Genomic DNA, 72,089 nt, shown 5'->3' with positions numbered 1-72,089 from the left:
TTTTATTTAAAAAAAAAAAAAAAAAAACATCAAACAAGTAAAAAATTTTTTTTTTAATATTAAGGGGATGGGCTTATAGTCTATTTAAAAAAACAATTTCTCCTTCAAGAACGATCATAAAATGTGTTTTCAATCGATATTTATTCAATAAGGGACCAGTTTTCCTACCTAGCGAAAGGGGACGAGTTTTCCCGAGACGAGTTTTCCCGAGACGAGTTTTCCCGAGACGAGTTTTTCCGGGACGAGTTTTCCGGGCACCGTGAATACTTATTTGTGACTTTCTTAACCTCTGTTGTAAAAAAAAACACATAATTTTATTTATAACGTTTGTTTAACTAAGACAAACTGCTTCATTTCATGTGCTATTAATTTAAAGGGAAATTGACATCGCGTTTTGATTACAAAAAAAAATCACTTACCCGAGGAAGCACATTAATAATAAAAAAAAAAAAAAAAAAAAAAATGGAGAATTTCATGGCCTTGAAAGGTGTGAAGCCACTCGTGGATTCACGGAACATTTTAAAGGATGATATCATCCTTACTATTGAAATGTTGGAAGAAGGTGAAGGACCGACTAAGAAGACTTATCAGGAAGAATTAGCCATTATCAAGGATATGCAATTAGAGGTTCGTACCTTAAATAACAAAATTAAGGGACTATGCATCAAGACAGAGCATTTGAAGGAGTGTGGCTTCGTGTAAGAACAGAAGAAGGAAATTAGATTTCGGACTAGCTCCAATGACTCTCTGTCATAGAAAGCTCTGTTATAGAACACGCCCCACCGGAAAAATCTGAAGCTGCCCAAGTTCCTCTGTTGTCGACCCCTAAGTTGCAGTGCGCTACCTTCAGTGGAGTCAACCCCTCTAAGTTTGAATTTAAGAATTTTCTCGCTCAATTTAAAAATTGCACCGATTCCATTAAGTCTGGTAATGTAACGCACGCGTCAAGCGCATCACGTTGTAACGGGACATCTCACGTGCATCACGTTGTAACGAGAACGATGTCCCGGGCCTGCGTCGTCTAGTGGTGGACCCCTCCAGCGTGACCAGACTCGTACTGGTCCCTGGAAAACATACCTCCGCTGCTCAAGGCACGTTAAACGTGCATGACCCCAAGTCCGTGTGGCAACATTGTTCTCTTCGGCCGTCAATCTGGTTTCGTGTCGGTGTCTTCGTCGTCTGGCGTCAGGGCATACCTGAAATAAACTGCATCTTCACTTATGCCGGCAATCGAAAAACAAAGAAAAAACTCTGAGGTCATTTTCGTTTAAACCAAATAAAATAATTATTTGCAATCATTCTACATTTGTTTAAAGTCATGTTTTCGTTATCCGCGCTTCGTGATGCAGGTACTTGAGATTTCAGGTTAATTCTCTAGCTAAGAACAAGATCTTTTCAAGTTAGTCTAGAGATTTCTGCCCCTCTCATCCCCAGGCGGGGCGAGAGCCGATGTGTACGCTTCGCTCGCTGACCAAAGACTGCCAAAACCCTTCTAACTCTTTTTCGAGTAGGCGATCGTTGTTTATATCAAAAGCATCTTCCTTCCTTTTCTCCATTATCTTCTATTCCCCCCTCTTTCTTCTCTTGTGAATTTCTTTTTCTATCCCTCTATTTTCTTATACTTTTCCCTTTCTCTATTGTTTTGTGAACATATCTGTCAAACTAGCTTGGTGGTCTCTGAGTTAAAGACCCACGGGTCTCCGACTCCGAGCAGACATTTTGGAACCCAATTCTCGAGATTGTCCGAATCAATTACGTTAGTTAAAACTCATTCTCACCAGATCCAACTAGAAAAATAATCTCCTTTTTTTTCCGCCATTAAAACAGATATCCTGTCTCCCAAAGATCTCATAAACGCCTGTCTTAATCTTTGACACAGTATCAGCACGCCCCCCCCCGGCCATAAGCATTCTTATCTTCACCTAGCTGAACGGGACACCCGGCATCGTCCGGTGTCCCGTCACATCCGCCCTCCCCTTACACCTGTCAATTAGCCATAATTGGCATATACGCGACCTGCATCAGAGCCGGATCCGAAACTAGTAATTCTACAGTCTAGGTCAATTAACAGCAACTAACAAAAATTGTCCATTCGGCATGCAAAAATGTTCCTGTATCAATGGTCCGGTTGGTATGCAAAAATGTTCTGCTCTAATGGTTCTGCTTATCCCGGTGTATGAGATTGTATACATGCATATATATTTTTTTTTCGATTGTTAAACTCTCATTTTTTTTTCTCTACTAGTCCTTTTAAGGTGACTAACCCATGTACATGCAAAACAGTTTCTCTTTTCTTTTCATTTTTTTTTTTTCAATATTCGGTCCTTCTCTATGCCTTAACTATGTGCATGCAACTGAGGAAAGGTAACCATGCTCAGTCCACTATCAAAGGAGGGCTCATACACCCTTTAACTACTTGTTCATTTTCTCTTTCTCATAATTCATAAAACAATCAGAAAAATATTTGCACTTTTTATATTTGTTTTTTTTTTTTTCCATTCTTTTTTTTTCTTCTTTTGTTAATAATGGCTTAGGGATTGACTGTGCTGCAACCTTGGGTTTTGTCGATAGTTGCAGCCCATGCACCCTATCCAGGTTTTGGTGGAGGGCACTCATTGGTATCCCTGCCCCGCCCAGGCGCGCTGCCGTCAGTGGTTTACGGTCACCTGATTTCTCCCTACACTTAACATTGGGGAGGTCTCTTCATCATTGACCCCCACTCACATCCTTATCCAGCTATCTGCAAATTAAAAAACACTCTCCAGATTTTTTTCTCACACCTCATTGAACAAATCCTATCCACATATCCATTTTTTCTTTTTTCGTCTTCTTTTTTTTCTTTCCTTCTGACACTCCCCTTCCTTTCCCAATCTAGTCCGTCCTCAACTAAACTGTTTCTTTTTTTCTTTTTTTCCAGAATTTCCCAAATACAATACAATACAGAATTCCCAATACAATTAATTCTTTCTTCTACGAGATCAAAAGTTTCCAGACACACCAACCAGATACACACACACACACACGTACATTTCTAGTGCATCGATCCAACCGACGGCAACAAAATCTTTCATCTCAATTTCTTCCCCATGGTCCCAAATATAAAACAACATAGGCGTGCCAGCTGGGGAGGGTGCATATCGTTTCTCCTAAGTACCCCGGTGCAAGGAGACTAAGTTTCCTCCACAGCTAATACGTTTTCCAAACCATACTTACACAACGTTGCACTTTCCTGTACAGCTTTCATTAAACTCTACGATACCCAAGCTTTTTTTTATTACCTTCACTTGTCCCATATGCATTCTCTCACTCGGAACAAGGTACAGCATCTGCCCTAACGCCACACCCAACATGCACTATTCTCATCCAGTGAAGGAGAGATCCTCCCCGACCGAGGCAATCCTGCCCTTCAGTCCCATAATTTGTCCCAGCAGCGCCATTTTGGTCAGAGACCAAGTGCAACAACTGTTTCAACGCTACACTAACAATATTCAATCCCCGTCCCGTGAGGGAGAAATCCTTCTCGACTGAGCATTTCTAAATTTCTCTTTTCCAAAACAGAACAATATCAGCACCGTTAGTTTCTTTAAGATATTCTACTCGACAGTTTAAATGATTTAACACTACCATCAATTAGATTATTACTTCTCTCACTCTCACTGGTAACAACAAACGTTTCTAGACATCCTGTACTCACCCAGCCGTCAGCGAACAATAACTCCATGCCCCCTTTGTGAAGCATTTTCTTTTCCGCCAGGCTCCTGGTCGGCTGGTATACTGCTTCGAATACCAGGGAGGGTACTCAGCCTCGCCCTCCAACGAGGCAGAAAAAAAAATAAAATTGACGGAGTAATTACCTTCTCCTAGTATAACACACCTGACAATCAGGTCCTTTTTCGTGTCCCATCACTGGACTTACGCCGTCTTATGCGACCAGTATATTTTCCAATAATCTCACAATATGTTTTCCTTTTCTCGTATTACATCCTCTGATGACTTTACAATTTCTTTCCCCGTTGTACACTCCTCGGTAATATGTTTTCTCGTGTTACCCTACCTGACAATCACACAGGTCTCCTTTTCTTTTTTTTTCATCACTGGACTTACGCCGTCCCACGCGACCAGCACACTTTCCAACAACCTCACAATATGTTTTCTCGTGCCACATCCTTTGATCATTTTGCAAACCGTGCACTGGGTTTACGTCTTCCAACCACCCGTTCCCTTCGGTACTAGGATGTCTTAAAGCCCATTTTTTTTTTTCGTAAAGCAATGGAGTTCGCCGCCGAGCGACCAATAGAAACCCTTAAACACAGGACATCCCTCAATCATTAAGTTGTTTTTTTTTCTTCTTCTTAACTACAATAATTATTATTATTATTATTATTTTATTTATTTATTTATTTATTTATTTTTTTAATGACTAATTTAAGATTTGAATACCTGACTAGGGCAAGAATAGATTTTCAAAAATAAACGATTCAGGATATACATCAATCAATAAAAATAGGGTGCTACAATTCTGTTTTATTCTGTTCGCCTCTCTCTCTTCATCTGGCGCGTGTCTCATAATTTATGACTTCCTCTGTTTGCTTGTCTATCTTGTTTTTTTTTTGTTTTGTTTTTTTTTTCTACCCGTTTGATATGTTTCTAATTAGCGTCTCTTCTTTTTTTATTTTCCCCCTTTTTTGTTTCTTATCTTCCTTTCTTTTCCTTGACCTCTACGCGTGCCTAACCGTGGCTATTCTCATCTTTGAGGTTGTCTGGTTTTTATTGCTACCCGTTTGATATGCCTCTAAATGACGTCTCTTCTTTTTTTTTTCTTTCTTTCTTCCTCCCTTTTATTTCTTTATTTATTTATCTATCTAGGTAACCGCACCTATACACCCTTACACGCGCATACACACGCACACACACGCACACGCCTGCACATACCTACATACTTGGATCAAATCTACTCCTATACGGCAGTTTAAACACTTAAAACTAAATTTCAATAATGGAATTAATTGTCAACAAATTAAAAAAATTTTTCCTTTTTCTTTCTTTTCTCTAGTTTTAATAAAATTCTCCCACCCACCGTCTATTTAACGGTCTTAGAATGGCATCGGTACTGCCAGAGTGCCCGACTGCCGGTTTCTCTCTCTCTCTCTCTCTCTCTCTCTCTCTCTCTCTCTCTCTCTCTCTCTCTCTCTCTCTCTCTTTCTCTCTCTCTCTCTCTCATATCAGTGATAACATATGCGCGACTGTTCTTAATGCCCCAATACAACAACGTATCAACCCGTTTAAACAAATACATATTTCATTTTCACTTTTTTTTCTTTGGGGGTGACAAAATAAAATCAACAATACTTTGCAATATTAAGAAAAAAAAATCTTTACAGAATACGTAACCAACGAAAAGCACCCTGACAACAGCGCCTAAAAAAAAAATCTGGGCGAAGCAATAGGAACCAATAAAAATCTGCCCCTACCTTTCTCGTCTGCTTCCTTCCTTTCCATATCTCCACTTCCCTGTCTCGCTGCACATTTTTTTCTGCATTCTGACGGCTATTTATGCCCTCAAAGTTCAATTTCACTCTTTCTTTTCCCTTCGGTACGTTCAATGTCAGTCTTTCTTTTCTCTTCGATAAGTTTTCTTTTCGATCGTTCTTTTTCTCCTATTTTTTTTTTCCTTTTTTTTTTCTCTAAACATTTTTCTGTGCTATTTTCCATTTCCTTTATATATTTTTTTTCAAGAGAACTGAGTTCCAAACGCTTCAAACTGTTTTCGTGGCAACTCGTTCGTGCACATTCCAGATGTGATGGTCCTAAGTCATCGGCACCACCTTGTAACGCACGCGTCAAGCGCATCATCACGTTGTAACGGGACATCTCACGTGCATCACGTTGTAACGAGAACGATGTCCCGGGCCTGCGTCGTCTAGTCGTGGACCCCTCCAGCGTGACCAGACTCGTACTGGTCCCTGGAAAACATACCTCCGCTGCTCAAGGCACATTAAACGTGCATGACCCCAAGTCCGTGTGGCAACATTGTTCTCTTCGGCCGTCAATCTGGTTTCGTGTCGGTGTCTTCGTCGTCTGGCGTCAGGGCATACCTGAAATAAACTGCATCTTCACTTATGCCGGCAATCGAAAAACAAAGAAAAAACTCTGAGGTCATTTTCGTTTAAACCAAATAAAATAATTATTTGCAATCATTCTACATTTGTTTAAAGTCATGTTTTCGTTATCCGCGCTTCGTGATGCAGGTACTTGAGATTTCAGGTTAATTCTCTAGCTAAGAACAAGATCTTTTCAAGTTAGTCTAGAGATTTCTGCCCCTCTCATCCCCAGGCGGGGCGAGAGCCGATGTGTACGCTTCGCTCGCTGACCAAAGACTGCCAAAACCCTTCTAACTCTTTTTCGAGTAGGCGATCGTTGTTTATATCAAAAGCATCTTCCTTCCTTTTCTCCATTATCTTCTATTCCCCCCTCTTTCTTCTCTTGTGAATTTCTTTTTCTATCCCTCTATTTTCTTATACTTTTCCCTTTCTCTATTGTTTTGTGAACATATCTGTCAAACTAGCTTGGTGGTCTCTGAGTTAAAGACCCACGGGTCCCCGACTCCGAGCAGACATTTTGGAACCCAATTCTCGAGATTGTCCGAATCAATTACGTTAGTTAAAACTCATTCTCACCAGATCCAACTAGAAAAATAATCTCCTTTTTTTTCCGCCATTAAAACAGATATCCTGTCTCCCAAAGATCTCATAAACGCCTGTCTTAATCTTTGACACAGTATCAGCACGCCCCCCCCCCGGCTATAAGCATTCTTATCTTCACCTAGCTGAACGGGACACCCGGCATCGTCCGGTGTCCCGTCACAGTAAGACCAAACTGGCCCTTCTAAAAGGATATTTGAGCGAGTATGCCCTACAGCTGGTCTCTCATCTAACATTAGAAGATGAAAATTACGGTGTGGCTGTGGACTTACTAACCAAGGAGTTCTTAGATGTCCCCTTCATCATAAACGAAATCTTCAAACAAATCATTTCTGCTTCTCCTTTTTATGAGCCCAATTTTGTGTCTGTGAAGCAATACCTTGCTGAAGTGAGGGCAGATTTGTCGGAGTTAAAAACCTCATATCGGATCGATTTTTTTGAAGAAAAGTCTCCTGGATTTATATTGGTCAGTCATATCATGCGTGAAAAATTACCAGCGATTTTGAGAAGGGAAATTAGTCACCGAGTGGGATCAAATTACCCTACTATGTCACAAATTTTTGACAACTACAGTGAGGCCATTCGTGCTCTTTCAGGGAATAAAAAACAATTTCGGTCATCAAAAACACATTTTAAAAAAGACCGGGGACAGGTCAGAGTCCACGAAAAGAAGAATAATGATGCTGCTGCCTTGCAGAATTTTGTAACAAGCTCTCCCAAGACTTACTGCAAACTCTGTACTGTACGTGGCCACACCGTGTCGGGTTGCACTAAATTTTCTTCCTATGAGGACAGAATTGAGAGATGTAGACAATTGAGATTATGTACAGCGTGTTCCAGTTTTAAACATAAAAGTGAAAACTGCCCTGGACTCCAGACCAAATCACCTCTCTCTCATGCAAATTATGTTCCTCTAAGGCGCATATTGCTCCATTGTGTGACGGTACCAAAAAGTTAATTTCCCTATTTTTGCACATCTACCCCGGCAGAGTTGTTGATGAAGCGAAGATTGCGCACCAATCTGGATCGTATGAAGCCCGCCACCTCAAGTGTTGTATATAACAACCAAGAATGTCAAAAGTTTCACCATGACAAATCTGCCCAGATGCGTTCATTTGATGAAGACCAAGCAGTATTTGCACAGAACTTTGGTTCCGGATCCATGTGGTTGGCTGGTTACATTCTGGAAAGAGTATCTCCTTTATCCTTTCTAATCAGATTGCAGGATGGCCGGTTGGTTCGTCGTCATCAGGATCACATCAGGTCCCGCCGTTGTATCACCGAGCCAGCACCCCAATCCCCAAGTGAAAACAATCCAGCACGCATTTTCACGGAACTAAACATGCCTCCAGATATGACAACAGAAAATAACACACATCCACAGACTCCATTGACACATGAGAATTCACTCGATTATGAGCAGCCAGATAGAGAAGTGAGTGAGCATACCCCACTAGCCCTGCCACGACGATCGGGCCGTACAATTAGACCACCGAATCGTTTTAGTCCGGATTGACTAAAGATTGAACATTTACCTTTTATTTTTTTCTTAACTTTAAAAAAAAAAGGGGGGGGGATTTCAATGGTCACATACTGAGGCAGAATAATCATCGACCACAAAAGAGTCACAAGGGCAGTCTACCCTGACCTTTTTCCATGATAAATGGACCTTTCTTTTTTGGGGGGAAATGTAATGTACGTAGGTACACAGGGGACGATAACAGGGGGAACACCGGAAAACGGGCGGGGCAGAAAGAGACAGCATGTAGATACTTGCGGTCGGCTCTCGGCTGAATAAAGTCTTAAAACAAACTGAGAAACACCACAGTTTACATATCTTGTTTACTTCGCCATACTCTGATAATTAGATAAACTGATAGATAGACGGATAAACAGATAACCTACTGCTTCTGCTCGAACAACTATATAACACTTTTTCTTTGTGTTATTTTATTTCTTTGTTATTATTTTTGTAAAATATTATATCATTTTTGTACATTGACTTATGCTGATCGTTTTTATTTATTATTATTGCAGTTTTCACAGTGCTGCATATGTACATAATATTCTAAACATAGTTTAGAATAATAAAATTATTTTAAACATAATTCAAGCAATTGTTAGTTTTCTGAAGCACGAGGCTAAAAAATGTCAATATATACAGTATATATATATTAAAAAAAAATGTAAATTTTTACGTTCACAACTTTATAAAGTACAAATAAAATGATATTGATTTCGTTAATTTCTTAATAAAAACGTAACTGAATAGACGATTCCATTATGCAAAAAAAAAAAAAAAAAAAAAAAAAGGGTTGCAACATTTTTCGTATGACTATAAAAATATATGAAAATATGAAAATATTGGAAGTTTATATTTATTCACATCGGTGATAAGAACTGACCACTCAGATGCAGCAACGCTTTGCGATCAACCAGCAGAAATCAGAATCACCCCATAACATATACTAATCTCTCGGAATTCCTGCATACAAATACAGCTGGTAGCATCACACAAATTTTTTATGTCCCATTGCATAAGTAACATTCCCGACCCGTCTTCTAGATCGTCTGGATCAGTAAGCCTCACTTCTAGACCTATTTATTTCATATTGCTGCATAGTATCACTGCAAATTAACAAAGTGGGCTGCGAGATTTCAAAAAATGTCGCATGTGTCTGGTGTCGCTATTATGTCAATTTCATATGTTCTTTCTTATTTGACTAAAATGTAAACGTTAATGGTTTTGTTTTTACATTCACAGCTTTTTAAAGTGTAAATTAAATGAAATTGATTTATTTTTCTTTTTTTATGAAAACGAAACTGAATAGATGTTCCTATTATTCCAAAAAGAGGATTGCAATCTTGAACTGTGAAATATCTTAAAATATGAAAATATTGGAAGTTTATAATTATTCACATAACAACTGACCAATCAGATAGAATCACGCTTTGCTATCAACCAGCAGAAATCGGAATCATTCCATAATATATATCTCTGATATTTACCACATCTCGCGTTCCGTTACACAGATACAGCTGGTAGCATCACACAATCTTTTCTATATCCCATTCCCTAATACAGACAGTAACGTTCCCGACCCGTTTTCTAGATCGTTTGGACCAGCAAGCTTCACTTCTTGAACTATTTCAAACATCTTGGTTCTCAACTGCTTATTCATATCACCGCAAATTTAATCCGAAATAGAAGTCCCTTACATCAAAGTGGACTATGCCTTGTTTGAGGTGAAAATGCAATAATAAAACATATCATGATTTAGGTAGTGTGTAATGTTGTTTTTAATAAAGAATAGATTCAATATTTATGTCAATCTCCTTTGTACTTTCTTTGAAATATTTTATTTGTTTTTATGTTATTTTTGTAAAATTTTATATCTTTTTTGAACATTGCCTATTGCATTTATGTTAATCGGTTTTATTTATTTATATTACACTTTTCACAGTTACATATGTACATAAATAAAATTATTCTAAACATAAAGCAATTTTTTGTTATCCCCAGCATATTAAGAGGATAAAGAAATCACACTGTATATATATATATATATATATATATATATATATATATATATATATATATATATATATATATATACATACATACACACACACACACACACACATATATATATATTTATATAAATATATATATATATATATATATATATATATGTGTGTGTTACGTGTATATTGAACAAAATTGAAACGCAAATAATTTTGTTTGTACATTCACAGCTCTTAAAAGTATAAATAAAAATGAAATGGGTTTCTTTTTATTTTTGAACAAAACTCAAACTGAACAAACGTTCTCATTATTCCAAGAAGGAGGATTGCAATATTTTTCGTATGACTATGAAAAATATCTGGAAACTAGCAAGGGTACCCGGCCATGCCCGGTTCGACATGAAGTTCCGTTTGGAACAAACCTGCTATACTAAGGATATTAATCATTTTCATTCGTGGGCAACGTTGATGCCCCACAACAATTTTAAAAATAAAAGAACCTATAAAAACATGTAAATGTAATCGCCCGACAAAAGAAGTACGTGATACCCTCTCCACCAGATATTTCGGCAGAATGGATACAAAGAGAAGCTATTTTCCAGATATTAAGCATTTTTGTTGCTCGTGCGCTGTACCCTTCCCTCGCTAAAAAGTAAAATAAATTTAAATAAAAAAAATACATGAAACAAAACAACTTCTGGTCCAATAAAAATAGCAGCGAGTACCGGAGCAACCCCCCCCAAAAAAATACCCGTGTAGGCAGACTTCAACCTGAAACGCGAATAAAGGGAAAAGCTAATTTGCAAACGACTTTGCCCACTGTAGAAATAATAACGTTTATAAACATTAACGCGTTTGAAAATTTTAAGACCAAAATAGAATTCCTTTTATTGGCCTGTTTTGGTTTTGATTTTTGTAAAGGCACTTTTTCCACTGTCTTTTTTTTAAAAATACAATAAATTTTCGAGATGTTTTTTTGTTTTTTATTGGGGGGGGGGGGAGTCAATTCCTGGAACGTTCAAAGATTCTGTATAGTCGTTTCAAGTATAATAAAAACAAACAAATGATATTTTTTCGTTTATTCGTAAGTGTTTTATTTATTTATTTAATATTTAAAAATAAAGCAGAACATCTTTCTGTCTACACAAAATTATTTTTTCACGCTTGAAACTTATTGCAATTACCAAATTATTTTATGTGCGAAAGAGTTTCTTTTTTATCTTTCGAACTCCGGAACATAAAAAAAACAAACTCATCAGGAGAAATAACTTTACCCGTTTCTAAAAGAATCGATGTCGGAAACAACAATTCCCAATAAATTATATTAAACATATTATCAATATAATTGTTATTAAAAGTTGATGATGTAATAATAATTTTAAATAGAACACTTAAAAAAACTATCTTGCTAGAAACTTAACTAATATACAACTATTTTAATAAAATCGATTTTTCTTAATATAATATGCAAATGAGGTGACCTCTTAATCGGATATTTTGAAAGAACCATACTATATATAGAAATGAAACATTTGAGTAACGCATAGTAAGTATATATCAATCAAATTGTGAACAAAACAAACAAAAAACAAACAGACAGGAATACGAATTTATATATATAGATATGAAAATATTTGACGTTTATATTTATTATATTTATTCATATCGGTGATAAGAACTGACTAAACCAGCAGAAATAAAAATCACTCTATAAAATATACTGAATCTCTTGGAACTTCCGCATTTAACATCACGCGTTACACAGATACAGCTGGTAGCATCACACAAACATTTCTATATCCCATTCCATGACGTACCGTTCCTTACTCGTCTTCTAGATCGTTTGGAACAGTAAATCTCACTTGTAAACCTATTTCAGACATCTTGCTGCTCAATCACCGCAAATTTAATCGCAAATAGTTATCCCCTAAATCAAAATGGGCTGTGCCTTTTTTTGAGGTGAAAATGCAATAATAAAAAATATTCCATATTTCTTTATTTTTTCGACAGTCACAAATGTCGCATGTGTCTGGTGTCGCTGTTATGTCAATCTCATATGTTCTTTCTTTGTATTATTTTATTTGTTTTATGTTATTTTTGTAAAATATTACATCAATTTTGTACATTGCCTATTGCATTTATATTAATCGGTTTTTATTTATTTTAGTGCAGTTTTTACAGCTGCATATGTACATGAATAAAATTATTCTAAACATAATTTAAGCAATTTTAGTCCTCGTCTACATATTAAAAGAATGAAGAAATCACATCGTATATATGTATTATATTTATATATTGAACAAAATTGAAACACAAATAGTTTCGTTTTTACATTTACACCTCTTTAAAGTATAAATAAATAAAATGAAATTGATTTCTTTTTATTATTGAACAAAACTCAAACTGAACAGACGTTCCCATTATTCCAAGATGAGGATTGCAATATTTGTCGTATGACTATGAAAAATATCTGGAAACTAGCATGGGTACCCGGCCATGCCCGGTTCGACATGACATAATTTGGAACAAACCTGCTATACTAAGGATATTAATCATTTTCATTCGTGTACAACGTCGATACCCCCTACCCAATAATTTCAAAAATAAAAGAACGTATAAAAACATGTAAATGTAATCGCCCAACAAAAGAAGTACATGATACCCTCTCCGTCAGATATTTCGGCAGCATGGATACAAAGAGAAGAAGCTATTCTCCAGATATTAAGCATTTTTTTGTTGTCCGTGCGCTGTACCCCACGCCCGCCAAAAAATAAAGTTAAATAAATGAATCAAAATAACTTCTGATTCAATAAAAATAGCAGCGAGTGCCGGAGCGACAAAATAAAAAAAAAAATAAAAAAAATAGCCGTGTAGGCAGACTCCAACCTGAGATGCGAATAAAGGGAAAAGCTAATGTGCAAACGACTTTGTCCACTGTAGAAATAAAGTTTATAAACATTGACGCGTTTGAAAATTTTAAGAACAAAATAGAATTCCTTTTAATGGCTTTTTCTTCTTTTTTTTTACATTTTCACCCCAGACAAGGCACATTGTCACTTTGATGTAGGGGTCTACTATCAGGAACATAAGCTACAGGGGTACTTTGTGGGAAGTTGGGCAGCAAGATGTCGGTTCACATTACACTTGAACTTCTGCATGCGTGTAAACAAAGAAAAGGATAGAGAGTTGACATCAGTTAAACTGCGCGCCATGTTAGCAGTCAGCTACGCGAAGGTGTTCTCAGGGACAAGTTGTATATATATAGAGAGAAAGAGTGAGAATGTCAATCCAGTTCACTTGATCCGTCACTTGACACTCAGCCCAACAGGTGAGGGACCGGAGACCGGCCCAGCACCTGTTGGACTGAGGTACACCGCCTGGGTAATACCTAGGAGGTCCACCCTCCCAGGCCTTGCCACTGGGCTTTCCGGTGGGGCAAGTTTATTGCTTGTTGCCTGAGGCGCCCCGACCGGGGAATGCCGACGGGGTTACTCAGGCAATTTTTAAAATAGCAGGAGTGCCCCTCCTTTAGGGGAGCCTGCTGGGTTACCACTTTCCGGCCTTGTGCCACATTTTGCTGAGTGGACAGCAAATAAATATAATCCAGTTCAAGGAGAGAAAAGCGTATAAAGTGTACATACTGTTTGTTAGCTTTTTGCCGCACATGGTAGCGAGTGGCCTAAGACACGCGCGCGCGCCTGCCGAAACGTTGGCAGCTGGTGCGCCGACCACTCACCTCGGAAGGCGGGTTGGAAAAGAAACTCTTGCTTTTATACTTGTTTCCGGTGGTCTGTTGCGCATGTGTGGATTTCCTCTGAAAGAGGAAGTGATGTTGTCCATCTGTGCGTACATGTGCGTACGTTATGTGAGTATGTATGAATGTGAGTGTATATATGCGAACGTGAATATATGTACGTGTGTGGATGTGCGCGAGTATGTTTGTGTCCGCGTATGTATATGACAAGTAATATAGCTTGAGATGTGAACGCGTGTTTTTGTGTGAGACTAGGAAAGGCTCCCACAGAACCATACTATATATAGAAATAAATTAAACATTTGAGTAACGCACCTTTTGTATATCAATCAAATTGTGAACAAACAAACAAACAAAAAACAAACAGACAGGAATACGAATTTATATATATAGATATGAAAATATTTGACGCTTCAATTTATTATATTTATTAACATTGGTGATAAATCACTCTATAAAATATACTGAATCTCTTGGAACTTCCGCATTTAATATCGCGCGTTACAGCTGGTAGAATCACACAAACATTTCTATATCTCATTCCATGATGCAGAGTGTACCGTTCCTTACCCGTCTTCTAGATCGTTTGGAACAGTAAGTCTCACTTGTAGACCTATTTCAGACATCTTACTGCTCAATCACCGCAAATTTAATCGCAAATAGTAGTTCCCTACATCAAAGTGCCTTTTTTTTTTTTAGGTGAAAATGCAACAGTAAAAAAAAATCATGATTTTTCGACGGTCACAAATATCGCATGTGTCTGGTGTCGCTGTTATGTCAATCTCATGTGTTCTTTCTTTTTATCGGTTTGTATGTTATTTTTGTAAAATATTACATCATTTTTATACATTGCCTATTGCATTTATGTTAATCGGTTTTATTTATTTTAGTGCAGTTTTCACAGATGCATATGTACATGAATAAAATTATTCTAAACATAATTCAAGCAATTGTAAGTTCTCTCCAGCGTACCAAAAGGCGAAAAAATCACAACACACACACACGCGCTTAAACAAAATGAGCGGAGGCATTTGGACGATATCAAAACTAAACATCGTTTAATTCGTTACCCACACAGTAGCAGCCGTATAGCGTAATGGTAAGAAGCCTTGACTGTCATTTGGGCGGTCAGATTTCGATCCTGGCTCGAGGAAGTTGCCTGTCTAGCCGCACTGATGAGCTGTGGAATAGTGAAACTGTACTGTATGTGGATGACTATATATATATATATATTGAACAAAATTGAAACGCAGAGGGTTTTATTGTTACATTCACGTGTTTTTAAAGTATAAATAAATAGAATGTTTTTTTTATTTTTAACACAACTGAAACTGAATAGACGTTCCTATTATTCCAAAAAGTAGCATTGCCATGTTTTTCGTATGACTACAATTATCTGAAAATAGGAAAATATTGGAAGTTCACATCGGTGATAAGAATTGACCAATCACATGAAACCATACTTTGCAATCAAGCAGCAGAAATCAGAATCTCATATACTGAATCTGAGCTTATAATTCTCACATATAAATTCACGCGTTACACAGATAAAGCTGGTAGCATCACACAAACCTTTCCATATCTCATTCCTAGATGCAGACACCCGTATTCTAAATCGTTTGGACCATTAAAAAAGCCTCACTTCTTGACCTACTTCAGACATCTTGCTGTTCAACTGCTTACATAGTATCATTGCAAATTAATCCCTACATCAAAGTGGACAGTGCCTTGTTTAAGGTGAAAATGCAATAATAAAAATTATCATGATTTCTTTCGGTAGGGTGTAAATATTCAATATTTCTTTATTTCTTTCGACAGTCACATTTCTCACTCATTCCAAACTTGAAATAAATCGCATGAGTCTGATGTCGCTGTTATGTCAATATCATATGTTCTTACTTTGTATTAGTTTATTTATTTTTATGTAAAATATATCGTTTTTGTATATTGCCTATTGCCGTTAATCGTTTTTATTTGTTTTTGTGCACTTTTCACAGCTGCATATGAAAGAAAATAATATACAAACAAATAAAATAATACAAAGAACGAACATATGAGATTGACATAATAGCGACACAAGCAGTTGAGCAGCAAGATGTCAGAAGTAGGTCTAGAAGTGGGGCTTACTGGTCCAAACGATCTAGAAGACAGGTATGGAACGTTACTGTCTGCATCATGGAATGACATATAGAAAAGTTTGTGTGATGCTATCAGCTGTATCAGTGTAACACGTGATGTTATATGCGGTAGTTTCAAGACATTCAGTATATGTTATGTGTCGATTCCGATTTCTGCTGGTTGATAACAAAGTGTGGTTCCATCGGATTGGTCAGTTCTTATCACCGATATGAATAAATATAATAAATATAAACTTCGGATATTTTCTAATATTTTCATAGTCATACGAAAAATATTGCAACCCTCTTTTTTTTTTTTTTAGAATAATGGGAACGTCTATTCAGTGTCTGTTTTGTTAAAAATTAAAAAGAAATCAATTTCATTTTATTTATTTATACTTTAAAAAGCCGTGAATGTAAAAAGAAAATCATTTACGTTTCAATTATCCTATATATACTAATTTGATTGCAGAAAATCCCCTCTGGACTCAAAGTTTGCTTCAACAGAGGCCACATACATATTTTTTATGTCTAGACTATTAACCAGTATATCATGTAACTTTCGAATGCCATCTTAAATACATTCATCCGCTATATTATCTTACATTCCTTCCTAGGAGAAACATCATCACGATTGCAATATCTACAATGGAAGTAGCTGTTATTTTCCCCTGTAAATAAAAAGTATTACTCCTGCTCCTAGTCGACACCGAGAGGTGTTCTGTATTATGGTCATATATGGGGGTTCACCCTAATTTTCTGGCTCAAATACTTATATACATACCATAATCTTTCCTTTTCCAGACTCCCCCTCCCAATAATTTCTCCCTCCTCACATTTCACAGAATTTTATTGGTTGACAATTCATTCCAGAATGAACGAATCCGCATTCAAAAAAATAACGTTTCAGTGATTAATTTAATCACTGATTAAAACAAACATGGCTTCTCTTTATCAACCTGATACGCCTCATCCTCACTCTCCTCCCTACCTGATGGAGGTCGCCCCACAAGCTATATTATACGCAGAACAACTAGGACAAAATCGACACCCATAAAGAAAGTACAAGCATCAACAAAAAGAAAACGTATAAATAATGGTATCGCTTCATCTTGTCTTTCTCCAATGTATTGTCCCATTAAATATACAGTTAACTTCAAACAAAAGAATTTGATTTTGATATCCTTTCTTCTCTCTTTTTTTTAACCTAGCATCAATTCAAAACATTCAGGAAATTTTGCCCTAAAGCTTTAATATAATGTTTTAAATAAATCAAACAATTTTTGTTTATTTAGATGTCCATCCATGACCCATCTTCCACTCTCCAACTTTCACTGTCGCTCTTCTTATCTTGGACGATCCTTTTCCTCATTCTCAATCTCTTCGTTTTTCATTGTCCGTCATTGCTACCAGATATCCCCTTACTGCCTTTTCCCATCACTACGACAGTTTCTCTATTTCAGTGAATCGCATATATATAAACACATTTTTACGAAGCAAAAACAAAACAAAAAGCTAAAAAAATATTTCATCAAAATGGTAGAAAAAATGTTTAAAACCAGATATTTTTCCACAGAGTTTAAAAAATGTTTTGGATGCTTGGAATTTAGCATTTATAAAAGAATCCATAAGTGCATTAATCATATGCAACATAAATTCATTATATAAATACACATGCAACATTCAAGGTAGTGTTCTACTGAGTAATACTAAGAAAAAAATAAGTACATATACAGTTGACAAGAAAATGTATTTTTCAATATATCATAAAATGTACTGTGATGAAAGAAGGTTTATAGTTCACAAGGGTATAATTTTATTTGTTTCGGCCATTTACATCAAGAATTTTCAAAATATCTTTTTGTAAGACATTTTGATATTTCAAGTCACCAAAAGAATGTCGATCCATTGGAACGCAACGATACTTGTTTTTCTCATGAATACTGGATATTCTGAAAAAAAAAAAAAAAGAATTAAATTATAAATGTCAAGGAAAGACTAATTTTATGTTTATTGCAAATACAATTAATAAAAATTATGAACATAAAAGTAAAATTTATATTATTAAGTGGTATGCACGATTTTATTAAGTCCCAAAATGCATTCTAGATCAAATTCAAAATAAAGACAGTTGTTGCAATACTTATCAATAAAATGAATCAATTCTTTTTTTATATTGGATTAAATATAAACAAAATCTTCAATATTGTATCAAAAGTCTAATAACGGTCTTTTATAATTTACACAAGTTTTATAGTTTACAAAAGAAATACATTTTTAAAAAGATATTTGGAAAGCTCAAATACTTCGTTGATGTTCTTCAAAAAACAATTATAATAATGCTATTTTGTTTGCAACACTGCTCACCTAATGCATTACAATGCATGTAATAAATCTAGCCATTCTGTTCCTTTGCTCTTGGTGCAACTAAATAATCTATAAATATTTGAAAGGTACTGATCAAGTTAATGACCCATGCTAAAATCAATATTTCCTTAGATTCTTCCAGCTTTTTATGTAAATAGCTAAAAGATGCTGAATTGAAATGTTCTGTGCCTCAAAATTAAAACGAGGCAACACTATTCAAACAGGTAAAGATTTTTAACAATTTTAAAGCTAGAAAAATATTTTATAAAAAATATTTTCTTTTGATGAAGAAAATATAGTGACTCAACCAGTATGATTTTTATAAGAACTTTTTCATGATAAAGTTAATGATTATTTAATTTATTTTCAGTTTGTTTCAATAAATTGTTTTTGTATTATTACAGTTTTTAACTCAGGCCAGTTGGTATTAGAGTAGTTTAGTGTTGGGTTTCAGATAGATTAGGGTTATTATGATGTTACGTTAGGGCTAGGATAAAACAAGTTTTATTTTACATTTTTGGTTTAAAATAAGGAGTTTAAGAAAAAAGACAAAAAAAGACAGTGTTTAAATTTTATTCAGTCTTTCAAGAGACTGAGTCGTCTGTCTTTAAATGTTGATATAGTCATTGCTTTAATTAATTGTCTTAATGAAATTTACAATTTACAAAATTCTCAATTGAAAGCCGTTGTCTGCTGCAATCTGATTAGCTAAGCGCATCAGCATCGTCTGTGTTTTATGCAAACTGTTGGAAGATACCAATGAAAAGTCGGTTTCAGCATGAGTTACAGATTTTACAAGTACCAATATAACCAAAGGAAACCATTCACATTTTTCACATATTTCATAAAGTATTTTATTATTCTATATATTTAATACTACCAAATAAGGTTAAGTTGAAAATGATTTTCACTTAAAGCAAAAAAGAAATAAAATGTTATTTTTTTACCCAGGAATCACCACTTATCAAGGCCCAGCGGCCACTTGAGGATAAGAGTTAAAGAGTGTACAGTGGTCAAAAGGGCAATATCATAGTAATCGTTAGAAATGTAAATTTGGTAAACTGGATTACTTAAGGAGAATGACTCATCAAGAACTTGTTCACATTGGACTTGAAGATGGCCATATTGTAGTCAGCTGGAAAGCGGGTAAACGGAAGATAGTTCCATAGGTGTACAGTTCTTAGAAAGCAGCTTTGTTCATGGAATCTACGTTTAGGTTTAGACACAGATAAAGAGTGGGGGAAATTATTGATAGTGTTTACAGCCAAACGAGTGTTTCTCATGAATGTTTTGTGAGGGGGGGGGGCATAGATTGGAGATCAGACGGGAACTTGCCATGAAAATAACGATAAAACAGACACAGGCTTGCAACATCTCTTCTTTGAGAAAGAGGTTGCAGGGAAGAGGAAAGGGCACCCCCCCCCCACTAGGCTACAAAGTCTATTCTGAACTCTATCAAGGCAGGATAAGTCTTCCTAGCAGCTTCTGCCCAGATGTGACTCCATCCTTGGACGTATCTGGCTCTTATATAGGTAGAGAATCGCATCATCAGATAGATATCTACTGGATCGATAGAAAGATCGTATCATTTTTCCAGCGACCTTGGCAACGGATTTGATGTATGTATTCCATTTTAAATCAGGAGTAAAGGTCAAGCCCAGAAGCTTGTCAAAACATGGAACCTCCCCAAGACGAGAGCCATTCATTTCATTTGATGCCAGATGAGGATCAGAACGTTGATGATGCAAAGATAGAAGCTTAGTTTTAGATGCATTAAAAGTAACCAGCCACTTTTTCCCCCATTGTACCACATGCTCAAGATCAGAGGCGAGAGAATCAGAGAGAACTTGGTCATTTACGGCCTTTGATGTGCTGCCATAGATGGTATAAAAACCTAAATTACAACCACCATTGCAATTGTTAAATGCAATGGTGGTTGTAATTTAGGTTTTTATAATGGTGAAAACCCCATGTAGATTTGCCTTCTTGATAATAATAAATGCAATGAAAATAATAATAGATGCAATGAAAGTTCCTGAAAGAGTATCTACCTATGTTAGAGGAGGTCAAATGTCCTTACAAGCCAGTTACTGTATATATGGCTGCCTGAGAACTTGTTGTCAAAGAGCATGATTTTTATGCAAAGTTCATTGAGCCATGAAATAATGCAAATGAGCATAATCCTATTACTATGTAAAAATATCGGCAATATTCAATTGAGAGTTAATTCAATGAAGAGTTAAATCAATGGATAAAATATAGCTAGTTTGCTCTCTAAGGCACAAACAAACTTTAACTATTGAAATGGCTACGCTTGCTGATGATAACTGGATAAATAAACTTATACTGATATATACCAACAACAAAAAAGATCATGTGAGAGAGGAGATATCAGCATAAAGAGAAAGTTATTATAAGAAAATTATAACAGCCACTAAAAGAAAATATGTCATTGCCACTGACCAAATAAGATTATAAAATTGCAAATATTTTTACTTAGAGCAAAAACGAAATAAAATTTTATTTGAAGAAAAAATAGAGTCAGCAAATAATAAACATCATTATGGAGGTAAACACATAACCAATCTCAACATATTTTGTTTTTGTTTTTCTTCAACCGAAACTATGCACAGTGCCGCTTTGACGTAAGAGTATACTATTGGGACCAAATTTACAACTATAACAGGATAAATAACTAGATAAAACTAACGTAAATATCTTTAAAATCGCTGCCTTTTCTCTATATGACAAAGTAAAAATAGACTAGAATTAAGGGGTGTGGTTAGAAGCTGAGAAAAAACAAGTCTTACCGTGGGTACTCAGCGAGTGAGTTCAGGCTGAGAAAAGGAAAAACAAAGATGGCGGCCAACATTTTATTACGTGCGTTCTCGCATAATCTTGTGTGCGTGTGAAGCTGAAAACTACAAAACGAGCTTCATTTCTCGGTGCTGAGCGATTCCAGATCAGGCAGGAGAGTAGGCGCAATGGGAGTGGAGATACTTTCTGAAATTATAATCCTTTTTTGTGTATTTGAGGTGACCCCCTCCCCCATTACGGAGGTTCAAGCTATTTCGGTGATGGCCAATGCTGGCTTAAGCAACATGATTAAGCCTTTTAATGGCGATGGTGATGTGGTGGCGTGGCTTAAAAAAGTGGACCTCGTGGCAAGGATTCAAAAGTTGGACGATGTGGCCACAGTAATACCACTGTTTCTAGAAGGGGACGCGCTGGACCTCTATTTGGAGCTCAGCGAGCGAGAATAGGGTGATGCGGACGCCATCAAGGGTCGACTGATCAAAGCTTTTGCAGAGGGGCCTTTCGAGGCCTTTAATAAGTAGAAGGAGAAGAGGTGGACTGGTGAATCTGTTGATATCTACGCGAACAAGCTAAGGAGATTGGTTGAGTAGTCGAGCATCAGAGGACATGCCATGAGTCACATAGTTAAAATGACATTCGTTACCGGGTTCCCGGAAGAGATATCAAAACGTTTGCAGCAGGTCCTGGGTGTGGAGATGCTGGATGTGAGTGAGCTGCTCAAAACTGCAAAGATCTTGGTGAGCACCCAGCCCACGGACTCTGGAGGGACAACAGCAACGGTACAGCAGGATGTGAGCAGGAGTCTGCCGAACCCAAGGGTGGCATGTGGCATGCTTCAAATATGGGGGACCACACATGAGAAGAGACTGCAGGAAGTTCTTGCAACGGACAGTATGTTACAAATGCAATTGGAGAGGCCATTTAGCGATGAAATGCATGAGTTTGAGAAACTGGCAAGGGGAAGCCGACGTGCCAGGGGCCGCCCCGATTCGGGAATAGTGGCGCACTCACAGAAGATGCCCAAGCAGAAGATCGTGGTGGAAGGACGGGGGAGTTATGGCCCTGATCAACACTGGCTGTAGTACTACCATGGTGCACACAACCCTGGTTGGAAGGGTGAAGTAGTGGCATTCGATGGGTCGCGAGTGAAGTGTCGATGGAGGAAGACCATCACTATTGATATTGCTGAACACGGGATGAGGGTCCATGTAATTGTCACCGATCATCTGGTGCTTGGCGTCCAAGCCATCATTGGAATGGATGTTATATGCCGGCTTGGAGGCGTTACCATCACATGCAACAACATGAGGTTCGGACCAGCTGAGTGCGCAGTGACAGAGCAAGCTCCTGGAGGGACCAACAAGGCCGGGGAGGAAAAAAAAATGTCGATCAAAGATCAAGACTTCCAAGCCGAATTCAACAGAGAACAGTGGACAGTGGAGTGGGTATGGAAACATAAAGAGCCATCGCTGACAAACAGGGTGGCGTGCTACACTAATTTGCTTAGAGGAGGGGCGAGAAAGGAGTTTGAACAAGAAGTGGACTGATGGATTGAGGAGGGTATACTGCTGCCTTGGACGGATGACGTTGAGTTGGGCATTTTGCCATTGATGGCCATTCTGCAACCAACTAAAGGGAAAGTAACACCGGTCCTGGATTTCCGAGAACTGAACCAACATGTTAAGTGCCATACTGGAAGCGACACCGTAGATGTGTGCAGTGAGTCCATTAGAGAATGGAGGCAGATGAATGGCGCGTCTACATTGGTAGATCTAAAATCTGCCTATTTGCAACTCCACATCTCCAAGAAGCTCTGGAAATACCAGTTAGTCAGGTACAAAGGCAAAACCTATTGCCTTACGTGAGTGGGGTTCGGGTTGAATTCGGCACCCAAGATCATGTCAACTATCCTCAGGAAGATTCTGGAGACAATGGGAAAAGGAGATGGGGCAGTGAGTTCATACATAGACGACATTTTTGTGAATGAGACTCTGGTAACTGCCAAGGAGGTAGTGGCTCATTTGAAGAGGTTTGGGTTGGTCGCCAAAGCGCCTGAAAAATTAGACGGAGATAAATATAAATTTTGGCACATGTTGACTTTCTTGGACATCACACAGATGCTCGTAGAATCACTCCTCTGCCTGATAAAATAAAAGCTATCCATGATTTCCTCATACCCACGTCGATTAAGCAGCTGTGACGCTTCCTGGAGATGGTAAATTTCTACCGTAGATTCATCCTGGAATGCTCAGATCTCCTCAACCCTCTTACTAATCTTCTACAGAAAAAAAATAAAGCTATCTCCCTGGAGGGCGACCAGATAAAATTTTTCCAAGTAACAAAAACTTCCCTAGTCAACTTTACAAAGTTAGCACACCTCAATGAAGACATCCAAACGAATATATCTCACAACAGATGCCTCAGACACTGAAGTTGGAGTAGTGGTAGAACAGGAGTGTGGCGACAAATGTAAACCCATCACATTCTTCTTGGCTAAACTATCACCAGCTCAGTCGATACAGCACTTTCTCTAAAGAACTTTTGGGTATTTATCTTGCCATTAAACACTTTCAACACTTACTGGAATGCAGGAATTTCATGGTTTTAACTAATTACAAACCGTTGACAACCTCTCTGCAGAACAACTCTGACAACTATACTGCTTGTGAAATTAAACATCTAGACTTCATTTCACAGTTCATGTCTGATATCTGGTATGAAAGGAAAAGAGAATGATGTTGCTGATTTCCTGTCAAGATCTGATGTCAATACAGTAGAAGACAGCCCACTCAGATAAGATTTGATAGCTGCAACCCAGGAATCCAACACAACCCTCCCCGAAGTTTTGGCTAACACGTACCTACAACGGAAGGAATTGCCGCACCTTTCAGCAGTAGAACATTTTACAGTGAGAGAAAATTAAATCAAACCAGACACTACACTGCCAGCACTCAGAAGACAGATTTTGGACCACCTGCATGGATTGTCACATTCCAGCAAGCTTGAAACGGTCAGACTCATCACTAATCATTTTGTTTGGCTGAACATTTTTTAAAATTTTTTTATTACATTTTCACCCCAAACAAGGCAAATTGCCACTTTGGTGTAGGGGGCTACTATCAGGGGCAACAACTACTGGGGTACTATGTAGGTATTTGGGCAGCAAGATGTTGGTTCACGTTACACTTGAACTTCTGCACGTCAGTACTGTTGGGGAAGCAGGGACCTGGAATGGAATTCCAGAGTCTAGTGGTTCTGGGGAAGAAACTATTGGAGTAAAAAGATCTTTTACATCTAGGGATCTCTACAGTGTGGGAGTGGGATTTAGTAGCCTGTCAGGTTTGTCAAGGGTGCTCACGTCGTGGGGGCATAAGTGATTGCAGTTCATCAGAGCATTCACCACTAAAATACTTGTAGAAAAGGCAGAGGGATGCAACATTTCGTCGATGGGACAGAGGCTGAAGCTTAGATGCCAGTTCAGGGCCTATCAGGCGTTCGACTCTTTTTTGAACCTTGTCAAGGAGCGAGAGACTAGTAGCAGATGTACCAGCCCAGATGTGACAGCAATACTCCATACATGGGCGAATGGTGGCCTTATAGAGGTACAGGATACTTTCGGGTGTTAGTAGTTGTCTAGCATGGTAGAGAGAGCCCACCTTTTTTGCAGTGGCCCTGGCAATGCCTTCAATGTAATTGTTCCAACTCATGTTTCCTGTGAACGTTAGGCCAAGGAGTTTGAAAGATGTACTCTCAGATAAAGAGTTGTTGGCCATTGCTATAGGTGGTAGAGAGGGTTTCTTGTAATTATTGAATGAAACTAGTTTAGTCTTGGCAGCATTGAACGCGACCAACCACTTTTGTCCCCATTCCACCACAGATTGGAGGTCTTCCTCTAGTGTTTCTGCCATTTCTTTAGAAATCTGTTCATTCGTCTTCCTGTCGTGCCTGCCATAGAGTGTAGTGTCATCAGCATATATACCCATCTCAGAGGAAATTTTGTTGGGGAGGTCATTTATGAATATCAGGAACAATAGAGGTCCAAGGATAGAACCCTGGGGCACTCCCACATTTATATCATATTGTTTAGATGTACAACCGTCGAGGACAACCTGGATTTTTCTCTTATCTAAGAAGGATTTAATTATGTTAAGTATTCTACCAGTGATACCGCATGATCTAATTTTCCTGAGGAGACCCTCATGCCATACCCTGTCAAAAGCCTTAGATATATCTAGAGCTACCGCTCTGCCCTCCCCCCGCTTTGTCCAGTGAATGGTATATACTTCAGAGATTACAGTTAGGATGTCTGCTGTGGAACGGGCTTGTCTAAATCCATATTGTTTGTCAGTCAGAAGTGTAGCATCTGTAAGGTGATAGACTAGAGCATGGTTAATTAAGGTCTCAAATATTTTGGCAAAAAGTGGGAGGAGGCTAATGGGGCGATAATTTGATGGGTCAGTCCTTTCGCCAGAATTCTTGAATACTGGTACAACAAAAGCAGTTTTCCAACAGCCCGGAAAGCAATATTCATTAAGGCATTTGTTGTAGAGTTTGGAGAGAACTGGAGCTACTTCGGCTGAGCACTTTTTTAATAGCACAGCTGGGATGAGATCGAGTCCACATGCTTTTGAAGTGTCAAGGTTTTTTATGATGGCATGCACCTGAGCAGGGGTGATTTCTAGATTTTCTAGTGTGGCGTCTGTCTGCATAGGAAAGTCAGGTAGGGGGTGGTTGGAAGGGTCCAGTGTGGAGTTGGAGGCAAACCAACTGGCAAGCATGTTAGCCTTGTCGGTTGCTGAGGAGACAACCTCATGATTGTTGGTTAGTGGGGGAATTGTTGATTGCCCATTATTTACTACACTGTTGTAGATTTTCCAGAAGTCTCGAGTTCCTAGTTTTTGTGCTTCGATGCGCTTTTTAGTGGTTTCCGTAAATTCTCTCTTAGCTGTCACTATTTCTTTCTTAACGTTATTTCTAGCTTCTATATACTTCAGTCTGCTTGAACTGGACTTATGTCAGTTAAAGCTATGGTATGCATGCTGCTTTTGAGCAATGGCAGTTGCGCAAGTCGACGTAAACCATTGGGGAGAGTGGGGCTTACTATAAAATTTCCGCATGGGAACATGTGCTTCGATTGCAGTTTTGAACCAGTCAGTGGTCTCGTTTGCACACTGTTCAGCAGGGAGAGAAAAAATATTTCTCCATGGGGCATCTCTGATTAGTTCCCTGATGGCTTCCCAGTCAACCTTTTTATAATATCTCGTTGTTTTGAGCACTGGCTCTTCAGTTTTAGCTCTAGAGTTTAGGGCGATTTCAACCATTATCACTGCATGATCAGCGTTCCCGAGTGGGCTGTGGGCCTTTGTTATGCAGTCATCGGGAGCTGTGATCAAAAACAGATCTAGAAGTGATGTGTGTTGTTCTTCCTGGTCAGGGAAACGGGTTGGAAGCGTAACAATTTGTGATAGGGAGTGAGATATGGTGAAGCTATGAGTTGTGCTGCCCGCTGCATCTGTGTAAGTAGAGAATCCAAGCCAGTTTTTGTGGTGGACATTAAAGTCACCAAATACATGTATTTGTGCGCTAGTGTCATGGGACAGTGCCGTGTCTATGCTGTCAGAGACTTTGTTTATTATGGTGCAGTCCTGAGTCGAGGGAGAGCGGTAGAGAAAATAATAGTAGCTAATATTGTGTTGCATGTTTAGTCTAAAGCACATAAAGGTTTGATCATCTGTTTCTAGGTTTGTTTCTCTAGTCAGGGGGAGGGTATTATGAATGTAAACTCCAAGTCCGTGCATGTGTCTGTCACAGTCCTTACGGCAGAGTGGGAGATATCCAGGCATGTTAAAGTGGTTAGAGGGGATGGAGGAGTGTAGGTTAGTCTCACTTAGTGCTAAGATATCCGGGGTATTTGTTAAGAGAAATGCTTCAACATCAGCTAAATTAGTTCTAAACCCACGGATATTTGTGAATGCAAGCCTCAAGGGAGGAGGCAACTTGAAGTTGTTTGTCCCTAAGCCTGGTTTAAGCTTATTTTTAGATTGTACTGTCATCATATTTTTTTAAAGAGTTTCGGTTTAGGTAAGGGGGAGCTAAACAAGAGGTTATGCAGAGCAACAGACATGCATCACAAGTAGACCATCAGCTGACCTTTCTCCAATTAGGATTGTGGCCTCAGGAAAGCCCACCAGGGATGAGTGCAGGGTCCCTTTCCATGTGCGTCATGGCACTACAAACAACCCGATATTATTCAACTGTTGATGGAGCAGCCGCTCTAAGCACTACCAAAAAGTTAGGGCTCCTGTACTACCAGTCAGGAACAGCAGCCAAGAACTGTCAATCCGGTACCTTCAACCCATTAGAAAAAGGTCAACCCAATCTAATTGCTCAAGCATATATCGTACTCAAGCACTCCCAAGTGTCCAGTTTTAGGGGTGGGGTGTGCTGGGAATGAGGAAAAATGGCGTTCATTGCCCTAGCCAAGAAACAAGATCTACCGCTGGGTGTTTCTGTCGAATCACTGAGATAGTGTCTCTGCGCTTGACTAATAGGCAAAGAAGGAGTATGGAAACCGGAATTGGGTTTTAAACATGCCTTGAGTACCAGAAATACAAGGTAGACATAGTCGGACCTCTCCCAATGTGTCAGAATTACCAGTACCTCCTCATAGTAGTTGATCGTTTCTTGAGATGACCAGTAGCAGTACCCATTAGAGATACCTATGCAAACAATGTAGCAAAGACAGTACTTCAGGAGTGGATTGCACTATTTTGTGTACCCAGCATCATTAACACAGACCGTGGGGCAGAGTTAGGGTTCAGGAGTTTACTCAGTTGCTCGGTGTCAAACATATCAAGACCACCACTTACCATCCATGTGCCAACGGCCTTGTGGAAAGGATCCACCAGATACTAAAGGTTTCTCTGTCCACAATACATCCTTCCAAAAACTGGGTAGATGAACTAACATTAATACTCGTTTATATTCAACTTACTTAAAGACTTAGAATGTTTTCCAGCAGAAATAGTCCAGTACAACACTTTCTTTATCCAGCCAATTTTTTAACAACACCATACCCAACTTCATTCATGCAAGTTCTTTCACTCAGGAACTACACCATAAAATAGCCCAGTTGAAATATACGCCACCCAGGCAACTCTCATCAACTATCCATGTTCCACAACTCCAGGACTGCGAGTTTATTTTCATCCAAAATGATTCGGTGAAGAGACCTCTGACACCAACATACCAGGGTCCCTTCAGAGTCCTAAAACGCTTAGAGAAACACCTCATTATTAAGCAAGGGAACCGGATTGACACCATCTCAATTGACAGTAAAATTGGCTCATCTTTATAAATTTCCACAGGAGACAGAATCTAGCTTAACACATCCAGAAGTCTCACCTGATTAAATAATAACACAATCACAATCTGCTCCACCAAAGTTAGCGCCAAATCCAGAAGCATCCACAAGTCCAACCAGGTGGACATGTTCAGGAAGGAAGGTTACTTTCTCAGAAAAGTACAAGTCTTATATTTACTTCTAATTGACAATGATCAATTATTCAGGGAGAGGGTCTTGTTGCAGTGTGCTTATGTTGAGGTGCATATTTTTAATACACTGACCATTTTTTTTATTTGTAAACATTCTCACAGATGCCGCCTGGTGGCAAACAAATGGAACTACTGACCTTGTGCTAAAAATACTAAAACCTCCTTTCTCTATTTTGAACTTTAAAGAAAGAAATCTAAATTCAACCATTTATTTTCATTAAATAAAATGAGAGACTTTGATTCCCATCTAAATCGAATATAAACGTGATAAATTTAAATCTGAAACACTATTTATTGTGATTAATTCAGCAAGGATTTAATTCTATTAATTTGTTTTTTCTTAAGAACGGCGACTGTTGCATCAATATGATTTCATAAATACAGCATGTCTGCTGACATTTGGAATCTACAGTGAAGGGATGGACCGAGGAGTTGACACTTTGATGCAGCCAGTCAAAGCTCTCAGCAGCAGTTGTTCAAAGTTTTTCCACAAACTTAGAAAATTTTTCACAAGCAACTCTTCGCAGGGCTAATCTTTCAAAAGTTTTTCATCCTCCACTGCCTGCACTCTAACAAGCCTCTGAAATGCCTGCCTACTCCTCCAGCTCCTTCCAGCAGCAATAGGTGCCTCCTACAGCCTTCCAGCTCTTGGTGCCTCCTGCAGCCTTCTAGTTCCGGTTGACGTCAGGCTACCACACCAGAGACTGCCAATGCTCAGTTATCTGTTCCAGTGCCAGTCAACATCAGGCTACACACTCTAGAGCCTGCTAACATCTGGTCACTGTTTCCAATATCCATTGATGTTCAGCTCAGCAGCCCGCTGATGCTCACCATCCAGTACCCACTGACGTCCAACTCATTAGCCCACTGAAACTCACCTTACAATACCCACTGATGTCCAGCTCAGCAGCCCGCTGACGCTCCCTTCCAGTATCCACTAATGTCATGCTCAGCAGTCCACTGATGCTTACCTCCAGGAGCCTACTCACATCCAGCTCAGCAGCTAGCTGACACTTACCTTCCAGCTCCTGACAATCTATCAACAGTTTTAAGTTATTTAATGTCAAATTCTGACAAGTTAAATTACTCCGTGTCCATGGTGTTTTCCACAAACTGCAGTTTGATAGCCTCTAAACAAGTCCTTATATATATATATATATATATATATATATTCTGTGTATCACTTTATTGCAGGTCAATATTTTTTAATTTTTAAATTGCTATAAAACGCAGAGAAGTGAAATTTGCTACACTGGAAGAGCATACCAAGGTGAATTATTTCCCATATTTTTGTGGAATTTGAACAAATATTTTGAAAATTATGCTAATTTTTCTATTTTCTGGTAATTTTAAGTGTGTACCACTTTATTGCAGGTCTCCCAAAATGCCTAGAAAGGATCGATTGAGAGCTAGTAAAAAGGAACGTGTTGGTGCAGGCCTTGTAGAAGTTTTATCTCTTGTAGATATAGACAAGGAACTTGGAAGAGATTGAAGAACATTGTCTTCGTTCGTTGAAAATTCAAACATCAAACGAAGGAAGGACAAGAAACCAAGGAAAAACACAAGAAATCAGTTTTTGCTCGGGATGTTAGCAAAATTCGCCAACTACTCATCAAGCAGTTTGGCAGCAACAGTGCTGCTATATTTGATAAGGCTGGAATACCTATGCTGCAATGTCTTAAATGAAATTGCAAGAAGCATTAATCGCATAGCAAGATCTGTTTTAAACAAAACTCATAAGGAAAAACGTTTAGCTTGAGCTCAGAAATACATGAAAACCAGCCTTGAAAATGTTTTCACCTATGAGGCCAGAGCAACACTTGATGGATCAGATGGGTGGGCCAAAGTTTGAAGTCCTTGTGGATTCCCTATCCTGCATCAATACCATCAACAGTGTCATGTTTTGGACTGAAATAATCTACGATGAACTAATTGGATAATTTCGAGTGCTAGTAGGTGTCAAACTGACAAGCCAGTCTTATATTTTATTTTTAAATGAGCATTTGTCACCACGGCTTAATGACCTTCCATTGGCACATCACTGCAAATTGATTTGTATGCACGACAATGCACCATCCAACTCAGCCATGCTATGACATCCTACCTTAAGTCATTACGCATTAATGGAGAAAATTTGGAGGTATAAACCCAATTGAGCAGCTCGGTCAATAATAACGATGAACGTTTATAAATGAGGTATTCAATTTTTGTCAAAGGATGAATTTTGAAGGAAGATTTTGGAAGTTTCCTATAGCATCACATCATCTCAAATCTGCCAATTGACATCATCCGTTGACAAGAGGCTATTCAAAATGATTTTGAAGCATTGAAGTTATGTTGATAAATATATATTTCCTTAAACAAAATAATGTGAAATTTGTTCTTGTTTTTGGTTAATATTGTTACTGGATATGTTCTTTATTTCTATATAAATAGAAATATAAAATTAGAATATTGTTTTATCACCGAAAATATACATTTTTAGATACTTGCAATAAAGTGATACACACTTAAAATTACCAGAATATAGAAAAATTAGTATAACTTTCAAAATATTTGTTCAAATTCCATAAAAATATGGGAAATGTTGCAAAGAAAAAAAGAGTACACAAAACCTCAGCTCACTGCAGCAGCGATGTCCGTCAGTACTTTCCGTAGACTCGTTTTCATGTCTGCCCCATCTGCTCCAGTGGCCTGTTTTTTTAGAAGACAGAGTCCTCCTAATTTACATATGTGCATGAGAGCACACAAGATTCTGCAAGACTGCATTGTTATATAAGGCCGCAGACACCATCTTGGACCATTTTCAGCATCATTACATCATTTCTCTCCGATAGGCTCATAAGAGTAGTGGTAGATGGACAAAAATCGGAGGCCTGCAATATAAATGCTGGAGTCCCTCAGGGGTCAATCCTGGGCCCAACTCTCTTCCTGATCTACATCAATGACCTCCCTAAACACATACTTAAATCATTCGTTGACATCTATGCTGATGACACGACCATCTAAGGCAACACATCAAAGGCTGTAAATGACAAAGTTCTCTCTGATTCTCTCTCCTCTGATCTAGAGCGCGTGGTCCAGTGGGGAAGACGTGGCTGGTACCTTTAATGCATCCAAAACCAAACTCCTATCCTTACATCATCAACACTCTGATCCCCATCTGGCATCAATTGTGATGGATTGCTCTCGGCTGGGTGAGGCCCCGTGTTTTGACAAGCTTCTGGGTTTGACCTTTACTCCTGATCTGAAATGGAACACGTACATCAAGTCTGTTGCCAAGGTCGCTGGAAAGATGGTGGGATCCTTCTACCGCTCCAGAAGATATCTCACTACTGATGCAATTCTCTATCTATATAAAAGCCAAGTATGTCCAAGGATGGAATACTGTTGCCATATCTGGGAAGGAGCTGCTAAAAACAGCCTATCCTGCCTTGACAGAGTACAAAATAGACTTCGTGGCTTAGTGGGGGATGCCCTTTTCTCTACCCTGCAACCTCTCTCCTACAGAAGAGATGTTGCGAGCCTATCCTTGTTTTATCGTTATTTCCATGGCAGGTGCTCATCTGAACTCCAATCTCTGGTCCCCCCTCACCAATCCTTCACGAAAAACACCCGTCTAGCTGAATCCACTGTGAAAAATTTCCCCCACTCTTTATCTGTGTCTAAATCAAAACGTGGATTTCATGAACAAAGCTTCTTTCTTAGAACTGCACGCCTGTGGAACTCTGTTCTGTCTGCCTGCTTCCCACCTGACTACAACTTGGATGTGTTCAAGTCCAACGTTAACAAATTCCTAATGAACCGCCCCCTTAAGTAAACACTTCATCAAATCTCCACACTAACGTAATGTACTTGCAATAACCCTTATTCCTGAGTGGCTTCCTGGTCTTGATAAGTGGTGATCACTGTAAAAAAAAAAAAAAAAAAAAAAAAAAAAATCATGATGATGCATCAGCAAAGCGCACACCGAGGCCGTTTAAGAGGTAAGCCTGTGTTCCCACAATTTTCACCACACTCCCCCCCTGATATCATTATCACAGAGAGGGCAGGGATGTGGTGACCTTTTTCTTCGGGTGCTTCTTCGGAGAGAGGGATTGTTGGGGGGCTTCGTTCTCACCTGTGCTTTTGTCTTCGGTCTAAGGGTTGGTGAACCTAAGGCTGCTAATCTCAGGGTTGCTGTCCGACGAAGTTGGCATAACCCAGAATGATGGTCTCAGATCCAGTCTCGCTCTCCTCACCAAGTGGCAGCTGTGCTTATGATGTCAATTGAAGATCCTTGATGTGACGAGGCACCCCGTCAATCCGCACTGATTGCGGGCTGATCACCTCATGAACATGCCCGGTTCCTTAGCATGTGGTGCACTTGCTGCGGAGTTCTTAACCAAGACGACATCCCGCTCTTTGATACTCTCTCTCATCACCTCCGGTTTGGACGGTGGGCCTGGTCTTCACGCCTTTCACCCTGACGTAATACTTATGCAGTGCTTCAGCTGGTGCGGTAGAGGGTGAAATGTCATACTTAGGGGTGAAATTATATTAATAAACCGCCTCAGGCATCATACACCCCTTCCTAGCTACGATGGTCTTAACGGGCCTGTGGTTTTTCTCAATAATTCCGTTCCCGTTAGGCACATGAGTGCACCAAAATCGCAGATGTATACCTCAGCCATCTGCGAACTGTTTGAACTGCTCGCTAACAAAGGCGGTGCCATTGTCGGTCAGTATCTCAGAAAGGGGACCACGCTTGAGGAAGACACGGACAATGGCGGCCGAGTCTTGTTGGCGAAGGGGCTGCTACAATGCAAATCTAGATGGTCCGCAATCGATGAGCACCAAAAAATGCCCGCCGGTGTGGTGAGATACGTCCATTGCGAGCCTGTTCCAATTTCCTCTCACACTCAGTTTTCCCTTCTTCCACTGGATGGGTGCTGGGTCGATTGACCGGCAGGTTTCGCAACTCCTCACAATGGATTTGCCAATACCCCACCGTAGCGCAATTCACAGGTGCTGGTTTGTACACTTCTTTTGCCAGGTCCAGCCAACAGTGTGGCACTCTGGTCAGGCGAGCCGCGCGATTCTGACAGGACTGAACCAGTGTCACATCTATGGTCAGGTTAAATTCCTCGATGATCTCAGTTAGGGTACCAAGTCGTCTCCGTATTAGCATTTCAGCCGATGCCTTTGTTGTCAACTGTGCTTTCCCACTCAAGGCATTGGTTATCCATTGATGCACGCACGTGGAGTCTGTGACGATGTGTAGCACTCTGGCCTGCCACTGAAGCGTCAGATTTACCCCTTTGAGTGTAACATCAATCTCAGCCAGGTTTATGTGCCCAGAGTCATTTTCCGGCCGAAGCCAGCAGGCATCTTCTACGATAAATCTATCGACCGCCAGAGCAATGCCAATGGTGAGTGAGCTGGCGTCTACCCAAACTGTAAACTCACTCCCGTCGACACACTAGCTCTCTTGTATGGGGTCGTCCTCGGTCACTCTGGCCACAATTTCCACCAGCATGCTTTGCAGAGCGGGATCATGCACCTCATCGTCCCATACCGTTGATATGGAAATCGCATGTCACTTTACGCCCACTGCAGGGAAGTGGCCCACCAGTTTTCCACAGACGGAAAAATGCTCCGACACATGATGTTAGATGGAACGTCTGGGATGCCACTACCTCTTTTCCAGCGGAGTCCATCTGCACTGCCACTTATATGCAAGCCAAGAACTTTCACTCCATTTTACAGGCGCTCTGGCTTCTTGCACGACAGCCCAAAGCTCTCAAAGTGTTCTTTCACCGCCTGAGCAGACATGAGGCTCTCGTCCACAAAAATGTTGTCAATATACGATGATGTCGCCTGTCGCACAGCTTAATCCTGACCGGATTGCCTGCATAATCGCTATCATAATGTTCAGGGCTACGTTCAGGCCGAACCCCAGCCTGGTGAAACAATAGTAAGTCCCTTTAATATCGACTGTCTGGAACGGGCACAGCGATTTCTACAGGAAGGCTCTTTGCAGGTTCAGGATTGCTGTGTATGCCCCCTGCTGCCACCACTCCCTCAGTTTACGAGTGCAGATGTCAGCCCCGTCATGTGTGGGTCGATGTGTTCATTGAGTTCTGGTAATCCATGACGGGTCGGACCTGTTTATTCTCTTGCCTGACGGCCATCAGGGAGATCAGCCCCCTTGGTTGCCCGAGCTCATCCTCTAGGTACGGAACCAGCCAGCCATTATCCATCCAAACCTGGACTTCTGCCTCATACTGCCCCTGAGCCATGCGGGAGGGGAATACTCTGTCAGCCAATTCCACAAGGACACTGGTGGCTGATCGCCCAACCACTTCTAGGACGCGATCCACGCATTTGTGCTCTTGTTGTATTCCATGTGGAAGTCAGGTTCATCAAGAGTGATTGCTGCACAGACCTGCTCCTTGCATTGGGAAAACCTCACATCACCTGCACCATACATGGTGATTCCACCCAGCTGTGTAAAATTATCCATTCCAAGGAGAAGGTCATATCTAAGAAGCTCCCTGTCGACCACCAACACCTTCACAGCCACCGGGGGCCATCGCTAACGCTTATATGGACAATGCTCACCCCACAACACACTAGCGAGCCTCCGACAATGGTTAATACTGGGACATTCTGTTTCATCCATGTGGTGCAACATTTCTTCTGTATGAGGGTTTGGGTGCATCCGGTGTCAATCAGCACTGAGCGCCTACACCCATCAACATGCACTGTCACTACAGGAAGTGTACTTTTCAGCATTGCTTTGGGGAGGGTGCTGGTGCCACGGGTTCCGTGCTATGTGGCCTGGCTTGTCGCATAGGTGACAGTGTCCTCGTTTCTGTGCTCCATAGTCTGGGGTGCGCTTCGCACTGCTTCTGCAGTCTCTGGGGAAGTGTGGTCAGAAGCTAAGAAAAACAAAAGTCTTACCGATGGTGTGCAGCAAGTGAGTTCAGGTCGAGAAAAGGAAAAACAAAGATGGCGGCCAGCATTTTATTACATGCATTCTCGCAAAATCTTGTGTGCATGTGAAGCTGGAAACTACAAAGCGAGCATCATTTTTCGGTGCTGGAGAGATTCGGGCAGAAGATTAGGTGCAATGGGAGTGGAGATTCTACTTTCTCGGATCTATTCCCTTTTGTGTGTTTGAGGTGAACTCCTCTCCCCCTCGGGTGGCTCAAGCTATTTTGGCCATGGCCAATGCTGGCTTAAGCAACATGATTAAGCTTTTTAATGGCAACGGTGATGTGGTGGCGTGGCTTAAAAAAGTGGACCTTGTGGCACGGATTCAAAAGTTGGACGATGTGGCCGCAGTAATATCACTGTTTCTAGAAGGGGACGCGCTGGCCCTCTATTTGGAGCTTAGCGAGCGAGATCAGGGTGACGCGGACGCCATCAAGGTTCAACTGATCGAAGCTTTTGCAGAGGGGCCTTTCAAGGCCTTTAATAAATTTAAGGAGAAGAGGTGGACTGGTGAATCTGTTGATGTCTACGCGAATGAGATAAGGAGATTGGTTGAGTTGTCGGGCATCAGGAGACATGCGAGGAGTCACGTAGTCAAAATGACATTCATTACCGGGCTCTCAGAAGAGATATCAAAACGTTTGCAGCAGGAGTGGAGATGTTGAATGTGAGTGAGCTGCTCAAAATTGCAAAGATTTTGGTGAGCACCCAGCCCACGTAGTCTGGTGGGACAACAGCAATGGTACAGCAGGATGTGGGCAGGAGAGTATGCCTAACCCGAGGGTGGCATGCTTCGAATATGGGGGCCCACACATGAGAAGAGACTGCAGGAAGTTATGCAATGGGCAGTGTGTTATTAATACAATCAGAGAGGCCATTTAGTGGTGAAATGCACAAGTTTGGGAAACTGGCAAGGGGAAGCCGAAGCGCCAGCGGCTGCCCCGATTCGAGAATAGTGATGCACTCGCAGCAGATGCCCAAGCAGAAGATCGTGGTGGAAGGACAGGGAGTTATGGCCCTGATCAACACTGATTGTACCACTACCATGGTGCACACGACGCTGGTCAGAAGATGGAAAGGGAAGGGTGAAGTAGTGGCATTCAATGGGTTGTGAGTAAAGTGTCGAGGGAGGAAGACCGTCACTATTGATATTGCTAAACACTGGATGAGGGTCCATGCAATTGTCACTGATCATCTGGTACCTGATGTCCAAGCCATCATTGGAATCCATCACATGCAACAACATGAGGTTCGGACTAGCTGAGTGCGCAGTAACAGAGCAAGCTTTCGGAGGGACCAACAAGGCCGGGGAGGAAAGAAAAATTTCGATCAAAGATCAGGACTTCCGAGCCGAATTCGACGGAGAGCAGTGGACTGTGGAGTGGCATGGAAACATCAAGCGCCATCAAACAGGGTGGCATGCTACACTAATTCGCTCAGAGGAGGGGCGAGAAAGGAGTTTGAACAAGAAGTGGACCAATGGATTGGGGAGGGTATACTGCTGCCTTGGACAGAGGATATTGAGTCAGGCATTTTGCCGTTGATGGCCGTTCTGCAACCAACTAAAGGGAAAGTAAGACCGGTCCTGGATTTCCGAGAGCAAGTGGTCAGGACATGTGACAGATGTCAGTCGATTGATCCTGCTCCAAGCACACATGAAGCTGGTCAATTGGAGGTGAGTTGGACCTGGGAGAGACTGGCATGCGATGTCACCCATTACAGGGGTGGACTTTACCTGACCATGATTGACTGCAGGCCTGGGCGATTTACCTTATGGAAGAAGCTACGTGGAGGAACAGGCAATGAAATAGTGGCAATCCTCAATGAGGTGTTTCTGGAGTTCGAGGTCCCGTGGAAGAGCTGTTAACTGACAACGGAACCGCATTCAAGTCAGTAGCAGTGACGGAAGTAATGAAGAAATGGAATATCCAACAATTTTTCAGAGCTACCTTCAGACCCAGTGGCAACGGGATCATGGAGAGAAACCACTGCACCATAAAGGCAGTTGCGGTCAGAGGAGGCACCTCACTTGAGCAAGCTGTCTACTGGTATAATATGTTGCCTAGATTGGAACAAGTGCCAGAGACGGTTACGCAACTGTTAACGTTTGCATATTCCTAGAGACATTCCAGGGTTTAGCCGGCAAGCAGAGAGGCAGAGGCCACAGCGACCATTAAACTCGGGGATGAGGTATGGGTGAAGCTACCGGGGGCGCGCTGCACCACACAATGGAGTAGAGGTCGCATGACTGGGAGGAACACCAGAAACAACATTGTGGTGAACGGAGTACCGAAATATATTCTCGACATCAGACCAGTCGAAGGCGAAGCAATGGAGGGAATGTGCAGCAACAGGAGGAGGACGAGACACCTCAGAGGCCAAGTAGAGAGAGGCGACCACCACAGTGGATGAGAGACTATGAAATATGATCTTGAGATCAGGGAGGCGTGTGGTCAGAAGCTAAGAAAAACAAATGTCTTACCGTGGGTGTGCAGCGAGTGAGTTCAGGTCGAGAAAAGGCAGTTGCGGTCAGAGGAGGCACCTCACCTGAGCAAGCTGTCTACTGGTATAATATGTTGTCCTAGATTGGAACAAGTGCCAGAGACGGTTACGTAACTGTCAACGTTTGCATATTCCTGGAAACATTCCAGGGTTTAGCCGGCAAGCAGAGAGGCAGAGGCCACAGCGACCATTAAACTCGGGGATGAGGTATGGGTGAAGCTACCGGGGGCGCGCTGCACCACACAATGGAGTAGAGGTCGCATGACTGGGAGGAACACCAGAAACAACATTGTGGTGAACGGAGTACCGAAATATATTCTCAACATCAGACCAGTCGAAGGCGAAGCAATGGAGGGAATGTGCAGCAACAGGAGGAGGACGAGACACATCAGAGGCCAAGTAGAGAGAGGCGACTGCCACAGTGGATGAGAGACTATGAAATATGATCTTGAGATCAGGGAGGCGTGTGGTCAGAAGCTAAGAAAAACAAATGTCTTACCGTGGGTGTGCAGCGAGTGAATTCAGGTCGAGAAAAGGAAAAACAAAGATGGCGGCCAGCATTTTATTATGTGCGTTCTCGCAAAATCTTGAGTGCGCGTGAAGCTGGAAACTACAAAACGAGCTTCATTTTTCGGTGCTGGAGAGATTCCAGATTTGGCAGGAGAGTAGGTTCAACGGGAGTGGAGATTCTACTTTCTCAGATCTATTCCCTTTTGTGTGTTTGAGGTGAACACCCCCCCACTTCTAGGATGTGATCCACGTGTTTGTGCTCTTGTTGTATTTCGTGTGGAAGTCAGGTTCATCAAGAGTGATTGCCACACAAACCTGTTCCTTGCGTTTGGAAAACCTCACATCACCCGCACCGTCCACGGTGATTCCACCCAGCTGTGTAATAGTGTCCATTCCAAGGAGAAGGTCATATCCAAGAAGCTCCCTGTCGACCACCAACACCTTCACAGCCACCAGTGGGGGGGGGGCATCGCCAACACTTATATGGACAATGCTCATCCCACAGCACACTAGCGAGCCTCCACCAACAGTTAATACTGGGACATTCTGTTTCATCCATGTGGTGCAATATTTCTTGTATATGAGGGTTTGGGTGGATCCGGTGTCAACCTGCACTGAGCGCCTACACCCATCAACAGGCACTGTCACTACAGGAAGTGCATTGTTCAGTGTTGCTTTGGGGAGGGTGCTGGCGCCACAGGTTCCTCCTCTGGCCAGTTTCCTGGATAATTCCGTGCTGTGTGGTCTGGCTTGTTGCATTGGTGACAGCGTCCTTGTTTCCATGCTCCATAGTCTGGGGTGCGTTTCGCACTTCTTCTGCAGTCTATGGCAAAGTGGTTGGGTCCACCACATTTATAGCACTGTGGGCTCTTTGTAGGTGATTCTAGTGCATCAACTGCTGCCGAGATCTGTTCCACATTGTCCTTTAGGAGGTTTCAGGCTCTAGCCAACAACTCCTCCAATCCAAGCTCATTGAGCTTCGACGACGGCCACAACAGCTGACTGGCGTCATTCAGGAGCCCAGACAAACAGGCGCATGCCAATATTAGGTTGTTTGTACCACTGAAGGGAGCAGCAAGCTTCTTCAGGTCGGCCAGGTAGATGTCCACAGTCTCCCCTGACCCAAGCCGAAGCTCAGAGAATTGCCTCAAAAGGGAGTGCACCGAATGCTCTGTACAACGCTTGTTTTATCTGCTCCATTGTTGCCTCATACCAGAGCTGCTGGTACATGGCATAAGCCTCCTTAGTGAGCTCCAATGGGATGACCATAGCTGGATCCTTAATTTTGCACAACCGGCAAACGCACTCTTCTCCAGCCATTCAACCACCGAAGGACCAGCCGGGGACCCGTCAAACTCTGATACCAGGTCGAATCTGTCCATAGTAAAAATTTATGCCGAGATAGCTTGTTGTTGCAAAGAAAAAAAGAGTACACAAAAACTCAGCTCACTGCAGCAGCAGCGTCCGTCAGTACATTCCATAGACTCGTTTTTATGTCTGCCCCATCTGTTCCAGTGGCCTGTTTTTATAAAAGACAGAGTCCTCCTAATTTACATATGTGCACGAGAGCACATGAGATTCTGCGAGATTGCATTGTTATATAAGGCCGCAGGTGCCATCTTGAACCCTTTTCGGCATCATGACGCTGTGTCAGCAATGTGCACACCGAGGCCGTTTAAGAGGTAAGCTTGTGTTCCCACAATTTTCGCCACAAGAAATAAGGTACGTTGTTATGTTCTTCCAGTGTACCAAATTTCATTTCTCTGTATTTCATAGCAATTTAAAAATTAAAAAATATTGACCTGCTATAAAGCGATAAACAGGGTTATAAATAAATCAAGTAAAAATTAAGTTTACAAACCCAAAGATACTGTAAGCTAATATAAATATTAATATTTATATCATCATACCAATCAAATAAAAAAGCACAATACAACCAAGATAGGAAATAGAGCTTGCCATAAAAGAACACAATTTAAGCCTGTAAATTATAATTTACAAGAAGTTATTGTTCGACATGATACCCAAAAATGAAATATAGTTATTTTCTTTAATCTGCAGTTTCAAAAAATGCGTTCTTTTCATCAGAGCAAAGATAGTAGCAAATAAATATTATAGTGAAACTATGAATATGCTGGTACTTAATAAATTGAAACTGCATTATATAAAAACTAATCATATATGCAAAAAGTTAATGCAATGGAGAAAAGAAATGAAAAATGAAAAATAAATTAACAAATAGAGGTTAAAAGTCAAGATAAAAGGATATGCAGTGGTTAGATATTTCCAATAGCAAAACGATGGCAAGAGTCAATGTTCTCATAAGAAGTAGTCGGATTTACAATGTTGACAAATAGATATAAATTAAAAATCCAAAATATGCGAAATCCAAATCTGTACAGAGATTTTGTTTGCAAGTGGTAGAGGAAGAAAAAATATTTTGAAGTGTTAAAGTTTTTTCCACTTAGGGATACTGTGACTGGCATAACAATCCTTCCATTAACAGCTATAGATTTGTAATGAGGATTGATTTCAAAATACAACGAAAGTGAAAAAAAAAGGTTGCATCATTGTGACTCACAGATTGTCCTAGAAATAATTAGGTTATGTGTCAAAAGAAGCACATGTGAACAGATGCGTAGACATAAGGGCTTTCAGTTGAATAGAAATGATAGGCGTGATTTTAGAATAGAGAGAAGTTATTGAAAAATATTGGTGCTAATGCAGACATAATTTTAATAACAATCACATTACTACTACTACTAATAATACTAATAAAGGCATGTTTAGCTTTGAAAATGTAATCATACTACTGGTCTTCTTGTGTGATTAGCACATGCAGGGAAAAGTAGTTTTAGTTGACTCACGCTTACCAAGTTCTAATTTATTCCAATATTGACCCCTTTTTTAAATCTTAGCAACTATTTTAACCATGGAAAAGATCCATAAAAACGATCTACAAAAAAATGCAATGCTTTCAGTCAACTTGCGTTGCTCTGCAACCTTTTGTCTTGGACGAGATACAGTTTAAAAAAAAATGGAAACAAACAGATGGACAGACATTGTGAGTTTATAATAAAATTACAAACTATTCAGTGTGGGTTCACATATAATCATTCAGTCCTCTGAAAAAACAGACTTCAAAATTGCTAAAAATATTTTGTTTCTCGTATATTAGATTTTAGTTAAGTTAGTTTAAAGAGATCAAATGGACAGATACATGATTTTGTTATGGGTTAACTTTGTAATCAAAAACTTTTAAAGATGGAGGTTAAGATTCTAAGCATTGTCACAAAGTATATTTAAATTTTTTTTCATTAGACATCATGCTCCTATCATGACTAATATAAATTTTATTACTTTAAGGGATCATGTTGTTTTCAAGCTATTCTTTACATGCTGATAGTTCATATGTTTATGTGTTCAACTCAATTTGTGCATTTGGAACAAATTAAGGATGAGAACAATGCTTTTAGATTTGTCCAAGATAACAATATCATGGCTTAATAATCTTGTTTCTGATGTATCTAAATGACTATATCTTTGTTGTAAAACCATGTCATATTTCCGTTTGTTGTTATAAGAGAAAGTACACATTTCCAAATGTTTGCAATCTTTCAAGTCACATCATGTGGCAAAAGCTGTGAAAATGAGGGCTTACCGTTCAAATGACCTAGGTGTGCATGTGTGCTTTGTGATCGCTGCGAAGCTAGGATAAGAAAAGAATTCCAAGATGGCGCCGACGGCGTTTTGTAATGGTATGATCTCGGAAACTCTCACAAAATCTTGTGCATATATGAAATCAGTTGGTCTTCGACAACTATAAATTCAGGTCGTTTTGGAAGGCAAGTAGTGAGGAAAGAACGGCCAGTTGGTAATTTTGTACGCTGGTTCGTGTTGGTGGCGTATCACCGTGTCTGTGTGTGTACTGATCGAACCGCTTTACTGTCCCTTGGACTTTGAATTTGTTTAGATTGGACTTCAACTTCAAGCTATTTCGGCAGATATCTCCAGTATGGACAAGTTCAACCTGAAATTAATCCCAGAATTTGACGGCTCCCCGGACGAACCTTCGGTGGTCGAATGGCTAGAGAAAGCCGAACGCGTTTGCCAGTTGTGCAAGATAAAGGATCCTGCTTAGGCTCATCAAGGGGGCCTCTATGCCGTGTATCAGCAGCTCGGGGATGACGCAACTATAGAACAAATTAAAGAGGCATTGTACGGAGCATTTGGAGTGGACCCTTTTGTTGCCTGGCGGCAATTTTCTGGACGATGGCTTGGGCCAGGGGAGATGGTTGATGTCTATCTGGCCGACCTGAAGAAGCTTGCTGCCCCCTTCGGGGGTGCAAGCGACCGTATACTGGCATGCGCCTTCCTGTCTGGGCTCCCGGAAAGCGCCAGTCGACTGCTGCGGGCGTCATCGAGGCTTAACAAGCTTGGATTAGAGGAGCTATTGGGTAGAGCCCGAAACAGCATGAAGGACGATGCGGAGCCAGTCTCGGCAGCAGTTGAGGCATTGGAATCGCCTGTAGAGGGCCGACGATGCTATAAATGTGGCAGCCCCAACCAGTTCGCCAGGGATTGTAGGAGTGACGCGAAGCACGCCCCGGATTATGGAGCACGGAAGTGGGTGTGTTGTTACCATTGCGGCAAGCCAGGCCATTTAGCTCGGGCATGTCCAGGAAACGAGCAGGGGGAGGAAGCTGCTGCGCCAGCACCCTCCCCAAAGCGGCTGTGAACAAGGCGCTCCCTGAAGTAATCGTGAATGTTGACGGGTGCAAACACTCAGCACTGGTTGATACCGGGTGCACCCAAACTCCGATACGCAAGGAATGTTGCACCGCATGGAAGGAGCGGAAGGTCCCAGGACGAACCGTTGGCAGAGGTTCACTGATGTGTAGTGGGATGAGCGAGGTCTATGTAAGCATTGCCAGTGCCCCCCCCCCCCGGTGGCTGTGAAAGCGTTGGTGGTCGACGGGAAACTATTGTGGTACGACCTTCTTCTTGGAATAGATTCCATTACATGGCTGGGCGGAATCACCATAAACGGCGCCGGTGATGTAAGGTTCTCCTAACTTGAGACACCGGTCTACGCAGCCATCACTCTTGATGAACTCGACTTCCACGCAAAATACAACAGGGGCACGAATGCCTGGACTGTGTCCTGGAAGTGGTCGGGTGACCAGCCACCAGTGTCCGTGCAGAATCGGCTGGCAGACTATCCTCCTCCCACACATCTTAGGGGGCAGTACGAGGCAGAGCTCCAGGTTTGGAAGGACAATGGCTGGCTGGTCCCGTACCCGGAAGACAAACTTGGGCCCCCAAAGGGGTTGATTCCCTGATGGCTATCAGGCAGGGGAACAAACAAAAAGTCCGACCCGTCATGGACTACCAGGAACTCAACAAGCACGTTGACCCGCACATGGCGGGTGCAGACGTTTGTGCACACAAACTGAGAGAGTGGCGGCAACAAGGGGCGGACGCAGCAATATTGGATTTGTGAAGAGCTTACTTGCAAATACGCGTTGAAAAATTGCTGTGGCCGTACCAGACGGTCAAGATTAAAGGGACACGTTATTGCTTGACGAGGCTAGGGTTCGGCCTGAACGTGGCCCCAAACATCATGATGGCAATCATGCAGACGATCCGCCGTCAGGACGAAGCCATGCAGCAAGCAACATCGTCATATATCGATGACATCTACGTGAATGAGAGCCTCATGCCTGCACAGAAGGTTAAAGAATACTTCGAAAGCTTCGGGCTAACGTGCAAGGAGCCGGAGCGACTGCGAGATGGGACGAAGGTGCTTGGCCTGCGCGTGAGCGGCAGCGCAGACGGACTCTGCTGGGGGAAGAGGTGGTGACGTCCCAACTAGCGTCACGCGTCTTCTCCATCTGAGGGAAACTGGTGGGCCACTTCCCCGTGTGTGGGAGGCAGTGATGACCATAAAGCGACGAGCGGCTACCATATCAACCGGGTAGGATGATGAGCTGCGCGACCCCGCCCTGCGGAAAATGCTAGAGGAGACTTTGGCCAGAGTCTCCGAGGACGCTCCGGTGTGAGGGAAATGGTGCGTCGACGGGAGCGAGTTTATGGTTTGGGTGGACGGCAGCTAGCTCGCCCTCGGTGTTGCTCTGGCGGTCAACGGATCTATCGTGGAAGATGCCTGCTGGCTTTGGCCAGAAAATGACGCAGGCACATCAACCTGGCTGAACTTGATGCCACAGTGAAGGGGGTCAACCTGGGGCTACAGTGGCAGGCCAGAGTCCTGCACATCGTTACAGACTCCACATGTGTGTATCGGTGGACGACTGATGCCTTGAGTGGAAAGGCACGATTGGCGACGAAGGCATCAGGCGAAATGCTCCTACGGAGGTGGCTTGCTACCCTAACCGAAACCATCAAGGAATACAACCTGGTCGTGGATGTGCCGCTAGTACAGTCCTGTCAGAATTGTGCGGATCGGCTGACCAGACTGCCGCACCGTTGGCTGGACCTGCCAAAAGAAATAGAAGAACCGGCACCCGTGAACTGCGCTGCGGTGGGGCATCGATTCAAACCAGACCATGTTGCTGACGTCCATTGCCAGAGTGGGCACCCTGGTGTAAACCGAACTCTCCACTTCGCTAGACTGATCAACCCCTGTGTGTCAAGGAAGGAGGTAGAATCAGTGGTGAGGAGTTGTGAAACCTGCAAGTCAATCGATCCGGCACCTGCCCGGTGGAAGAAGGGAAAACTGAGCGTAAAGAACAATTGGGACAGACTCGCTGTGGACGTGACCCACCACAATGGCGGGGATTTTTTGACGATGATTGACTGTGGACCATCTATGTTTGCATTGTGGCGGCCACTTCGCCGACAGGACGCGGCCGCCGTTGTCCGGGAACTGAAAAGTGTCTTTTTTGAGCATGGCCCTCCTTCCGAAATACTGACCGACAACGGCACTGCTTTTGCTAGCGGGCAGTTCAAGCAGTTCACAGACGGCTGGGGTGTACGACTACGATATCGGTGCGCCCATGTGCCTAGCGGGAATGGGATCGTGGAACCACTGGGCTATCAAGACCATTGCAGCTAGGAAGGGGTATACAGTGCCTGAAGCGCTATACTGGTACGTCACCCCTAAGGACGATGTCTCGTCCTCTACCACGCCGGCTGAGGCGCTGCACCGGTACCATGTCAGGTTAGAGGCCAGCCCTATACCCGAGCCAGAGGTGACACGAGATAGTATCAAAGTGGGAGACGTCGTCTGGGTTAAGAACCCCCGTGACAGATACACCATGCGTTATGGAACCGGGCGTGTTACCGAGGTGATCAGCTCGCAAGCCGTGCGGATTGATGGGGTGCCCTGACACGTCAGGGACCTGCGATCGGCATCACAGGCACAGCCGCCGCTCGGTGATGAAAGTGAAACGAGTTCCACGACCAGTGAACCATTATTCTCGTATACGCCGGCTTCATCGGATGACGACAGCACTGAAATTGGCAGCCTCCGGTTCACTGATCCCCAGACCGTGGACGGGAGCTCAACTGAAGACGAGGCTCCCTGTCTGTCCCTCCGTAGAAGCACCCAAAGAAGGAAGTCGCCGCCTCCCTGCCCCCTCTGTGATAATGATATCAGGGGGGAGTGTGGCAAAAGCTGTGAAAATGAGGGCTTATCATTCAAACGACCTAGGTGTGCATGTGTGCTTTGTCATCGCTGTGAAGCTAGGATAAGAAAAGAATTCCAAGATGGCGCCAACGGCGTTTTGTAATGGTATGATCTCGGAAACTCTTGCAAAATTTTGTGCATATATGCAAATCAGTTGGTCTTTGACAACTATAAATTCAGGTCGTTTTGGAAGGCAAGCAGTGAGGAAAGAACGGCCGGTTGGTAATTGTGTATGCTGGTTCGTATTGGTGGCGTATCACCGTGTCTGTGTGTACTGATCGAACCGCTTTCCTGTCCGTTGGACTTTGAATTTGTTTAGATTGGACTTCAACTTCACATCACTTTTCAGATACTTAAATGGCAATATCTATATACTATATTATGCTTGGCTGTGCAATGTCAAACCTCCAACAGGATCTTTCATCAAGACATTATTTGACCTGGACATTCCACAAGATAGGAAAAAAACCTGTACTAGTTACATTTTGTATACCAGCTATTTTTTAAATACATTTGTAAGGATACCCTAATCTCAACCATTCTTAATAAAATGGAAAATTGCTATACTTAAACCATTGAAGTGAAGTCTACTTATCTATGTAAGTTTGATTATGTTCTTTCATGAACTTTCCTACGATTTTATGTTGTTGCCATCTTTATTTTGTTTTCAGCCCTTTTTGTGCACTCCTTTCTCTTATTTTGTACAATAAGAGTTGCTGGATTGTCATATCCCCCACATTTTTATCCATTTTGTTGTTAAAATCTGCTTTGAGGCATTTGTTAGTGTTTCTTTATCATCATGATTTGGTCATCAACAAATATCACTACTGTATGTCATTGCATACAAGTTTTTAGAGAATTCCGTGAATTAAGAAACCAAACATTTCTAGAATATGATTTCTCAATAGTTCTCTGGAAATGTCGATTAAGAAACTTAACAAGATATGGTTTATCTTTTCTGAGTTCATGTTATATTTTAGATTGCTATTTTTTTTTAATGTGGATCCACAAGCCATACAATAAGATTGCTCTCATCTATGTGTTCGCATATGCTTTTTGAGATTGACATCCTGGGAAAATGCAGATTGGCAAACCTCACAAGAATAAGGTTTCTCACCTGTGTGTGTTCTCATGTGAACTTTTAGGGAAGAATTCATTGTAAAAGCAGCTCCACAAACTAAACAAGAATAAGGTTTCTCACCTGTGTGTATTCGCATATGAGTTTTAAGGGAAGAATTCATTGAAAAGGCAGCTCCACAAACTTGACAAGAATATGGTTTCTCGCCTGTGTGGGTTCGCATATGGATTTTTAGAGATGAGTTCAACGAAAAAGTAGTTCCACAAACCAAACAAGAAAAAGGTCTCTCACCTGTGTGTATTCGCATGTGCTGTTTTACATCATAGTTACGTGAAAATGAATGACCACAAACTTGACAAGAATATGGTTTCTCTCCTGTGTGTGTTCGCAAATGCTTTTTTAGATAATGATCATGTGAAAATGCACAGCCACAGATTTTACAAGAGTATGGTTTTTCACCTGTATGATTTGTCATATGTAGTTTTAGAGAAGAATTCATTGAAAATGTTAACCAACAAACTTGACAAAAAAATGTTTCTCACCTGTGTGTGTTCGTGTATGTATTTTTAGATTAGAAATCTGTAAAAATGTAGATCCACAAATTTGACAAGAATATAGTTTGTCTCCAGTGTGTATTAGTATGTGCTTTTTTATTGAAGAATTAACTGAAAATGCTGACCCACAAACGTCACATGTATATAGTTTCTCTCCTGTGTGTATTCTCCTGTGTCTTTTAGTCTATTATTTTGTGAAAATTCAGTTCTGTATATTTCACAAATATATGATTACTTTATTGTATGTGTCTGTATGTAGTGTTGTAGTTTATTGTTGTGTGAAAATTTACATCACAAATATTACATGCATAAGTTTCCTCTTTTGTTTCCATGCTATTTTTAGATTAAAATTCATGAAAAAAGCAATCCACTATTTTTTAATAATGATTCATTGATAAATATGACCAAATTTAAAACATATGCTCTTTTCTGGATTTTTTGTTGAATTTAGGAATTGTCACTTGCTATCAGAGTTTAAATCTGTAAATAAAAAAGAAATTATATCAACAAAAAACAGTATTTTATAATTTGCCTCTATTTTTAATAAACCAAAATAAAATGTTTATCAACAATCAAGGGTTTTCTATTATGCTCAGAAAATCATAGTATGCCATTCGCAATAATAAAATGAACTTTGAACATTAATACAAACTGTTATTATTTATTTAGATAAATTGTAAACAATGTCATATCACAATATTTTAGACAGATACAATACTTGTATTCATTGTTTACCGGAGTAGAGGATCTGAAAGTGAAAAGAAACAAAAAGATAGAGAGAAACAGAATGTTGTATCATTTTTGATAGTTTTATGTTAAAAACATTACTTTTGATTTTAGACTTATTTTATATTGATATGCATAGTAAGCAATGTTATGTTAGATAGTTTATGCTACAGAAATTTTACATTCACAATATTTAATAGAATAAAAATTAACTATATGAACAACATGTTTATCTGAAAATATGTTAAGATATAAAATGTTAAAATGTAGCATATTGTTATTCCTAGACCATTGTTTCGTGACTGTATTATTTTTATAAAAAATACATCACTCTATTTGTTAAAATATTATTAATGTGTATCTCCTTTTCCATTGATTGTTGATAAATTTATTTCGTATAGCAAGTAAGAACAACTTGTGTTATATATTGACCTCGTTATGCTGGTTTGAATAAGTAGAATGTATATAATTTAAAAAAGAAATTGTTAGTGAGGATATTTCTAATAGAAAATAATACTGTGTTTGTTAAAATAAATATTAAAGTGAATTAATATTTTTATTATCACAGATCTACAAATTAAAAATGGATTTTCTAAAGTGGATTATTTTAAGGTTAAAATTACTTAAAAACAAAATGTTCCTGGTTTTAATGTACGACACTTGGTAAGTTTCAAGTAGATAGCTTGTTTGCAAGTTTCAAAAATAAAACTATGACAGACGTTCAATCTTCATACAAGATATTTCTTGACATAATCATATGACTGTAAGAATAATACTAACTCAGGAAATAATTGAATCAATCCAATTAGGTTTCTATATGAAAAGAAAGGGATTCGAGATTGAATTGAATGTATGATGGCACAATTGTTTTGTTGTTACACCTATGCAACATCTATTGCCGTCTTCGTTTTTACAGTATTTTGGAAACTGTTTATTTTTTAAATTACAATTTTAAATATTTTCTTTTAATCTTTTGTATTAATTCGATTTATACTATTAAATAAATCGCTTATCTTACATAAGAAACAATATTATTTTTTAACCAGATCGACCCATTAACCAGCATTGCTCAGTGAAAGCACTCCCCTCCCTCACAAAAAAAGTAAACTATGGTTGTTGATAACCTGCAGGTACTGTTTGAATCTGAACAAAAGCAAATAAGGGAATGTGTAAATTTGTAGGCAATAATTAGGAAAAATGATCCATTAGAATAAGAATAGAAAGTATAAATAGATGTTTTAGAATTTAGCGATTCTCACTGTATATGAACTGTCTCAGAATAGACACCACCAACCTCCCCTTGGAATAGACACACCCAACATCTCCATGTAAAGAAGGTACATCAGAGCAGAGCACCTCCTTTTTAGTTTGGCGTGGTAGATAAATAAATCCCCCAAATTTAACCATGAAAATCGTAGGCAGCATACCCACCTGCAAATGATATGGTTAATGACAGTGTCAATGGGAGAAAAGTGGATTTTTGTATTGTGCGCACGAGTAAAATCTGGCAGGTATTGAATTACAGTGCAGAATATATGGGTTTATATCTCTAGAAGCAGTTGTCTGTTCAAATTTCGAATGAGATTTTCATAATCAGGATATACGAAACATAAAAGTGGTCATTGTAACAAAAAAATGTGGAGGTGAATGTAATGTAAAATTACCCCCCCCCAAAAAAAAACAACAAAATGTTAATGTATGCACGTGTAAAGATCCTGTTATAATTTTAGTAAAAACAAATTACTAATTCGTTATCTTTACTAAAATGAAATAAAATTATTAATTCTTTTATTTTTTCCATAAAATTCACTGAAAATGAAAGAAATAAATAACACAATGTTAGTGGTCAAATAACACAACAAATAAGTAATAAGCAAGAATTATGTGATCGTGGCCCAAAGCCCGAAGCCCAAGGAATGAAAAGCTCCCAAAACTTTAAATGTTTTAATTAAATGAGAATTTGCCAAGAATTTTAAAGCTGTGAATTTTTATTCAACAGTTTAAAGGCTGTACCTATTTCGTTTATTTTTTGTAAACAAAGCAATTTTAATCATTTGTTAAAGTTATTTTGTGACTCCTCAAAAGCCTTTAAACTGTCAAATAAAAAGTCATGGGTTTAAAATTGTCTGATTTTGTAAGAAGGATTATTCCTCCTTCCAAAAAAGAAAAATAAATTATGTTCGTTTAGTTTATTTAAAAAGGTGTTTTCATCAAATTCTGCTAATGTAATTATTTGTAAGATGATATATAGAACAAGAAAAAAAGTAAATAAATAACACTTGGTGTATTTTGTCTGAAGAAATTACCCAAAATAGAAAAGTATATTATGGTTGTTTAATGGCAGCAAGAAAGATTGCCAGAAATAGGCAAAAAAGAATGGCAGTAAGAGGGCAAAGTATATAATTTAAGAAAATAAAGTAGCTGATTTGACACTGGAGACCTTATTCTTTTGCTGCAATAGTACAGTGAAAGTATTTTAAAGTGAGAAAAATAATATTTTGGTATTGACATGAGTAGGAAATGGTGTGGTTCTGATCAGATCCATGTAAAAAGAGTAAGAAGACTCCATATCTGTAAAGTATCTTATTGTTCGTTTAATATGATAACTTCGTAATCTAAAATGTAAGGTCGGTGAGAGAATCTGAATAGCTGGATTCAGAATAGGTAAACGTTATTATTTATGTAATATAGAATGCATAGAGTATGCAAAGTGTAGGCATATAATAAAGAGTTAATAGCGGTCAAACCAAAATATAGTAGGGAAATGGTGAAATATGGTGATCGTAGCTCTCCTAGGAAGAAATGTAACATTCTAATATAACAAATGGAGGCTTATGTAATGAGGTCGGTAATTGCCTAAGATAATGGCTAGATGTCTCGAATTTGTATTTGGCATTTGTTGCTGCAATCCTATGATACTTTTGTTCAGAGGGGAATTTCTGCAACCAAAATATTGTTGTGGGGACATACACACCCTTATAATAGCTAAGATGGACTTGTCCATTAGGCATATAACCAGCATGTCTAGACTGCTCAAAGAGAGCTGTCCGGATGTCTTACAGAGACGACTCCCTACTTACTAACCTTTTCTGTACCACTAACCCTTGCTTGATATAAATGTTCTTATTCTCACCAAGTCGTCATGTTCCTACTTTCACTCTTTCTGGCTCCACTACAATTATATACAGATTATAATTAAATTTAGAAAGAGAATAAAAATAGTTTTAAAAAACTTACAAAGACGTAATTTAAAAAAGGGCAAAAGAATTTCCATGAAATAAAATATAAATGATAGTCCAATCTTACACATTATGCTAATTAATGCATAAAATGGCAGCCTACATTTTTGCAGTGATGATTTAATAAAAATGGCTGTAAAAAAATAAAAACAATTATTTTAGAAGAATTGTAAAGCAATTAATCAAATACAAATTAATACAGCTTTTATTATTTTTTATTTTTCATGTAAAATTAGTTATCGTTTATTGAAAATGGTGCTAAAATAAATATTTTATTTCTATCACAGCTCTACAAATTGCAAAATGGGCATTAAGTTGAATATTTTTCATGTAAAAATGCAATAATATTTTAGAATTTTATCGAAAATAGGGCTAAAATGAATATTTTCTTATTACAGATCTATAATTTAAAAGTACACACTAAAAATATTTAAATTTTTACAATATCTTTACAATTCTAACATGCTGGATCTTGCAAATAATAATTTTATGAAGAAAGAAAACGTAAAATTTACATGAAATTAAAGGCAAGTAGATTAAACAAACAAAATCAGATAAACTTTGTCATAAAAATAAAAATTGAACAAATATTTTATACTTTTAGAGTTTAGAATTGTATATAAATTTAATGGAAAATGATCCCTCCATGTGAGGATCATCAAGCTCCACCCACTACTTATTCTGGTACTATTTCTGCTGAAGCCAGTTTGAAGAAGATGACATGTCTAGACTAATCAAAATTTCCCAAAACATGCTAAATACTGTTTTCCTTTGTTTTGTTTTTTTCTTTATTTTGCAATTCTCATTGAACAACTTTCATGTTTTTAATTCTGAAATTTATCCAGTGGAAAAGTCAAACAAAATATACATACTTGGTTGCTTACTATTCAAATTATTGTCATCACTTTTCACCTCCATTTACTATTTCTTTTCTCTGCAATGGTCTAGAAATGCCTGGACTGGTTTAAAAGCAACGTTGACCTGTAAATCTTGTTAGATAATCCACATGAGAGCAGGAAATTCTAATATAAAACTGGTGCTCGCTCTCACCTTTTCAGTCATCATGAAATTATGCATTGTAGGAGGAGTGAGTGATGTAGGACATGCACACCACATTGTCACATTATTTGTACACGTACATTAATGGAGCGAGAAAATGTATCATAGATGTATTTTCTACAGCTCTGTTATTCTCAATCATCTTACTCTAAGTCTCCACCCTTCAAGATTTCTGATAAAGATCGAAAAATGCTGTCCCTTGGGTCGCTTGTTTGTTAATTATTAATAATAATGATAATATAAAGGAAAACATAGAATAAAATAATAATACAAATATCATGGATTGAAAGTTTGTGGCACCTTTGAATGTATATTATCCAGATCACATATGATGAATATAAGAATATTTTCTCTTCAGAAAGATGGAAAGAAAAAATGGCCCCAAATTAAGCTACGTTTACTATTCTTGCAAGAGTTAAAAGCAAAGAAGAATTCTGTCAGTGTCAGTGGTAATTATTTATTTTCAAAATTATTATATTTACTGTTCAAAAAGCATTTATTTATTTACTTATTTATTTTTATGGAGGGGTGGCTCAACGGATGGAAACTATAAGTAACAAAGTGTTCTGTTGACTCCTGTCATGATATTGAGATATATCAATATCGTATTAATAAAAATAAATAAATTTAATGGTTAAAATTCCAAAACACGAAACAAGTAAGCTGTTACCATGGCAATGACGGCAATAACGAGGAGAAAAACATTTAAAAAAAAGAAAAGAAAAATGCTGATATATTTAAAATTCAGAAAAAGCATGTCCAGCGTTTCTTTCGGAAAAAAGTTAACCGTTAAGAATTTGAAACGCTAATCAGTTGCAGTCAAGGTCTTGAGAAAGATAACCATCTATGCGACTCCGCTGGTAAAAAGAAAACAAAGCCACGAGAAGTATAAAAAAGGAAAAACACATTTGTTGTTGACCAGCATGAAACTAAAGGTTAGTTTATCTTTCATTCTTTCCATTTGTTAATTATAAAGACATCAGATCACTTTAAGAGAACTATTAAATATGAAAACTCAGAGATTTCACTAGTGCTTGATAAAAGAAGAAAAACGAGCAAAATAAACAAATAGCAAATCAACCAGAGTAACCTCCCTTTATATATATTATAAAGAGACATAAAAGAAAAATAATGATGAAAGGGACTCCACTCTGTAAGTTATCTTTGTTATAGACCCATTTTTTTCTCCTTTTCTTGTTGAGAGTTTGGTATGCGAGACATATACAAAAATAAAAAGAGATAGAAAGAAAAAAAGGAAAAAGATAAGACTCATGACCTTAAATATATATTATCATCTTTTGAAATTTGTATATACTACTCATTCGTTCTTTGATTCTGTTCATTAAAATAAAGCAAAAAAGAAAAAAGGAATATATATGTTGAATTGATTATCTTTTCATGTTAAAAATATATGTTGAAACTTTTCTGACCTACCATCTCTTGCAGCGTCATTGCTAAGATAAAACTAGCTATTCATCTGATATCTATTTTATACAACACAAAAGCCTATAGGCCATGTTTAAATTGAAGAAAGACAGATAATTAACACCTCCATTTAAATGTTCTTTTTTTGATAGAGGAAGTCAATAAAATATGGACTGGCACGTAGCACTTTCATGGTCTTCCACACAATCTGAGATAAAAAATTTTTTTAAGTTAATTTATAAAAAAGCTAACCTCAGAAGGGGCATGTCACAACTCCACATTAAAAGCTCAAGTATAAATATGGGAAAGGAATCTATTGTCAAATTTTCTCTTTAGACAGAAGTAGAGTAGCCCCGTCCAAATAGGCACTTGACTCTATATAAATATACTAAAAGTGCTAATAGTCAGCACAAGGACCCTGGACCAGCCACCTAGAAGGAAATGAAATGAAAACAGTACAAATGATCTTTCATGCAAAATCATTTAATCTATTTGGAGGAAAACATAACTTCTATAAAACTTAAAAAGTGAGCTCATGTGTACCCATTCTAAGTTATACACTAATTTTTATTTTATTATTTTATTCTATTTTTTGTGCATTAATGTCTGTTCATGTTCGTTATATATGTGTAATAGTGCACCTTGCCTCACATCTTGATAGGATCTAACCACTATCGCTGTGACAGAACCACAGGTAAAACAATTCTGGGCTTGGTGTTGCTACACACACTACAATATGAAAATGTCATTAATGAATAATACACAGTGTGAGACCGAGAAGAAAAATCTGAGTGTCATGATTGGCAGGTGCTCTATCAGTAACCAGCATGGGAGACCCAGTTGTAATCCTGTGAATGTTGGATCCTTTTCTAATTTTAGAAACAAGAATAGCACAGACAGAACAGGGAATTACCCCCTCTAATTTCAGGCACCAAAATAATACAAATCAAACACAGGAAAACCAAACTAACCAACAGAGACCAAAAACCCAGAGAAAGGAATGGGCAACAAAAGAGAATAGACTAGTAATAGGATGCTATTTCAGAAATCATCACAAGTTCGAGTACATCAAAAGCAAATGAAAGAGTTGTGGGACATGTCCAGTGACTACTATAGAGCAAAGGATAGCAGACCAAGAAAAGCAGACCAGTGACTACTATAGAGCAAAGGATAGCAGACCAAAAAAAATTTATTCAAGAGAGGTTGTCTGTCAGATAGAGAACGAGAGATAACTGATGGAACAGACCAAGAAACACCTTGTAATGGAACCCCATGAACATAAACAAGACAATGAAGGTCTGCAAAAATCAAACAGTAAACATGGAAACCCAAAACCAATAAAACAATAGAACTAAAAAAGAATAAAGCAGCTGAAGTAGAAAACATCATACAACTTATGAGAAAAAAAAAACTCCCATCCTTAAGAAACCAAAAATGGAAGAAACTAAAAGTAAAAACAGAGAAGATGAAAAAAAAAAAATACTATTACAGATTTAAATGGGGGGTAGAATATCTAAAAAAATATTTCCTCTAATATATTTAATGAAAGCTACTTTTATTATGCAAGTTCATTTAATAATGAATAAAACTGTGGCGCACGTATCTATATATATATATATATATATATATATATATATATATATATATATATATATATACAGTGATGATCATATTTATTGGCACGGTAAAATAAAAGTTAAATTTTGTCTAATAAATTCTAAAAAAGGGATTAAATTAAAGAAAATAACAAAGTATATTATGTATTTTTAACTGGCCTTTCCGATGCAGCAATCGGATTTTAGAAAAAAATAAATAACAAAGGAACAACAAACATAATTGCAAAAAACCCTTGTTCAAAATTATTGGCACGGCTTTGTTTTTCTTTTAGTATCAGTATAATATCAATCAATTTCCGGTTTACGTGCTTTCTGAACTTTTTTATAGCCATATTATGCTTGTTTAACGCTAATTCAGTGAATAATTTTTTTCAGATAATTTTTAGATAGCGATTTATTTAAACTATTATAAGTGACTAAATTATAATTTTCAATCGCCATGGTTAAAACTAAGGAACACAGCGAAGACGTCAGGAAGCTTGTTGTAGCATGCCATACCAATGGGGAGGGCTATGATAAGATTTCAAAGAAGCTAAACCTTCCCAAATCCACTGTTAGAGCCATAATAAACAAGTTCAAATCGCAAGGCCATGTTATGAGTTTAGAGGGTAGAGGGAGAAAAAGGATTCTTTCCCCAAGAGATGAACGGAAAATTGTTCGACAAGTAAAACAAAACCCAAGGATCTCTGTTGGGGAGATTGTTGATGAACAGAGCACCTCTGGAGTGAATGTATCTCGACATACAGTTGGTAGAGTTTTGAAGAGAGCTGGTTTAAAAGCATGTCGTCCGAGAAAGACTCCCTTATTGAAGCCTATGCACCTGAAAGCAAGGCTAGCCTTTGCAAAACGTCATATTGATAAAGATGTTGCATTCTGGAAACGTGTTCTATGGACTGACGAAACGAAAATAGAGTTATTTGGCCATAATAAAGTGTCTTATATTTACAGAAAATCTGGCGAAGCTTTCCTGCCTAAGAACACCATACCCACAGTGAAGCACGGTGGAGGCAGTTTGATGTTTTGGGGATCCTTTGCTGCCTCTGGACCAGGGCGACTTGTTAAGGTCACAGGTAGCATAAAAAAGGAAGATTATGTTAAAATATTAGATGAAAACCTGAAAGACTCTGCTAAAGAGCTCTCACTTGGTCGTCGTTGGTGGTTCATGCAAGATAATGACCCAAAGCATTCGGCTAAACTGACTAAGAAATGGCTTGAGGACAATCATATTAATGTTTTGGAGTGGCCATCACAAAGCCCAGACCTTAATCCAATTGAAAATTTATGGAGAACATTAAAATTGAGGGTAATGCAAAGGAAGCCTAAGAATCTTATTCAATTAGAGGATTATTTTCAGGAAGAGTGGGCTAAAATTACTACTGAAGAGTGCAACAACTTGGTTGTAAACTATGAAAAGCGACTGAGGAAGGTAATCAAGGCCAAAGGCTATACAATTGATTATTAAATAAATCGTGCCAATAATTTTGAACAAGTGTTTTTTGCAATTATGTTTGTTGTTTCTTTGTTATTTATTTTTTCTAAAATCCGATTGCTGCATCGGAAAGGCCAGTTAAAAATACATAATATACTTTGTTATTTTCTTTAATTTAATCCCTTTTTTAGAATTTATTAGACAAAATTTAACTTTTATTTTACCGTGCCAATAAATATGATCATCACTGTATATATAGATACCCCAAGACACCAAGTTAAATGTATTCAAGAGAAAACTTGTGAATTTAACAAGGTTATTAAGAGTACTCAATAAAAAAAAGAGCAAGATATATTTTTACTGATGTAGACAAATTTACATGGTTGTGATACTGGACATGCTAATGTTTCATCAGGTGACTTAAAGTTTGTCTTCCACTGAAGAGGTCTGGCTCTTAAATGAAAGATGAAAGAATAATTTGTTTTAACAATAAAGCATGTTAAGATTTAGAGAGAGAGAGAGGACGGGGTTATGTGTGTTGATTTTTTTGTTGTTGTGTTTTACTCTCTTTTTACTATGTTTTAAATTGTCCCCATCGCCACAATACTATGTGTGTGTATAGTAGGTATGGGCAAAAATGGACGATTAAATATCGGGGCACCTAGTTTTGAAAGCCAATTTATCATAAGATTAGTTTTCTGGGTCTATTTCGAAGATAATTAGTAAAGTCCTAAGATATTAAAATTAAATATAAAAAAAAACACCTTGTTTGTGCAAAAAAAATTAATTAGCCCTCAAAAAGCAAGTAATTCTACCGTTCACCCAAAATGCAACAAATAAAGGTTTGTAAACATGATTATACGGAAACCCAAAATTTCAGCCAATCGAAATGCTGTTTCAAAATGAAGTCATGATAGTAAAAGGAGGTAAGGGTGTCAGATTTCTTTTTTCCCCAGATGTGCATCCGTACATTCCTATTCTGAACGTTTGTATCAATTTTCATCAGTTTTTAATTTAATTATTTTTTATGTTCCTGTTTTGAATTTTTTTTTTTTTAATTATTGTTCGAAATTATATAAAAATTATGTTACACTGAAAGTTTCACATTCTTGCGAGCAAGGAAATTATTAAAATCTTGCATATTAAAATCATGCAAAATCTGTAATTAAATAAAAAAGTAGAAATATTTTTGCTATTATAATTTTTTTGTGAAAATATTAAATAAACAATGCTTAATTAAATGGTAATATCGGTAGTTCGAGAAATTCATTTTTCTTCGAGTTATATCGAATTCATTAATACGGACTTTAGAGGCTTTTTTCGTAATGTTCCTGAAAAATTTTATTTTTTATTGTTACAAATTATGATGCTTTATTTATATAAAAAACAAAAATAAATTCTTGCATTTTTTTATTTATTACTGAAAGCCACAACTTTAGTAAAGGTATTTTTTGTTTAAACAAAATAATACATTTCCACTAAGATTTTTTTTTACATGGGCATCACCACTTATCAAGGCCTTGAGGCCACTCGAGGATAAGGGTTAAAGAGTGTACAGTAGAAATTGGACAATATAGTAATAGTTAGTAATGGAAATTCGGTGAATTTGTTAACTTATATGGAATGGCTCATCAAAAGCTTGTTTACATTAGACTTGAAGACAACCATATTGTAGTCAGCTGGAAAGCAGGAAAATGAAAGACAATTCCATAGGTGTGTAGTTCTAATAAAGAAGCTTTGCTCATGGAATCTACGTTTAGGTTTAGGTACAGATAAAGAGTGGGGGGAATTATTTATAGTGATTTCTGCTAGACGGGTGTTTCTTGTGAAAGTTTGGTGAGAGGGACCATCGATTGAAACTCAGTCGAACACTTTCCATGAAAATAACGATAGATCAGAGACAAACTCGCAACATTTCTTCTGTGAGAAAGAGGTTACAGGGAAGAGAAAAGGACATCCCTTACGAGGCTACGAAGTCTATTTTGAACTCTATCAAGGCAGGATAAGTCCTTTCTAGCAGCTCCTGCCCAGATGTGGCAACAGTATTCAATTCTTGGATGTACCTAGCTTTTATATAGATAGAGTAGCAATACACATGAAAAAATTGAAATAGCTTAAAGTATTTCAATATTGGTATACATAGAAAGAGCTTGATGAGCTAAGAAAGAATCTTTTTAAATTTTAAAAATCTGATTAAAATTAAGGGAGTTATGACTATTTTTGTGCCTCACACGTTTGGATATTTTCCCCTCTTTAAGACCATATGCGTTTTGTCACATTTTTTACACTACTTTTTCAGTAAAAATGTCATATCTTTGTTAAAACACAAGACTAAGCAATGAAATTTACCGTATAAGTGTATTTTTGTACAAGGAATCAGAATATGAAACTAAAAATATCCAAAAGTTCATGATTTCCAAATAATCTGCAGTAAATGTGCATAAATATGCTGCAATTCTTTAAAAATGCCATGCATCCATAAATAGAAAAGAAGTTGGAGAACTCAAAGTTGAATTGTAATGTGCTTTACGTACAAAAAACTTAAATCTAAACATAAGGACCATTTAAAAATGAATATATTGCAATATTTCTTTGGTATTATTGTAGATAATTTTGTTTAACCCCACCCAACCCCTTCGGACCACCCCTCCAAAATGTGTTTCTACCTTTTTAGGCAATTATGTATGAAATGCCATGAAAAACGTTAATGAAAGATAAACCTGTATGCTTTTTGTTTTATTTTTTTTTAAGACAATTATGTGTGGTTTTAAGAGGGTTTCTATGCAATGAGAATATGGGGGAGGGTTGCCATTCGGACTTTGAATTAATTGTAGGGCTAAGGAAAATTATGTGGGAACATACTGAAGACTTGACAGAAACAAAAACAATATTAGAGGGGGGGTTAGTTTCACAAAAATGTAATGTAAAATAATTCACCATTTCCAGCATTTTAGGGCAGTTAACTAATTTATTTTTTAGGTGCATTTTTCTTTAAGGAAGGATCTATTTTTTGTTTGTTTTAGACGCTTGTGTGTGGCTTACAGAGGTATTTTGTTGGGGAGGGGTGCCACTCGAACTTAGTGTTATTGTTAGGGTTAAAGAGTGTTTTAGGAGGAGACTTGCCACACATAACTTTAGTAGGTGGGTTGCTAACAGTATTTTGTTTTACTATTTATTTTTAAGTCATTACCAAGACTTCAAATATTTAAGTGTCAACTAACTGACATTTGTCTTGTTCTCAGGAAATGCTCAACAGTCAACACTATTTGTGCGTTTGTATTACTTGCCACAGAGGTCGAAAAAGTTGTCCCAAAAAATAAAAAATAAAAAAATAAAATTATAACAAATAAATGTTTTGCAAAGCATGTTTTTATTTAATGTAACATGTTTATTTAGCTCGAAAAACATAGTGCTTACCGATGTATTGGAAAGTTAAAAATGGCAGCTGACTATCTCTTTCACACAGTAAGTTTGGGAAAAGGAGTTAAAAATAAAAAAATAGATAAAATACTGTTAAAAACCCGCCGAATATATATCTGCCTATGTTACGGTAACATATATTGAGCGAGTTTGTAACGGTATTTTGTCTGTTTTTTTTTATTTATAACCCATTTTCCCAAACTTACCGCCCCACCTCAAAGAGAGAGTCGGCCGCCATTTTAAATTTTTGAATACATCGGTAAACTATGTTTTTCGAGCTGAATAAACATGTTACATTAAATAAAAACACTAAAAACATATCCAGTTAGGTAGAAAAGTAACTTATCTTGCCTTTGATAACATTTATTTGTTATATATTTGTTTTTTGACAACTTTTTCAAATCTATGTGTATAGTAATACAAACGAGATTTTCATACATCTTTTGATTTTGAAAAAAAACATTTGTGGCTGTTCGCAGTAAAACATTGTTTTAATTTGCTGTTCAAAACTAATGCAACGAATAAAAGTGCATGCAAGTTATATATCTACAAAAGTTTACTTTGTTTTTTAATCATGTTTTTAAATTTGACCAGAAATGTGAGAAAATTATAATGGATTCATAATGCCGAATTGGTTGGGATTGTTGTTATTATACATTCTGAAAACCGAATAATTCTAAACTAATGTTATTCTGATAACATTCTCTAATTAAACATATCAGAACATTTATATTCATATTTTCATGCTTTTCTTAATTCATTCGTGAATAAAAATTAAAGAACGCAAGTTGTTTACACTGTGCTATGACTAATACTACAACTGCTGCAGTGCTGCTGCTGCTGCTAATACTAACTTAATTTGACCAAACTCGAAAAATAAACATTTTTTTCGGGTAGGTCCTTTTAAATTATTATCAATTACCGCGGTCCTACTCAACATAAAATAATACTTCTAATTGATAAAGATAGTAAAAAGAATGATTTATTTACTAGTAGGTGTCCGATTAAATTTTTTTTCAAAATGTTCGATACTCGTCATATTAAAGTCTTATTTTTAACACAGCAAAAAAAGAAATGGTCAAAAATATTTCGGACACTTGACAGTATTAAGATTAACACCTCTTCTGATTGGTTTCCAAATTTCATAACGAAATTCTTCATACAATCATGGTACGGGCCTTTAGAAAACAGGGAGGGTCATTATAAAACCTTACCGAAAACGCCATTTTATGACGTTCACATTTTTATCACTTTATTTGCTTAAAACTCTTAAAATATATAATGTACATCCATATTTATTAATTCATTTGAAAGTATATTCATTTTCGAACAAAACAGTAGTAATTTGAAGACTTGAAGTGCTTTGGTTTGAAAAATATGGCTATTTTAGTAGAACTACCTTGAAATCTGTAATTATCCAAAGCGTTTTTTTCGTCCGTGTGTATTACTAGATAGAGAATTGCAACAGCAGTGAGATATCTACTGGATCGATAGAAGGATCCCACCATTTTTCCAGCGGCCTTGGCAATGGATTTAATGTATGTGTTCCACTTAAGATCACAAGTCAAAGTCAAACCCAGAAGCTTGTCAAAACATGAGGTCTCCCCAAGATGAGAGCCATTCATTTCAATTGATGCCAGATGGGGATCAGAGCGTTGATGATGTAAAGAGAGAAGCTTTGTTTTAGATGCATTAAAAGTAACCAGCCACTCCTTTCTCCATTGTACCACATGCTCAAGATTCGAGGAGAGAGAATCAAAGAGAACTTGGTCGTTTACGGTCTTAGATGTGCTACCATAGATAGTAGTGTCATCAACATAAATGTCTACGAATGATGTAAGGATGTGATTTGGAAGATCATTAATGCATATCAGGAAGAGAGTTGGGCTCAGGATGGACCCCTGAAGAACTCCAGCATTAATACTGAGAGCTTCTGATTTCTGCCCATCAACCACTACTTGTATGAACCTATCAGAGAGAAATGATTTAATAATTGAGAAGACATTTCCAGCTATACCATAGCTGGAGATCTTGTGAAGTAAACTTTTATGCCATACTCTATCAAAGGCCTTTCATATGTCAAGAGCAATTGCTCTAGAAAGGAAGCCTCCGTCGAGAGATTTGCTAATCCTATGAGATATAACTGTACACATCTGCTGTAGATCTAGCAGAACGGAAACCATATTGCATGTCACTAAGAAGGTTATTTTTGCTGAGATGGTTGATTACTTCTCTATTTAACACAGATTCCATCAACTTACTCATGACATACAGGAGACTTATTGGCCTGTACTGAGAGGGAGATGAACGATCACCTGAATTCTTAAATACAGGACATACTGAAGAGATCTTACAGGGTGATGGGAAGCAATTCTCCTTAAGGCAACGTTTAAACAGTTTTGTAAGGATGGGCGCTAGTTCTGGTTGAAGTCTTTTGAGTACTATAATTGGAATACCATCATGTACAGATATTTGTATATCACATAGCGTGTTTTCTGATACAGGAGGAACTATTGGAGGTTGGTGGCCTTGGTTGCAAAGGGTAGAGTTAGCTGCAAAGTTCTTGGTAAAGAGTTTGGCTTTGTCTGATGCTGACGAGATTACCTCAGGTCCATTGATGATAGTTGAGGTAGAGCACACGTTTCTGTTCAGCATTCTGTTCGCTATTTGCAAAAACTGGTGGGAACCAAGCCACTGCTCAGCTACTTTGGACTTAACAGACTGAGCATTTAACTCTCTTGCGTTCTTTATAACTTTTTTACAGTGATTGCTGGCAGTCCTGAAAGCAGCTTTAGTTTCAGTACATCTATTACGTTGGGAGCAATGGAACAATTGATTTCTGTGCGCAATGGCAGCAGCACATTCTGGAGATTTAAATAAAAATAATTAGCTCATTATATTCCGCGATCATTATTCGATAAATACTGACAATTTTATTAAAATTGGTTTATTTTCTGATTTTTCGTGAATTTTTAAGTAAAAGAAGGGGTCAAAATGTTTATACACTTTGAGCATCGGCATTCATTTTGCCCGTACCTAGTGTATAGGGATATTATTTATTTTTAACACCAAAATTTGTCCAAGCTGTTTACATGCAACCATTTTAAAAGTAGAATCGGTATTACAGAAAAGGATAGTTATTACATCTATTTAATCTCGTCACATATTTTATATGTATATTTTTTATTTCCTAGTACGATAAACGACTCGATAAAAATAATGAATGCTTATATGATAATTTTCGGTTTATAATGATATTAGTAATACAAAATTTTTCTGAAGAAAAGTTTTTTTTTTTTTCCTAGATGTAAATAATAAAGAAATTGGGTACCATTGGGGTAAATATCCAGATACGCTACTACAGAACACCGACCACTCTAATTTGTTTTTTTATAGGTAATTGAGGTCGCTGACAACGAATCTTATAGTCAAACTTGGGGCAAATTTACCGTTTGCATGGTATTAACCCCCGAACCCACGAATAACTTTCCACCATTTTGCAGCTTCCGTTTACGCTACGCGCGTGCACTGCAGCATGAACGACGGCTTGCTTCACCTAGCAAACTGCCTTCTCACATGGCGTACCAATCAAAAAATTACGGACTGACATTTTTTAATGACTTACAGTTAAAGAAAAGTACAACAAATTGGGGGACTTTTTTTTTTTTTGTCTCGCGTAGTTTTTAATGTGGTTTACAAAAACATAAGCACCAAACATCTTTATGTTTTTCATTCGTTTTTGCGGGAAGGGGATTCAATTATAGAACTTATGTGGCTTAATAGGTGCTTTTGCAGTTTAGTTAAACGTTTTTCCGTAAGTAACGCACCGACATTTACCAATTAGAACACCATTTAACATTTTCCGAAGATTTTACTGTGTACATTGGGGGCGCGAGCGGGGGGGGGGGGCGGATGTGATGCTGGGGCGCGCGCCCCAACATCACCCCCCCCCCCCGCTCACGCGCCCAATGTACACAGCAAAATCTTTGGAAAATGTTAAATGGTGTTCCTCGCCAAACTTTCACAAGAAACACTAGACTAGCTGAAAACATTATCAATAATTTTCCCCACTCTTTATCTGTACCTAAACCTAAACATAGATTCCATGATCAAAGCTTCTTTCTTAGAACTGCACGCCTGTGGAATTGTCTTCCGTTTTCCTGCTTTCCAGCTTTCTATAATATGGTTGTCTTCAAGTCCAATGTGAACAAGTTTCTGATGAGCCGTTCCACTTAAGTTAACAAATTTACCGAACTTCCATTACTATCGATTACTATATTGTCCTTTTGACTACTCTACACTCTTTAACCCTTATCCTTGAGTGGCCTATCGGCCTTGATAAGTGGTGACGTCTATGTAAAAAAAAAAAATAAAAAATAATTGGTAAATGTCGGTGCGTTACCTTTTGAAAATTCTATGTTCCAGGTAAAAAAAAAAACCAAAAAAATAGATAAATTACCCCCCCTACTCCAACTTGGGGTGCTTTCCTTTTCTTGTTTTATTTCTTTTTCAGCTAATTTTAAATTTTCCACCCAAAAAGTGCTATAATGTATTTTTGAAAATTAGAAAATTATATGTCCTGGAAAAAAAAAGAAAAATCCCCCCCCCCCAACCTAGTTTGCTTGGTGAAGCCGTCATTTATGCTACAGCGTGCATGCGCGTAGCATAAACGTAGGCACCGCCAAAACTGGGGGGGCAGGTAAGTACTTTTTGACGGACCGTCTTTTTAAAAATCTATCAAAAATCAGGTAATTATCCAATCAATACGAAATTTTCAGCGATTATTAAGAGAAGAATGAACTTTATAACAGTGTACTTATTTTTCATAAACGATATTTATATATATATTTTTGTTTTTGCTTACAACCCCCCCCCCCTTGTTTTGAAGTGGGAACAAATATGCTTAAAATAATCATCTGAAACTAAACAAAACATATTCCGTTGTTGTAAGGGACAGGATTATAGATTAAACCCCCCCCCAAAAAAAACACTTGTTTACATACCTTATTTTGACGTCTGAATATCAGAACTTTGATTGTGTTTAATTATTCCGCTTTTGACTTTTGGAATGTGAAATTCGGTGAATATGTTAAGTAAAATAATTAATTTAAGCTAAGCAAAAAAAAAAAAAAATTTTTTAATATTTATACGAAAAAAGCCATTTTAAAATCTTTAATAAATAAATTAATAATTTTTTTTTAGCGAGCCGAATAATGCATGACCATTATTAAACAGGGAATTCTTTGAAGAATCGATACAAAAAAAAAATCGATAAATATTGTGCCCTTTGTGTTTTTCGATCTCATTTGATAACGTTTGCCGCTTTTCGACTACGATGGACCATACGCGCTGAAATAATTTTGTTGGATCTTCATGACTGCCAAAACCGGTGCAAGCGTGAATCAGTACAATTTATGTTGGTCAACACTCACATAGAAACGAGACGTTTCTCTTTTCATTGCATTTCATTTCAATTTTAATTTTTATTCTGCTTTACCCCCCACCCCATTTTTGGGAGCCTAACCCCCACACATACACATTAAAAACCAAACTCATCAAAATGGTCACCGACCTGGTACTGGCCAGCCTCAGGGTTGCTTATGTAGTTTAGTTTTTATTCTGTTTTAACCCCCCCCCCATTTTGGGGAGCCTGAGCCCCCCACACACATACACATTAAAAACCAAACTCATCAAAATGGTCACCCATCTGGTACTGGCCAGCCTCAGCGTTAATAATACATTGAAATTTTCGTCACTGAAAAATAAGTTTTTTTTGGCCTGTTTGGTCTTCCATAGTTTGCTTTTTATTCAACACAAACGTAAATATTGTCGATCTGGACTCTAGATGGACGCGAAGTAACTGGTTGCCTATATGAATAAGTGGAATTATTTGAAATCCAGCTACTTATATTATAATGTTTTTGCATATATTCATAGAAAATCACCCTAAATCTTAGTTAGACTAAAAATAAACAACTTAATTCTTTCAAAAACCTTTTTTTTTTAAATATTTATATATGCTTTTTGTGCAAGACAAAAAATGTCAATTGTTAACTTTTGGGAAAATTTTAACATTTAAAATTTAATTAAAAATAGTAGAAAAAGTTTTACATTATTCAGCTTTCTATATGATAAAATTCAGGGTTTTATCTTTCTGGAAAAAAGAAGTTACTCAGAAATCATGGTTTTTAAATAAATGTAATTTCGTTTTAAAAAACAACAACAACTTCATTTTTCGGCCATTTTTGGCGGTGCCAAAACGGAAGCTGCAAAATGGTGGAAAGTAGTTCGTGGGTTCAGGGGTAAATACCATGCAAACGGTAAATTTGCCCCAAGTTTGACTATCAGATTCGTTGTCAGCGACCTCAATTACCTATAAAAAAAAAAACTAATTAGAGTGGTCTGTAGTAGTGTATCTGGATATTTACCGAGCGATATTGGCTACGTCTCATGACGTTTACATAAAATAAGGAATGGGAAAATAAATTCACTTATTAGATAATATACTTACTTGTATACAAACATCTTTTGTATTAATTATCAAATTTGAAATAGGTAAATAATAACAATACTAACACGATAATATTTGCGAATTAAAATGTAAACTATGTTTCCAAGTAACCTCAGTCGACCTGAGTATTCAAGATGGCGACCAAAAAACAACTCCGCAGAAAACTTCAAGATTAATAAATAAATAAATAAATAAATAACAAGAACCACTTTACAAAGTGTACCAACCCTTTCTGAATTAAAAAAATTTATTTATTTTAATTTTATTTATTTCAATATTTATCTCCTGAGCGGAGCGCAGTGGCAATATCGTCCTGAATTAAATTTATATTAATGTAAAGAGGGGGGGGGGGGTCACCGTAAAAGATGACTACCGTAATACTCTGGTCAAATCACCGCTAAAAATCGTCCGTGTTCACTAGGCACCTTCACAGCTTTGTGTAAAACATCAGCGTTTTACACAATAAGAGCAACGTCATCATTTCATGTTTTTACTATTTTCTGTGTCAATTTCTATGGGTAGGCATTGGTGTAGGTGTATCAGAATTTTTGTAGGAATTTTTGACACCACGAAACTGCGAATAAAATATAAAAATCTCGTAATTTCTCTGTTAAAAGTGGGTTGTTTATTTTCTTTATGGATTATACTTCCAAAATAAACTATTAAAGTTGTTTTAAAAGTAATAGAAATATATATATATATATATATATATATATATATATATATATATATATATATATATATATATATATATATTTAAAACAGTAATGAATTTTCCGAACTCAATATTTTTCAATTTTTAAACTTTAAAAATCTATCAAAATTTTTCTATTGATTCTATTTTTACGATATTTTCAGGGTCAATGTGAAATTTTATGTTCTTTCCAATAAACCGAATATAATATTTTAGACAAACGTTTTTTTTTTTTAAATTCACCCCCCTCCCAATTTTCAAGTGTCTATTAAAAAGTAAATAATTAATTTACTCACCGAAAAGTAAATAATTAATTTACTCACAAATTGAAGAGAAAAGGTCAATAAATAATATATTCAAATTTAAAAGCAAAAAAAAACGTAGTGTTTTTTTAGAATTTTACCTGTAAAGTTTGAAGTTTAAAACCTTTTTTTTTAACCACGTTATTTGTTTTTTTTTGTTTTTTTTAATGAAATCTTGGTCCTTGCTCCTTTAATTGAAAAAAAAATTAGGTCTTGAATTACATTTTTCGATGAGTTATAAGCTTGGAAAGACAGGGGGTCGAATAATTCACGCCTCCCATTTTGAAATGTCTATTAAAAAGTAAATAATTAATTTATGTACCAAAGTCTTATATATCACAAATTGAAGAGAAAAGGTCAATAAATAATATATTCAAATTTAAAACAAAAAAAAAGTACTGTTTTTAAGAAATTTACCTGTAAAGTCCGAAGTTTAAAACCTTTTTTTTTTTTTTTTTTTAAACAAGTTGTTTTTTTTTAAAATTATTTTTTAATAAAATCTTGGTCCTTGCTCCTTTAATTGAAAAAAAAAAATTAGGGCTTGAGTTACATTTTTCGAGGAGTTATAAGCTTGGAAAGATGGGGTGGAATTATTCACTATTTTCACGAAATTTCTGACACACCTGGTAGTGTGGGGTATATGGTTAGAAAAGAAGAAGAAAGGAAAGAAAGAAAGAAAAAAAGAAATGTACCGGGCGTATCTGCATCGCTCTTTGGGGAAAAAGAAGGAAAGGATGGCCAGCGCATTTGTATAAGAGAAGGGCATCTTGGGAAGGCAGAGCATGATGGGAGAAGCTATTTTTTTTTCCCTGTCTCTTCCTTTTTTTTTCTAGATAGGAGGATATAAAAGCTGGGAAAAATTCCCTGGGGTAGCAGAGAGAAAAGAGTCGTGAACATCTTCTCTTGAAAAGAATTTTGTATTGCTGACCTTCGGATTGTGCGGTGTGACATTAGTGGCGAGAGGCCAGGTGTAGTCGATTGGAAAAGAAGAGGGCAGAAACGAGCTGTTGTCAAGAGAGTGACTCACTCCTTCCCGAACCCCAGAACTGAATCCTGATTATAACCCTAGAATTGGCGCTAAAATTGGAAGTAAGGTTGTTTTTTTTGCTATTGGATTTTGATATTTACATTGTAAAACAAATAGATCTTTTCAACAAACTGCACAGATGAGAATTAATAAAATAAAATTAATTTTAACGTCTTCTGTTTACACTTATTCAATATATATATATAAAGGACAGTTACTGCAGACTTTCTTTTTTGGGACTTCCGGGTAGTCTGGAGTTGGGTCTTCCGGTAATGGCGTTCTTGGAATAAAACTTACATAAACATTCTTCGATTTCTATCTTCTTCCTTTTACCTGTTATAAAGACATCATGATCTATTCTTTCTTTCAAGAACAAGTAATCTCATCTTCCAAGACTATTTTATCTCTACATTGTTGTAGTAATGCACTACCCCAATTACCTCCCTTTGTATAGGCCTGGATGTAACCTTACCGGCCTAGCTCTCATGCTACATAAACCTCAATTTACTCGCTCCTCTGTTTGGCTCTATTTCCTATAAATAACATTCCAATAAGTAACACTTCATGGTGGCTAGCGGTGGGATTAAATAGCTATAAATAAATATATACAGAAAGAACAGATCTATGATGATGACAACAAAGAAAATAACAGACGGAAAAAAAAACCTCGCATTAAGTGACTACATGGGGATACGAATGACGCCATATTGGAAAAAAAGCATGAGTACGTATTATTTACACCTCTTAGAGCCCCGCTCTTGTAAAAAAATAAAAAAATAAAATAAATAAATAATAACAATAATAATAATATTAGTATTTGCCATCAAAAACATCAACAAACAATAAATTATGGCACACCTCCTACCGACTATGAACTGGTCAGACCCAAACCTCAGCAAAGCTATGTCTCTGTTCAAACAGAAAATGTAAAGGAAGAAAAAATTACTGAACGCACAACGCAAGCTAGGAAAATATGCCACAGTATAGGTGACTGAGGCCTAAGACGCCTAAATTCCAATGGACTCACTGATGATGAAAAGAAGTCACCGAAACAACCGAGGGTCAGAAATACGAAGCCTTCAACGTTGGGAACGAACACCTAAACCAGCTCGGAATGCTGAAAACTGAAAGAATCGACAACGTCAACTGAGGCAGGAAGTGTGAGAACTGCAATACCAGCCACAAGCCCAGGCAATGCCCAGCATATAATGATGAGTGTTCTGCATGTGGAAGCAAGGGACACTGGGCGAGATGCTGCAGAAAGACAAAAACCAAAGACCACAGGATAAAAGGTAAACACCGCAGCAATTCTCACAGACACTGAAACCAAACCCCAAAGAGAACCAAAGGCAGGATATATGGGAAAAGTTTTGATCATAAAGATACCGACAGTAATGAGGACGCTGACCTGCAGCACTTCCACTCAATCAGTATAAAATGCATGGACAGTATCACTAAGAGACCTAGGGATGGGGCCTACACAATCCTGAACATCAGGCCACCCCACCTAAAGTATAGAACACACCACACCTTACAAATGAAAATCGACTCTGGGGCATTAGGCAACACTCTGCCACTGTGAACTTTCCATCAGATGTATGGCAAATCTCAAGAAGCCCTGTCCATCTCAAAACCCTGTCCAAACGTTAAACTGACCTCATACGGAGGCAAGCGCATCCGATGCCTGGGAACTATTAGCTTCCCATGTACACCACAAGGACTCGAAGTGAACAAACACATTGTTCTACATTGTAGAAGTACCAGGACCAGCAGTCATGGGGCTCCCAACATGTGAAAAGCTGAGGCTTATCACAATTCATGTCGACACACTCATATGGCTGACTGGGATAGCTTCCGTACATTCATATCTGATTTACCTCTGCACTCCATGTTTAAAAAGGAAGTGTCCTCTATAGTATCAGATCTGACCGAATGGTTAATTGTAGGCATAGACCAATTCGTACCATCTAAAAAATTCCAATAAAAGCCTAACAGCCAGCCATGGTTCTCCCCAGAATGTGCTGCTGCTATCGCGCACAGAAATCACTTTTTCCATAGCTACCAACGTAATAGATGCACTGAGACTAAAGCTGCTTTCAGGACTGCCAGCAACCACTGTAAAAGAGTAATAAAAAATGCAAGAGAGCTATATGCCCAGTCTGTTAAATCCAAGGTAGCTGATCAGCGGCTTGGATCCCACCAGTTTTGGCAAATAACAAATAGGATCCTGAACAGAAGTGTGCGTTCTATCCCAACCATTATCAATGGACCAGAGGTCATCTCGTCAGCGTCAGACAAGGCCAAACTATTTGCAAAGAACTTTGCAGCTAATTCTACCCTATGCGCCGAAGTCAATCAACTCCCCATATTTCCTCCTATAACACAGAACAAGCTAGGTAACATACAAATATCCGTGCATGAGGTCGCCAAGCTAATCAAGAACCTAGATTCCAGTAAAGCAACTGGCCCTGATGGCATCCCAATTATAGTGTTAAAAAAGCTTCAACCAGAACTTGCTCCCATACTTACGAAACTA

The 72,089-nt window shown here is 38.3% G+C and overlaps 1 long non-coding RNA gene across 1 annotated transcript; it reads right to left on the bottom strand.

Moving 5' to 3' along the window:
- Window positions 1–17,889: 17,889 nt before the first annotated feature.
- On the bottom strand, window positions 17,890–67,664 carry LOC145302613 (uncharacterized). The gene is made up of 3 exons (XR_013873704.1): window positions 67,531–67,664; window positions 47,843–48,585; window positions 17,890–18,049 (listed from the first exon to the last, which is right to left on the bottom strand). It is a non-coding gene; the product is annotated as an uncharacterized LOC145302613 (long non-coding RNA).
- Window positions 67,665–72,089: the final 4,425 nt, after the last annotated feature.

Source organism: Euprymna scolopes, chromosome 2 (assembly GCF_053919585.1).
Source record: "Euprymna scolopes isolate OS-2025 chromosome 2, ASM5391958v1, whole genome shotgun sequence".
NCBI lineage: Eukaryota > Metazoa > Mollusca > Cephalopoda > Sepiida > Sepiolidae > Euprymna > Euprymna scolopes.
This window is presented reverse-complemented; position numbering and strand designations above follow the sequence as displayed.